Source organism: Chanodichthys erythropterus, chromosome 24 (assembly GCF_024489055.1).
Source record: "Chanodichthys erythropterus isolate Z2021 chromosome 24, ASM2448905v1, whole genome shotgun sequence".
In the NCBI taxonomy this organism is placed as follows: Eukaryota; Metazoa; Chordata; class Actinopteri; order Cypriniformes; family Xenocyprididae; genus Chanodichthys; species Chanodichthys erythropterus.
Genome location: NC_090244.1, coordinates 7,002,186 through 7,063,133, shown reverse-complemented (window position 1 = coordinate 7,063,133; position 60,948 = coordinate 7,002,186). Strand labels below are relative to the sequence as shown.

General features: G+C 36.6%; 4 protein-coding genes across 6 annotated transcripts in view; 3 read left to right on the top strand and 1 right to left on the bottom strand.

Annotated features, from left to right (window-relative positions):
- The first annotated feature begins 844 nt into the window (after nt 1-844).
- dhtkd1 (dehydrogenase E1 and transketolase domain containing 1) lies at nt 845-14,254 on the top strand. Its single transcript, XM_067379925.1, has 17 exons — nt 845-1,141; nt 1,350-1,502; nt 3,554-3,765; nt 3,896-4,090; nt 5,264-5,533; nt 5,650-5,821; nt 7,235-7,433; nt 7,525-7,837; nt 8,069-8,153; nt 8,445-8,584; nt 8,840-8,990; nt 10,184-10,290; nt 10,386-10,550; nt 10,644-10,726; nt 11,238-11,407; nt 12,367-12,452; nt 12,593-14,254. Exons 1-17 carry the CDS (start codon nt 967-969, stop codon nt 12,692-12,694), a joined length of 2,778 nt encoding a protein of 925 aa, XP_067236026.1. The 5' UTR covers nt 845-966; the 3' UTR covers nt 12,695-14,254.
- A 1,433-nt stretch (nt 14,255-15,687) lies between these two features.
- camk1db (calcium/calmodulin-dependent protein kinase 1Db) lies at nt 15,688-40,391 on the top strand. 3 transcript variants are annotated; one of them, XR_010893895.1, is made up of 12 exons: nt 15,690-16,101; nt 26,251-26,382; nt 28,321-28,395; nt 29,476-29,614; nt 29,797-29,926; nt 34,266-34,341; nt 34,466-34,578; nt 35,030-35,108; nt 36,474-36,561; nt 36,694-36,844; nt 38,978-39,149; nt 40,016-40,391. XR_010893895.1 is itself a non-coding variant. In XM_067379292.1 (11 exons), exons 1-11 carry the CDS (start codon nt 16,007-16,009, stop codon nt 38,975-38,977), a joined length of 1,107 nt encoding a protein of 368 aa, XP_067235393.1. In that variant the 5' UTR covers nt 15,688-16,006; the 3' UTR covers nt 38,978-39,067. The 3 variants fall into 3 exon arrangements, 2 of the variants coding, with proteins under 2 accessions (XP_067235393.1, XP_067235392.1); XM_067379292.1 differs by lacking the exon at nt 40,016-40,391 and having other exon boundaries at nt 15,688-16,101; nt 38,949-39,067; XM_067379291.1 differs by having other exon boundaries at nt 15,691-16,101; nt 38,978-40,391.
- A 543-nt stretch (nt 40,392-40,934) lies between these two features.
- Nucleotides 40,935-44,059, bottom strand: ucmab (upper zone of growth plate and cartilage matrix associated b). Its single transcript, XM_067380450.1, has 5 exons — nt 44,002-44,059; nt 43,823-43,888; nt 43,652-43,747; nt 42,361-42,459; nt 40,935-41,032 (listed from the first exon to the last, which is right to left on the bottom strand). Exons 1-5 carry the CDS (start codon nt 44,057-44,059, stop codon nt 40,935-40,937), a joined length of 417 nt encoding a protein of 138 aa, XP_067236551.1.
- A 6,330-nt stretch (nt 44,060-50,389) lies between these two features.
- hal (histidine ammonia-lyase) overlaps nt 50,390-60,948 on the top strand; it is a 10,974-nt gene continuing 415 nt past the window's right edge. Inside the window, exons 1-19 of the mRNA XM_067379574.1 lie at nt 50,390-50,661; nt 50,812-50,872; nt 51,352-51,379; nt 51,459-51,533; nt 51,840-51,912; nt 52,630-52,696; nt 53,864-53,901; nt 54,042-54,167; nt 54,384-54,523; nt 54,634-54,681; nt 56,431-56,578; nt 57,054-57,149; nt 57,238-57,296; nt 58,316-58,396; nt 58,546-58,611; nt 58,693-58,858; nt 58,983-59,117; nt 60,461-60,569; nt 60,696-60,765. Of these exons, the coding sequence (XP_067235675.1) occupies nt 50,415-50,661; nt 50,812-50,872; nt 51,352-51,379; nt 51,459-51,533; nt 51,840-51,912; nt 52,630-52,696; nt 53,864-53,901; nt 54,042-54,167; nt 54,384-54,523; nt 54,634-54,681; nt 56,431-56,578; nt 57,054-57,149; nt 57,238-57,296; nt 58,316-58,396; nt 58,546-58,611; nt 58,693-58,858; nt 58,983-59,117; nt 60,461-60,569; nt 60,696-60,765 (1,833 nt within the window). The 5' untranslated portion in view covers nt 50,390-50,414. The remainder of the gene's footprint in view (nt 50,662-50,811; nt 50,873-51,351; nt 51,380-51,458; nt 51,534-51,839; nt 51,913-52,629; nt 52,697-53,863; nt 53,902-54,041; nt 54,168-54,383; nt 54,524-54,633; nt 54,682-56,430; nt 56,579-57,053; nt 57,150-57,237; nt 57,297-58,315; nt 58,397-58,545; nt 58,612-58,692; nt 58,859-58,982; nt 59,118-60,460; nt 60,570-60,695; nt 60,766-60,948) is intronic.

The window sequence follows — 60,948 nt, the reverse complement described above, 5'->3', positions numbered from 1 at the left end:
ACTAATTAGTTCCCTCGACTTACGAATTCATTCCCTCGATTTACGAATTCATTCCCTTGACTTACCAATTCGTTCCCTCGATTTACTAATTCATTCCCTCGGCTTACTAATTTGTTCCCTCGATTTACTAAATCATGTGCACGATTTACTTTTTCATTCCCTCGATTTACTAAATCATGTGCACGATTTACTTTTTCATTCCCTCGAATTATAAATCATGCGCATGATTTATAAATCGAGAGAACAAAATTGTAAATTGTACGCAAGTTTTAGTAAATCGAGGGATAGTAAATTGTGCGCATTATTTATAAATCGAGGAAACTAAATAGTAAATTGTGCGCACGTTTTAGTGAATCGAGGAAACTAAATAGTAAATTGTGCGCACGTTTTAGTGAATCGAGAAAACTAAATAGTAAATTGTGCGCACGTTTTAGTAAATCGAGGGAATTAAATAGTAAATTGTGCACACATTTTAGTAAACCGAGGGAACGAAATAGTTAATCGTGCACACGATTTAGCCTACTATTTTTTTCCTGCATGTCATGCATCAAGTAGTTCCAAACCTGTAGGAATTCTTTGTTCTGAACACAAAGGATGATATTTGGAATTTGGATTTTGGAATTTGATATTATGGATTTTGGCTCTGGGTTTGCCTATCTGGATTGGCGTTTACCGTGAGCTTTACCCGATAAAATAACCGCTTCGTGACTTACATTCAGACATTTCGAGTTATTAAACAACTATAGAGTTAGTGTGCATGTATCGCTAATTAGTTGTTGACTCGGAAACCGCTCTGACAGGATTGTTCAGACTGAACTGATTCATTGAGAAGATTTGACTCACAATAATGATTCATTCACGAATTGGACACCGCTATCGTTTATTATGGCTGCACTCTAGGATGGGTGCCTCATTGGAGAAACTTTGTATCGTCCTTTAACGGAGTTTAGTTTATTTATTTCCACCATGTCAGCGGGTATTATGCTTATGAACCTCCCTCGACTTTTGCACCGTTCTTTCGGCGCCAGACGGCCGTTTTTAGCGAGTTTATACCACACTCAGCGGGGAGTGTATGGTTTCAGACCGAGAGAGACTCCGGAGAGAGACGATGGGCTTCCGCAGATCTCTGCTCTTAACCAAGGTTGACGCGTTTACAGCTTGTAAACTGCCTTTGATGTCTTTATTATGCTTTAGAGACCCAGGCCATATGCTTTGGTAGCAGCTTACTTCTTAACGTTGCATGCGTTAACCTACAAAAAGATTAAAGATGCAAAGTAATATCTGCAATGCTTTAATGGCTCCTGTTAATGTATTTCAAGTAGCATTCGCTGGCTGTCTTGTGTAAACAGATCACGGACTGGCGAGATTGGTGGAGGCCTATCGAGCACATGGGCACAAAGTAGCTAAAATTAACCCTTTACTTCCCCAAACCCCTGTGCTGGACAGCGTGCCGGAGATCAGCCTGCTGAATGGAGCAGTTCATGGAGTCCTCAACACTATTGGTTAGTTTGTTTCCTGGTAACGTTACATAGAGTATTTGTTTAATACGCCTTACTAAAGGCATGTTCCGGGTTCAATGGCGTTTAAGCACTGCGAGCGGTTCAGTCTAATATGGCCTATATTATGTATGAAAGAAGTAATTTCCATGACCTTTAATAATAAACATCTGGTTACAGTAATGAACGTACCGTCAGTATGGGGCAACTTCGGTAAAGTTGGTTTTATATTCGCACATTCGGACTTCTGATAAATTCAGACTTTCCAATAAATGTGCAATAAATTAATGTTTGCGAATTATAAGCAGCGACATGATATTGACAACCAGCGATTGTCAACTTACAGCATTTTTCACAGTCGATCAAAATAGGCAAGTATTGTTTTAATGGCATATTTACTTGTGAATGTCCACTGAATGTCCAATTTAGTGTGATTAACAAGGCTATTGAAAACGAATGTGCGAATATAAAACCAAAGTTATGGGGCATTAGGGTTTAAATACATAAATGTGCACGTGTTTACATTGAAGCACTTTTCATTTTATAATATTATTAGTACTTTAATAATTATTGTTTACTTGTACTATTATTAAAAAAAATTGTTTAAAAAATGTTATTTGGTCTTTAAAGTTGTTAAATTTGCAAGTTTGTACCTTGTAAATAGTATTTTGTGGATTAAAGGTGCAATATGTAAGATTTTTGCAGTAAAAGGTCAGTGTTATATATTTTGTTCGCTTGAGTATTTACAACATCCCAAATGTTGCAACTATTTGTAAATTGTGAAAAAATTGCAATTTTAACCAAGGCTCTGGGACATGTGAGGAGTCGCCTGTCAGTTGCCTTATTTCTGGTTTTATTTTGTAGAAACCATGGAAACAACAAAGACGCTTTAATATGTTTTAATAGACGAGGGAACAACTGTTTTGATATATTTATAGACAGAAAACTAATTGTTGTTATAGAGCTCAACACGTTTAGTCTTATTGTTTAAATCTAATTTTCCAGTTTTTTTGTGAGTACCATGTTTTACCATGCCTCAGAGAAAAACACTATTTTGTGAAGTAGCTAACATAGCATAATCAGATGCAGCTTTATTTTTAGTAACAGTAATACAGCATTTTCTCCATCATACAATACGTTTTAAAATTAATTGCATGTCATTTATCAAAACAAGTCATCCAGCATTTAATATGATATTCTAATATTGATCTATCATACTGCAGTGTGTAACAGTGTCTCACAGCAGCCACCAAGTGAATGCACAGAATAACGTTATAACATAATTTTCAACACTCTCAAATGTATCTTATATGATAAACAGAGCTGCGTCACCTCATACTCATGACCGGAAAAGCAGAAGCAGCGCCGGCGACTGTGTCATAATAAAAGTCCCGCTGCTTGTGAGGCGTGAGTTGCGCAATCGCTCCAGCGGCCTCGTTCAGCTCCACAACACTCGGTCCTGCTCTGCTTCATACTACAGTAGCGTTAATGATAGCATCCATGAACATGATTTCTTCCCGAGTCCTATCCTGATTCTTTTCCACCGGCCGTTGAGGTGAAGACCACATGTCCCAAGATTCCACGCTCAAACTTGCCGTCATCAAGCTACGCCTTTGTTTTGAATAGGCCTCTAGCGGACAGAAAATATTACATATTGCACTCTTAAGTCTTTCTCTTTTTTTCATATCCTAGCTGACTACCATGCAAAAGTTGCCTGGTTTGCCTGGTTTACTTGCTTTACATTGTGAAAGGAATTAAAATATAGGATGTCATTTTACACAGACACATTTGTGAGTGATTTATAACTTGGGCAGCAGGATTTGGGGAGGGGGGTCTTAATTGAGTGGGTTGTGGCCACACTTTTAATGTTTATTTCAGTGCAATGCCTTGTCCCATTGTAAATGCATTACTGTAAATCCACTTTGTATTTTCAAGCTAAGGAGTCTGAGTCAAAATTATTTCCTGTGGTAACATGTTACTGAGTTTAAGTTGTTAAAAATATGCTACTTTAGTTTGGTCCATTTACTTCCTTAGATTTCTATGTGTTGTCATTTCAGGATTGCGGCATTTTGGGAAAGCCGAGGCGACCGCTGAAGAGGTCATGGCCTACCTGGAGAGAACGTACTGTGGGGGAATCTCAGTGGAAACCGCTCAGCTCCAGACCTTACAGGAAAGAGAATGGTTCGCTGACCGATTTGAGGAGCTCAAGAAAGAGGCGTTTTCACCGGAGGAGAGGAGACAGCTGGCTAAACTAATGCTTGAATCACAAGTAAGACAACCATTTACATTTAGTCACTTTTAATGTCTGTTACATTTTGACTAACATGTAAATCATTGCATAGCATGCTTTATTTCAGTAGCATCAGCAATTATACACTCCCTCTGTTCTCTTTTTAAAGGAATTTGACCACTTTTTAGCCACTAAGTTTGCCACTGTGAAACGATATGGAGGTGAGGGAGCAGAGAGCATGATGGGATTTTTCTACGAGCTGTTCCGCTCTGCGGCGTACAGCGGAGTGACAGATGTGGTCATGGGAATGCCTCACCGTGGACGTCTCAACCTGCTCACCGGTCTACTGCAGTTCCCCCCAGAGGTTAATATTTACAGTTGCTGCTGGCTAGGTTTATATCGATAGCAAACTAGATAGACCGGCTTACCATACAGATTAAAACATGTCTAACATATACACTGAGACCACATTGAAAAGTTTTCATTTAAACCTCGAAATGAACAGTTTTAAGATACTGAAAAATGTCATACAAAAAAAAAACATTTTGTATTACATTTCAAAATGTCTTATCTCAGACTTTTATGTCTTTGTTTTGTTTATTTGTTCATTTGTTGTAAGTGATGATAAATAAAAAAAAATAAAAAAGGTAATTGGGACTTTTTACCTCACAATTCTGACTTTTTTTCTCACAGTTGCGAGTTTACATCTCGCAAATCTGACTTTTTTTAGTCAGAATTACGTGATATAAACTTGCAATTGCAAGTTATAAAGTCAGAATTGTGACATACAAACTCGCAATTATGATATCTTACAATTCGTATCGTGCAATTCTGACTTTATAACTCGCAATTGCAAATATATATCACACAATTCGGACTATTTAACTCGCAATTGCGAGTTTGTCATGCAATTCAAAGAAAAAAAGTCAGAATTGTGAGATAAAAAGTTGCAATTAAACCATTTTTATTTTTTATTCAGTGGCGGAAAACAAGCTTCCATAGATACTTAAAGGGATTGTTCATGCAAAAATTAAATTCCTGTCATCATTTACTCACCCTCATGTACATGTAGTTCCAAACTTCTATGACTTTTTCTTCTGTTGAACATGATTGAAGATATTTTAAAGAATTGACTTCCATTGTATGGACAAAAAACACTGAGATATTTCTCAAAATATCTACTTTTATGTTGCATAGCTGAAAGTTATGCATGAAAGTTATGGTTTGGAATGACATGAGGGTGTGAAAATGGTGACCGAATTTTCGTTTTCGTGTGGACTATCCCTTTACAATTGTGTGTGCACATCTACACCTTGGAATTAATTCCTTGTTTTCATAAATATATTTTGGTGTAATGTCTCACTCATTATTTGTTCTTAACATCTGTTCCTCTGAGTCACAGTCTCCACCTCTTAAATTTGTATGAATAGACTTTTTTTTGTCACGTCAAGTTTTGGGGAATAAGTTGTTCTGTTGCCTGCAGCCACTGTCAATCTTTGACAAACCAAATACGCCCTACTTTCTCTCTCTCTCTCAGCTCATGTTCCGTAAGATGAGGGGTCTCAGCGAGTTTCCGGAGAACTCTCCATCTATTGGAGATGTCCTTTCACATTTAACCTCCACAGTGGAGCTGGACTTTGGGGCGGGACACCCTCTCCATGTCACTATGCTGCCCAACCCCTCTCACCTGGAGGCCATCAACCCTGTGACGCAAGGCAAGACTCGTGGCCGTCAGCAAGTCAAACAGGACGGCGATTACTCAACTGACTCTCATTCTCAGCCAGGAGACAAAGTTATCTGCCTGCAGGTCCTGAGAAAAGATGTTTTGTTTTTTTTAAGTAAAGTTCACTATCAACAACCATACTAATATATGTAGTAGTTGTTTATCTTATAATGTAACAGCTCGTTGTCTGTTCTGTACAGGTTCATGGTGATGCTTCGTTTTCAGGCCAAGGCATAGTAACAGAGACCTTCACCCTGTCAAATCTCCCCCATTATAGAGTAGGTGGAAGCATCCACCTCATCGTGAACAATCAAGTGGGCTACACCACTCCCTCTGAGAGGGGGCGATCATCTCTGTACTGCAGTGATGTTGGTATGTAATTTTCATTGATGTGATTTATTTATTTATTTGGGTGGAGGATTTCTATGGAAGCTTGTTTTCGCAATGGAATAAAACAATTACAATTTAAAAGATAAGTGTGACTTTTTATCTTACAATTCTGACTTCTTTGTCGCAATTGCAAGTTTATATCTCACAATTCTGACTTTTTCTCGCAATTCTGACTTTTTCTCGCGATTGCAAGTTTATATCTCACAATTCTGACTTTTTCTCACAATTTCAAGTTTATATCTCGAAATTCTGACTTTCTCGCAATTTTGACCTTTTCTCGCAATTGCAAGTTTATATCTCACAATTCTGACTTTCTCACAATTGCAAGTTTATATCTCACAGTTCTGACTTTTTCTTGCAATTTTGACCTTTTCTCGCAATCGCAAGTTTATATCTCACAATTCTGACTTTTTCTCGCAATTGCAAGTTTATATCTCACAATTCTGACTTTCTCACAATTGCAAGTTTATATCTCACAATTCTGACTTTCTCACAATTGCAAGTTTATATCTCACAGTTCTGACTTTTTCTCACAATTCTGACTCTCACAATTCTGACTTTCTCGCAGTTGCAAGTTTATATCTCACAGTTCTGACTTTTTCTCCCAATTGCAAGTTTGTCACAATTCTGACTTTTTCTCGCAATTGCAAGTTTATATCGCAATTCTGTCTTCTCACATTTCTGACTTTTTCTCGCAATTCTGACTTTCTCACAATTGCGAGTTTATATCTCACAATGATGACTTTTCTCAGAATTGTTAGATATAAACTCAGAATAGCGAGTTATAAAGTACAATTCTGAGGAAAAAAGAATTGCGAGATATAAATTTGCAATTCTGACTTTAACTCGCAATTGAGAGTTTATATCACGCAATTCTGATAAAAAAAAATGACTGCAAGATGTAAACTCGCAATTGCGAGGGAAAAAAGTAATAATTATGAGATTAAAAAGTCTTCATTTTTCATTCAGAGGCAGAAACAAGCTTCCATAGATTTCTATATTTTCCAACCTGTATATGATCAGTGTTGGGTAGATTACAAATTGTAGTCGATTACTGATCCCAAATAACAGGTAATGTAATCTGACTACTTTTTGATTCATTTTAGATTACTTGTGACCTAACTTGTTTATCACATTGATTTGAATAGTATAATATTGTACCATATTAATATACAGTTTCAACAAGGAAATATATTCCATTCTCTGTTATCAACATTACCTTATGTACATTACATCAAGTTTTCCCCAACTGGGGTTTATGAAGGTATTTCGGTTAACATTTTTTTATTTTAAGTAACAGTTTTTTAGTTTTGGTAAACTACCCTTTTCTGCACACAGACATCATTTAAACATTATCTTTCTTTCTTTATCTAACAACACTTTGGCGCTGTTTAGGTAAAATGGTAGGATGTGCAATAATCCATGTGAATGGCGATGACGCCGAGGAGGTCCTCAGGGCGACCCGGCTAGCTGTGGAGTACCAGCGACGCTTCAGAAAAGACGTTATTGTGGACCTTCTTTGTTACCGTCAGTGGGGCCACAATGAGCTGGACGAGCCCTTTTTCACAAACCCCGCAATGTATAAAATTATTCGGTGGGTACCTCTGCCAGTTACAGTTTTGAATGGTTTGTTGCTAAAATGTGAAGTTCTACTAGTTGAATTTTCCTTTTCACTGCCATTTTAGGTCAAGAAAAAGTATCCCAGATTCATATGCCGACCAGCTAGTCTCAGAAGGTCTGATGACAGAGGAAGAGCGTGGTCAGATCAAGACAACCTACTACGCTATGCTCAACGACCGGCTGAACAACATGACCCTCTACAGCCCTCCACCCACCAACCTCCAGGGGCGCTGGGGAGACCTGGTGGAGCCCCAGAACAGAGTCTCGTTATGGGACACTGGTGTAGCGCTGCCTCTGCTGCAGTTCGTAGGTGCCAAATCAGTGGATATACCTGAGGAGATTCAAATGCACAGTCACCTGAGAAAGACACATGTGCAGGTAAAACTTGATCTTTGACCTCATATTGTGTTTTTTCTTTTTTTATGATATTTTGTAAAAAAGTAACGTGACAAAGTTGAGAAAGGTTTCACTTTATGTAACAACAGTAGGAATGTCTACTACAATGCCATTTTATGACCTCAGTGATAAAATTGCAGTATGTGTGAAAAGCTCTTTAGAGTAAAGACTTTGATTTGAATATGTCTGAGTGAATGTCTTGATTTTCTGCAGGCTCGACTGCAGAAACTGGAAGATGGCACAAAATTGGACTGGTCCACAGCGGAAGCCCTAGCGTTGGGCACAATGCTCTGCCAGGGTAATGTGTTCATCTCTCCTTCCTTGCACTGTAAAAAAAATTCAAGAATAGTTTGTGCTTTTAATAACTTTTTAGTGGGTTTCTCCTCATTGTTGCCTTTAGCTTGTTTATTGGGGCTTGTTACGGAATTCTGGATGATATTTATTGTGAAAAGTAATACATTGAGAATTTATATTCTCTATATAACATAGAATGTATTCTCTTCAGAGAATCTAACTGTACTCTAATAGAAAGGAATCATTGTCAGCTCAATACAATTTAAATATTTCCTATATATCTGTTTTAATGCAGGATTCAATATCCGTATCAGTGGTCAAGATGTTGGCCGTGGTACGTTCAGTCAGCGTCACGCTATGGTTGTGTGTCAGGAGACCAACGACATGTACATCCCCCTCAATCACATCAGCTCTGAACAGAAAGGCTACTTGGAGGTGAGCCAGTCTGAGAGACTGTAGACAAATATGTTATTTATAAATTACAAACCCTTATTTATCAATTTTATAGTATGTGTTTTTATAATAATACTTTAGTTTATGCCATTTGGTTGATGACATTATCTTTGTACTGTACTGTAACTCAATACACCAACTGCTCTTCATTCCTGAGTTGGGTGGTTTGTACTTTCAGTTCTTTAAGCCACCACATTTTAAATCCGATAATTATGTTTGGTGTCTGTGTTCTCGCAGGTGTGCAACAGTGCTCTTTCTGAGGAAGCTGTTCTGGGTTTTGAGTATGGAATGAGCATTGCTCAGCCTAAACTGCTGCCCATCTGGGAGGCTCAGTTTGGAGATTTCTTCAACGGCGCTCAGATAATATTTGACACTTTCCTCTCTGGAGGTAAAATAATTTTAAAAAAGCATACGGGTCCTATTTTTAAAGTTTTATTTTGTTTTTGTGGTCTTCTAGAATGTGTTTTCATGCTTGAATGTTCAAAAGTCATTATTTTTCACATATTTTACATTGTTGCGGCACCTCATACCAGTCTGTCAGTAACGCTCTGTTTAGTTTCTATATCTATGAAGCTCCTCCTTCTGAAAAAGCACAATGTGCTCTGAATATTACACCCCTTACTATAACCACAAGTTTCAATACACTATACTAACACAACTCCACCAGGCTTTTCACGTTTATTTTGTTTATGCTTTCGGCAAAAATTATTTAAATGAGGAATACTGTGACGTGTTTGTTCCCGAAAGAACACTCAAGACGGAGGCGGGGGGTCAAAATCTATATTTTTTTTTGAACTGCAAAGTTGTCATTTTACAGTTATCTATGGTTTGGATGTTACCACAGACGTTGCACTACCTCACCCGTATTTAATTTTATTTGTCTTAAAGATTTCACTTGATTTCACTTTTTTAACTTTAGTTAGTGTTGCTGTTTTGCAAAGTTATGACACTCAAAGTTCAATGCAAAAGGAAATATTTTCTTTATTTTCTTCGCTGTTTTAACAAACAGCTTTTTCCTGGGTTGGTGACATCACAAACCCCCAAATTTACATAAACCCTGCCCCCGGGAACATGCAACAAAGGGGATGAGGACATGTTGGGCTGCTTTAGAGAAGAGGAAGAGTTGTTGTAGTAGAGTGTTGTTACCATACGGTCATTTTACGCCAGACTGCTTCACAAACGAGGGTCAAATCAACACTGGATTTGCACAAAAGATTAACATGATGGCACATGCTAAATCAACTCCACAGCAACTACATAAATTTATCCACTAACCGTTCAGAAATGTCTAGTTGCATCCTAGAAGTTGTAACTTCTTCCTGAGTCTCTCCATCAGTGTCGACTCCGGTTTGAACAATATAAGGAATTATAACAATTATAATAAATGATCTGTGGGGTATTTTGAGCTGAAACTTCACAGACACATTTTGGGGATACCAGAGACTTATATTATATCTTGTGAAAAGGGGCATAATAGGTCCCCTTTAAAAAAAATTTAATTTGATATTAAAAACCCTTCAGATATGTATCTGTATCCTTAAGAGTCTAAATCCTGGTTTGTGGCATTTCTAACTTTTTAAGGTGAGGCTAAATGGCTCCTGCAGAGTGGATTGGTCATCTTACTGCCACACGGGTATGATGGAGCCGGACCGGAGCATTCATCCTGCCGAATCGAGCGTTTCTTACAGGTAAAGTGCGTGCATGCTCACTTAAAGGAGTAGTACGGACTAAATATTCCCTCATCACTGCTAATCTTCATAACTGCACTTTCTTCCTCCTGCAGCTCTGTGACAGTAAAGAGGAAGGTGTGGACGGTGACACGGTGAACATGGCAGTGGTGAATCCTACCCTACCAGCTCAATACTTCCACCTGTTGCGGAGACAAATGATTAGAAACTTCCGGAAACCATTGATCGTGGCTTCTCCTAAAACTCTGCTGCGCTTTTCTGTGCGTTGGAGATATAAAAGTTGTTTATATGAATTGCTTACTGTTTTGTTGTTGTTTTTGTTTGATAATGAATATTCACCTGTTTGGCACTAGGGGGCAGTGTCGAGCTTGGCTGATATGGGACCAGGAACTTCTTTTAAGCCTGTCATTGGTGATGCTTCTGTAAACCCTGCAAGGTATCTTCATTCAGTCACTTTTTTTAAACACTGTTCAAAGTTGAAGAATTTTGAAAGAAGTCTCACCAAGACTGCATTTATTTGGTTAAAACTAGTGAAATATTTTTTTTAAATTTTAAATTAACTGTTTTTGTGGTAATATGTTTTAAAATGTAATTTATTCCTGTGATCAAAGCTGAATTTTCAGCATCATTACTCCAGTCTTCAGTGTCACATGATCCTTCAGAAATCATTCTGATATGCTGATTTGCTGCTCAAGAAACATTCCTTATTATTATCATGTTGAAAACAATTATGCTGCTTAATATTTTTTGTGGAAACTGATCCATTTTTTCAGGATTCTTTGATAAATGTTTGATATTTGCAATAGAAGTAATGTAAAAGTCTTTACTGTCACACTTTTGATCAATTTAATGCATCCTTGCTGATTAAAAGTATTATTTTCTTCTGACCTCAAGCTTTTGGACTGTTCATATACATTAAAAACACATCTTCTGCTCCTTTCCTGCAGTGTGAAGCGGGTTTTGTTTTGCTCAGGTAAACATTACTTCGCCCTGCTGAAACATAGAGAGACGTTACCAGAGGCAGAAAAAAACACAGCGCTGATCCGAGTTGAGGAACTGTGTCCTTTCCCCACAGAAGCCCTACAACAGGAACTAAATAAATACACAAATGCCAAAGGTGAGGATGCTCATGTTCATCTTTTATTCATGGGAATCTCATTGTGTTAATTAGCAGTTTTTTGCTTTGGTATTGGGGCAATCGCTCTGTGACTGACCTGCATAAGGAATAATAGATGTGTTCCCAATACAGATGTTTTGAAAAAGTTGATGTTCCTAATATCCTCATTTTGGCATTACTACACAAAGCTCCACGAAAAAAATTAAAAATACTTGCCTTTTGTTATTGAATGAAATACATTGTTTAAAAATGTAGTTGAATCTGATTCATTTTAGCTGATATTTAACCTTTCAAATGTTTGGGATCGGTAAGAAATAAACTCACAATTGCGAGTTGAAGTCAAATTCTGAGAGAAAAAAACATGTTAAATTACGAGAAAAAAATCGTTAGATTATAAGAACAAATTCGTTAAATTATGAGAAAAAAAGTCAAGATAAAATGTTGAGAATAAACTCGTTAAATTACGAGGAAAAACTCGTTGAATTTTGAAAAAAAAGTCAAGATAAAATGTTGAGAATAAAGTCATTAAATTATGAGAACAAATTCGTTAAATTATGAGAAAAAGTCGAGATAAAATGTTGATGATAAACTCATTAAATTACGAGAAAAAAGTCGTTAAATTATGAGAACAGATTCGTTTTTTTCTCGTAATTTAATGAGTTTATTCTCAACATTTTATCTCGACTTTTTTCACGAAATTTAACAACTTTAATCTCGAGATGGTTTTATTTTTTTATTATTGCTTGGCCGTAATCCTCTTACGTACTGTTCTGTCAATTTAATGCATCCTTGCTAAATAAAAGTATTAATTTAATTTATTAAACAACTAAATCTTACTGACCCCAAACTTTTGAACAGTTGTGTATACTTAATGCAAAGTGCAAACTCTATTGGAATCCAATGTATTTATACACAAAACAGAGCAAGCTGCTTTCATATTATTTCCTCTTCCATTACAGAGTTTATCTGGAGTCAAGAGGAGCCACAGAACATGGGCTGCTGGTCATTTGTATCACCCAGATTTGAAAAACAGTTAGCCTGCAAGGTCAGATTCACCACTTCACGCTAATCGAAGGCCTCTTAGCTAATGCCTTGATCGCCTCTTAGGCTGCATGTGGCTTAAGTTTATCAGATTTACACTGATTTATTGCAAGATGATTGATGTTGTTCTCATTGTTCCCTCAGTTGAGGTTAGTCGGCAGACCTGCATTACCCGCTCCTGCTGTGGGCATCGGCACTCTCCACCATCAGCAGCATGAAGCCATCCTGACCGTGTCTTTCTCTTGAAACCACAGAACCATAAACTTCATGATCATGTGTTATTAAAGCAAACAAGCTGTGACTGGTACACTGACAACAAACGCCAAGCTCTGTTTGTAGCCTGAGCGCTAAACAGAGGCATATTGCAGGTTTGACTAATTTATCCCCTTACTTGGGTATAAGGGAACATCTGTTGATTGAATTTCTTACCGACATCCAAATCGGTTTATTATCATTTCTATACCTTTTGAAAGTATCATAATTGATATTTTGCAAGTGATATTTCCTCTCTGTTGGCACAGGAGATTTGTAATTGTATAGAGGAAATGTAGAAAACTGACAAAGCATACATAAGGATTGTGTGTATAGTTTTTCAAAGCACTTTTATATTAAATTTAATATACTTGCAAGAGTCGGAAGACTGTATTGAGCAAAGAAGAGAATAGATGTAATCATTGCAGCATTGAAAATGATATTGTGATGTGAACTGGTAGTGGTTTACGTTCAAAACGTTGGCTCATTCAGTGTTGTGCGCATGTGAATCAAGGGCTGTTTGGAAAATCGATTATTACCAGATGAATGTAGAATCAGTGCAAAATAACAATCTTTTACTGTATGTTTACGTGAAAGTATTAATCATAAAATAATACCCTTTCAAAAATCGCACAGAGCTGAAGACAAGGAGATCAAACTTTCTTCACAAAGTTGCTGATTGGTGTCTAGTTCGCGTTGCTATGAATGTTATTTTTTTTGTTTGTTTGTTTACATACCCATGATAAACTCATCCAAATCCTGCAATTTATAATATTAAATTACATGCATTGTTTTCAGAAATGATGTTGTGTGGATGAAACTGAATTTTTACTTGGATAGTTATTCTGGAAATAAATTTTAAAAATGTTAATCATTGACTATTAACATGTCTTCATATATTTGGGTCATTGACGAATAAGCTTTTAAAAGTGTAAAAAAAACCCTAATGGAGATAATTAAACTTCAAAATTAAATAAGTGTTAACAATGAGATTGTTTTTTTTATAATCAGTTAACACTGCTTTTGTCATTTTTTACAAGATGGACAAAATTTGTCACCAAAAAGTCATTTGGTTTAACCAAAATTTCGGTTTTACCGAATGACACTTTTGGTTATACTGAATAATGATATTTTCAAACAATGCTAACAGGCTGATAGCTAACTAGCTAGCAAAAGAACAATCAAACATTTTATATTTAGTACCAGTTTTTAAAATATTACAACATTTTCATGTTTTATAGCAGTTGTACCGAATGACCTGATGTTTCGAGACATGAGCAAGTGAAAACATGAAATTTTTCAAATAGTTAAGAGAGAGTTAGTTAGTTACTTTGCTTCTTGACCATGTGGTCCTTTGGAGGTCATATGATATTGACCGCATGACTTGATCCAAAATGGTCCCTTTATATTGGTTACTCCGAATGACATCAATGAAATTCATTTTTCCAGTCATTCTTTCTCATAACAAACTACTTCTATACATAATTTTAATACCATTTTGCACTATGTTGATATATGATGTTATAAAATCACGCCAGAATATATACATTTGCTACATTTTAAGATGTTTTAATCACAAATGAAATGGCTGTATTGGCCTTTGGACGGTTAAACCGAATGACCTTTTGACTCTTCAAAATCTTTAAAATACCTTTATATTAGGGCTGCACGATTAATCGCATGCTATTCTCACGCGCATTTCGTCAGTAAAGCCGGTTCCCTGATTACCGCTAAATCACAATCACCTGCTTTCAAATGGAGCGGCATTTAATAGACTGAGCCGTAGATCACTGAAAAGCCACGCAATATCGCGTTCATTATCGCAGGCGATTCATCTGCGATATGAACGCGATATTGCGTGGCTTTTCAGTGATCTACGGCTCAGTCTATTAAATGGCGCTCCATTTGAAAGCAGGTGATTGTGATTTAGCGGTAATCAGGGAACCGGCTTTACTGACGAAATGCGCGTGAGAATAGCATGCGATTAATCGTGCAGCCCTACTTTATATGTAACAAAATATAATTAAAATCTTTTGGATTCAATAAAAGAGATCTAGTTGTACTACTTTACATACTTTGGATGTCATATCTTTGTTTTTTATTATTATTAAGGCCTTTGGACAAAAAAAAAATGACCCGTCACGTCATTTACCCATTTTCATAAGGCAAAGATAATAATTAAACCTGTTTGTCTGTCTTTAGGATTCACATTCACTCCTAATCAAACAATTCAAATGAATTACAGTGAATGTCTGAAATTCTGAAAATGTCCAGAAATTGTTACCTGGAAAAAGTTTATTTAAAAAAAAAAAAAATCCAATGTTCAAGTTTCTTTTCTGAAAATGAAAGCAAATTAGTGCGTATTTAATCACACAGTGCATCATATGCATATATAAACATACCATTTCAGAACACCTGTAATACAACAGTACTGAGATCAACTGTACGAAAATATTTACCCTATACTCTTGATAAAAAAAGGTATTGGCATCGATTTATTGGTTCCATGAAGAATCTTTAACATCAATGTAACCTTTCCATCTCACAAAGGTTTTTTTTTATAATGAAAATAGGTTATTTAGATTATTAAAATGTTCTTCACTAAGAAAAATGTCACTGAAGGATCTTTGGGGAACCAAAAATGTGTTTGCTTTTTTTTTTGTTTTTTTCAATGGCGTCACTGCTGAAATCCCCTTTATTTTTCAGTGTATTCACCTGTGGTGTCTTCCCTTAAGTAATATTCTGATAATCTGTACTAAATGACCTCTTTTAGAGGTAATAGGGCGTTTTTAGTGTGAAAAGTGCTTTCCTCCTCACTACACTGGGTTTGGATGGCTAGTAATGAATGCAGTATCTACATGCAGCAGGTGTACTGTTCCTGACGCAGTCAGTTCAGCCGTCTGCTGTCATCCTTCACACGGGCTCACCGGTTATTTACCGGGCAACAGTTGCATCATTTGTCAACCGGTGCGTTACAACAGCCATACTTTGCAATACCTGAAGAATACAGAATAACGCATTTGCGCGCGCACGCTAGCCGTTCTGTTGGTTCAGCTCCTCGTCGCGGTGAGTCAGTGAGGCGGGATCCGCGGTGAGTTCGCGCGATTGGATTAGTCGGTCAGTCCTCGCTCTGTTGGCGGTACCGGGCGGCATGAAACGGAACGCGGGCAACGATTAAAGTCGGTCAGATAGTCACAGAGACCGATACTCGCGTTCGCGTCTTTATCTGTTAGTGTTTCCTGTAAGGCTGGAAAGATTGACGCGTTAAGAAGGTTATTCGGAGGCAGCGCGCTCCCTGGAACCACCATGGCCAGGGGAAGCGAGGAATCTGTGAATGGATCATGGAAAAAGCAAGTGGATGACATCAGGAAGATATTTGAGTTTAAGGAAATCCTCGGGACGTGAGTATGAATGATGCTTTGACATTGTGAATGACGGGTTTTGAAATCTGCATATTAGAGAGTCCATCAGTTTTTCTTCTCAAAGTTTCTGTGCGAATATTCAGATGTTAAAGAAATACTTTAACATCCCATTACACACGTATTTACTGCATGCCATTTACCCATGGGTTATAAATGGTTAAAAAGTGAAAGCTTGTTTTTCTGGCTGACTGAATCACGAAAATGTTGCGGGGTTTTTTTGTCCCTCGTGAATATATGTGTCAACAACAGGACCCCAATTTGCATATGCATGTAAATATATGGAAATAAAAGCTAGTATTTCCGTTTTTATACACTTGTGTTAGTCAGATGTTAGTTGAAAGGTTGTATTAAAATCGATTATACCATGTGCAAAGAAATTAGGAGTCAACCTTGTTACCATCGTAAAATTATTATTAATATTAAATGTACTTCAGCAAATAAAATAAAAATGTCATGAAATCATAATGTTTGAATGGAAAAGTACTACTTTTATCACTGTCTTACATTTTAGGGTTTTTCAGTCAGCCCTGTTACTGTGATTTTTTTTTCTTCGAAACGTCAGCATTAAAACCTTCTTCTAATAAACACTTTATAGTAATATGACCTTGAGAGTATAAAACTGTCAACCCTGTCACTGAGACATAGTTGAATGCCAATATTCCCTTCAGATGTGGATCAGATAATCAATCAGATGTTTTGGTTTGTGTAATATGGTCTGTATCAATGCATAATATGCACTTTAAATCCATACTTAACCCACTTGGCATAGCGGGTTTTAATGTGCAGACCTTCTTCTGTCAGTTTTAATATCCCACATCCGGCAACATGGCTTTATGTTGACATGAACAACTGTTTCCGAATTCCTCTTCTGTTGTAGCAGCACTGAAGTATACAGGTTCACTGGGTTTTCCCCAGTAATGCCTTGAAATAGACCAGGAAATGTCTATTTATATATGGTGTGCAGGGACCAAAAACAGGACAGGTATTTTCATGTCCCTTAGAGAGAGAGAGAAAACATTTTTCATCTTTCACCATTTGTGTTTTTCATAATTCATTTTATTTTATTTTTTGCTGTAAACTGTGATGGTCCTTTAGCTGACACGTTCACCACAACTGTAAAATGAACTACGCTTAATTTCTGATACACTTTTTCAGAAATCGATTTCAGTCTATCTGTGCTCATAGTCTTTTGAGTTAGAACAATGTAGATCTTAAAATCTGAAGACAGAATCATGAATAATGCAGATGAGCTTGGTCAGGCCAGACATAAATTATTATTATATTTTATTTATTTATTTATTTAGTTTGTTTTAACATTTTAATTCATTTTTTTTATATTTTATTTTATTTTAATTATTTATTTTTTATATTTTATTTTGTTTTATATTTTATTTATTTATTTTGTTTTAACATTTTATTTTATATATTTTTTAATTATTTATTTTATTTTTTATTATATTTTATTTTTTATTATATTAGATATTTTATTTTATTTTTTATATTTTTCATATTTTATTTTATTTTTTATTTTATTGTATTTTCTTTTATTTGTATTATTTTTTATATTTTATTTTATATACTTTATTTCATTTAGGTTTATTTTATTATTTTTTATATTTTATTTTTTATTATATTTTTATAATACATTTTTTTGTTTATTATTATATTATTTCACTTATTATATTTTTCATATTTTATTTTGTATATTTTATTTTAATGTTTATTTTATTTCACTTTAATTTCACTGCCTTTTCCAAACATCTGAAGAGTGTGTATTATATCTTTGTGTGTATAAGTCAGCTGAGGTTGGTCAGGTCATGAACAGACGTTATAACACAGTATTATAACACAGTATATGTATTACATAAGATTTTTACCACAGCACACCAAAAGACTCTTTAAAAAGGATTTACTAGAGGCTTTAGTGGAAACAGGCCGATCCCAACATGTAAATGTTTCGTTTGTATAGAAGCTGCAACTGTTACACCAGTTACAATAGTTTTACAATTCATAGCGAAGCCGCCATGTCCCAGACTGTGATACACTGTTAGATCTCAGCGGTCCGACCGCAGGAATCTCAGTGGTGTGTGCACATGTGTGATGATCGTTTTAATCTGACTGTTTGACTGCATGTCATTTGAGGTTCAGCACCCCCCACCCCCATCGCTTTGAAGTATTGACTGTGGATTATATGACTGCAGAAGAGGGGAAAGGCTCTTATTAAGATTATGCCATATCCAGGCTTTCTTCTCTTTCTCTTTCTCAAGTCTCTCTCTCTCGCTCTTCGTGTGTCCAGATTATGATTGTTTTTATTGTGTTGTTCAAACACCATGGCAGAAGAGCTTTTAAAGTCGTTCTAATGTTGGATGGATGATGTCAGTGCTTTGTGTTCTTCTCATTTTAAAGATGATGATGATGATGATGATGATAATGTAATGACCATAATTCATTATCCACAGCATTTATTACACCACGGGTCTTCAAATCTGCTCCTGGAGACCCACTTACTGCAGGGTTCAGCTCCAGGGGCTGTTTACATGACACCGTTAAAAAACGAAAACTTTTTATGCGTTTTGTCCGTTCATTTACATGACAACAGCATTTTGGGGGACTGAAAATGTAAGAAACGTGTTTCATAGTGCAAGTTTTTGAAAATGATACCATTATCATCTACAAAAACACAAGTTTGTGAAAACGGTGAAGTCCCACGCATGCATATTACAGGTTTAGTTCAGTCTTCACGGATCCTTGTGAACGGAGATCAATTTGACAACGTTGTTGTCTGTGCGTGAAAAAAACCCAAAGGAAAAACTTCAGTTTTTAGTTCATCAGTGTCGTGTAAACATCAAACACACCTGAACCTTCTAATCAAGGTCTTCAGGATCACTTCAGAATTTGAAGCAAATGTGTTGGAGCAGGTTGAAACTAAGGAAGCGTTTACACGACACCATAATGTGTTTTGGCCGTTCATTTATACGTTTTGGATGCCTTAAAATGCAAACTTTTGAAAATGATACTGTTATTGTCTCAGTGTAAACTGTAAGAACACAAATTTGTGAAAACGGTGACGTCATGGGCATGTGTAATTTGTTTCTTTACAAAGTGACATCGCCACCTACTGGCCTGGCATGCATAATACAGGGTTTTTAGTCGTTTTCGTGGATCTGTGTGAACAAGGATCGTTTTGACAACGTTGTCATCTGTATGTGAAACTTTTCAAAAACACAAATTAAAAAGTTTTCCATTTTTAGTACATCGTTATACGTAAGAGGATTAGGGCCAAGCAATAATAAAAAAAAATAAAACCATCTCGAGATTAAAGTTGTTAAATTTCGAGAAAAAAGTCGAGATAAAATGTTGAGAATAAAGTCATTAAATTACGAAAAAAAAGTTGTTAAATTTTGAGAAAAAGGTCGAGATAAAATGTTGAGAATAAAGTCATTAAATTACGAGAAAAAAGTTGTTACATTATGAGAACAAATTCGTTAAATTATGAGAAAAAAGTTGTTACATTATGAGAACAAATTCGTTAAATTACAGGAAAAAAGTCAAGATAAAATGTTAAGAATAAAGTCATTAAATTACAAGAAAAAAGTTGTTACATTATGAGAACAAATTCGTTAAAATTCGAGAAAAAAAGTCAAGATAAAAAGTTGAGAATAAACTTATTAAATTATGAGAAAAAAGTTGTTAAATTACAAGAAAAATTTGTTAAATTACGAATTTGTTCTCATAATCTAACGACTTTTTTCTCGTAATTTAATACGTTTATTCTCAACATTTTATTTAGACTTTTTTCTCATAATTTAATGAGTTTATTCTCAACATTTTATTTCAACTTTTTTCTCGAAATTTAACGGGTTTTTTTCTCGTAATTTAATCAGTTTATTCTCAACATTTTATTTCGACTTTTTTCTCGAAATTTAACGAAATTTTTCTCGAAATTTAACAACTTTAATCTCGAGATGGTTTTATTTTTTCATTATTGCTTGGCCCAAATCCTCTTCCATATCGTTTTCATGTAAAGGTACCTTAAACTTCTGCAGGACATTGGGTCTCCATTAGTCTGGTTGAAGAACCCTGAATTGTGCCTCCAAATATTTGGACACACTTCAGTAAATTTGTTTCTCATGATCTTAAAAAGATTTTGATGCAAAGCATAGTTTTGTGCCTATTAATACATTTCTTAAGCTAAAATTATATTTATTATTTTATAATAATTTTTATACAGCAAGGATGAATTAAATTGATCATAAGTGACAGTAAAGACATGTACATTGTTACAAAATAAATTTTATTAAAAAAAAAAATGCTTTTAAAGGGTTAGTTCACCCCAACATTCTGTCATTAATTACTCTCCCTCATGTCGTTCCACACCTGTTCATCTTCAGAACACAAATTAAGATATTTTTGATGAAATCCAAGAGGTATGTTCTCGTCCACAGACAGCAATATAACCACCACTTTCAAGGTCCAGAAAGTTACTAAAGACATTGTTAAAAAAGTCGACGTGACTGCAGTAGTTCAACCTTAATGTTATGAAGCGATGAGAATACTTTGTGCGCAAAAACAAAACAAAAATATCTTTATTCAACAATATCTTCTCTTCGGTGTCATTCTCATACATTGTTTACATCCAGCACTTCCAGGTTCTACATAATAATGCTGACTCATTATTGGCCGGCTCCTGTGTCAGCATCACACACGTGTCATGCTGATCACATGATCATCTTTGGCCAATACTGAGCCAGCATTCTGACGTAAACACGGAAGCCTTCACTGTGCTTACTGCGGCAACTAAGGATAAGAGAAGACAGGGAAGAGAAGAGATTGTTGAATAAAGTCGGGGGTTTTTGTTTGCGCACAAAACGTATTTTCATCGCTTCATAACATTAAGGTTAACCCACTGTTTTTTGAGCAGCAAATCATAATATTCAGCTTTGATCACAGAAATAAATTACATTTTAAATTGTAATAATATTTCACAATATTAGTGTTTTTACTGTATTAATGCATCCTTGGTGAGCAGAAGAGACTTTTTTCAAAAACATTAAAAACACGTAACAACCCCAACATTTTTGAACATAAAAATATAATTCCACTTGGTAGTGGATGTTTAAAGCTGTTGCGATGTTGTGTGCTAAAGAACAGACATAAATCTAGAACACGTTTTACCTGGATTATCTCTCTAGGATTTCCCATCCTAAAGATGACATAACAGATTCACTAATGCGCCTTACACAAGATTTTCCAGACTCAGTTTTCAGAGGCACTAAACTTAAAACAGCACACAGATGTTTCAAAAGCAGGCCAGAAAAATGAATAAATACTTAGAAATCATGGATTTATTTGTGGATGGATGCACAATGCAGCACTGTCAGAAATAGCTCAGATTTTCCTACACAATGACTCAACCTACAAAATCACCGATCCTCCAAATACACTGCACTGTCCGTATTGTTTAAACTCCATCTGTGCCACTTTTGGCTTTTCTAAATAAGTAAATACAATCAGTGTAGTGTTAATCCGTTAATTTTAGATTATTTTAATTTTAGATCTTTTAATCCTGTTGCCTTGAGTGGAGGTGCCAGTTTTCCTGAATTCACCTGAGGTCACGGTCGCCTACGTTCATTATGTCATTGCTAAAATGATGGTATGATTATTCTATAAAATGCCTGAGCCATCATCACTGTCCATTTTTTTTACAAATATTTTGCAGCAATTTCCCAGGAAGTGACGATTTTACATTCACACACAGCTATATTGCACACTACATGAAAGTTATAAACATGATAGGGGCACCTTTTCAAGACTCTGAACTGATGTTCTCTCACATCCCATAATATGCGATTACACCCACATCCCATTTACTGTATTTATATTTATGAAACTCTTTGTCATTTGCATGACAAATTTATCATTACTGCAAAATATTGAGGTCATGGACCACAGAGTCATGACAAATGATCACTAGTTCCTTGTTGACCTCATGCTATGCAAATTAGGGATGTAACGGGTATACAAATGCATACTTTAACTGCATAAGCTTGCATAATGTATTTTTTCAGATGCACAACAAGGAATACAAAGCACATAAAGGTCAATGGATGTGGGTTAAAGGTCATGCTTTCTTGGCTTTACCTCGTGTTTTTAAATGAACACTGATTATTTCCTTTACTGACACCTGCTTCTTTTAGGACAAAATGGAAATGGAATTAGCTACTTTATTACACTCTCCATCAGTTAGATGGATATTGATCATCTGAATAATGGGTTTTATTATTGTTTATATATATATATATATATATATATATATATATATATATATATATATATATATATATATATATATATATATATATATATATATATATATATATCAGTCAAACCAAAAATTTTTCAGACATTTTTGATATGTTTTGTATATTTTTACTAGTGGGTGCAGAACATTATAGTTCATTTATGTACGTCAGGATTGCAAAATAAAGTAAACTGTGACATATTATACCCAAAAATTCTTCATACAGTGGACTACCAGTAAAATTATGGAAGAGGATTAGGGCCAAGCAATAATAAAAAAATAAAACCATCTCGAGATTAAATTTGTTAAATTTCGAGAAAAACTCGTTAAATTTCGAGAAAAAAGTCGAGATAAAATGTTGAGAATAAAGTCATTAAATTATGAGAAAAAAGTCATTAAATTACGAGAACAAATTTGTTAAATTATGAGAAAAATGTTAAATTTCGAGAAAAAAGTTGAGATGAAATGTTGAGAATAAAGTCATTAAATTACGAGAAAAAAGTCGTTAAATTATTAGAACAAATTCGTTAAATTATGAGAAAAATGTTACATTTCGAGAAAAAAGTCTAGATAAAATGTTGAGAATAAAGTCATTAAATTACGAGAAAAAAGTCGTTAAATTACGAGAACAAATTTGTTAAATTATGAGAAAAATGTTAAATTTCGAGAAAAAAGTTGAGATGAAATGTTGAGAATAAAGTCATTAAATTACGAGAAAAAAGTCGTTAAATTATTAGAACAAATTTGTTAAATTATGAGAAAAATTTTAAATTTCGAGAAAAAAGTTGAGATGAAATGTTGAGAATAAAGTCATTAAATTCGAGAAAAAAGTCGTTAAATTACGAGAACAAATTCGTTAAATTATGAGAAAAATGTTAAATTTCGAGAAAAAAGTCGAGATAAAATGTTGAGAATAAAGTCATTAAATTACGAGAAAAAAGTCGTTAAATTACGAGAACAAATTTGTTAAATTATGAGAAAAATTTAATTAAATTTAGAGAAAAATGTCGAGATAAAATGTTGAGAATGAAGTCATTAAATTACGAGAAAAAAGTCGTTAAATTACAAGAACAAAATCGTTAAATTATGAGAAAAATGCCGTTAAATTTTGAGAAAAAAGTCGAGATAAAATGTTAATGTCATTAAATTACGAGAAAAAAGTCGTTAAATTACGAGAACAAATTCGTTAAATTATGAGAAAAATGTCGTTAAATTTCGAGAAAAAAGTCGAGATAAAATGTTGAGAATAAAGTCATTAAATTACGAGAAAAAAGTTGTTAAATTACAAGAACAAATTTGTTGAATTATGAGAAAAATGTCGTTAAATTTCGAGAAAAGTAATTAAATTAATGAGACATTTTTTTCATAATTTAACGAATTTGTTCTCGTAATTTAACAACTTTTTTCTCGTAATTTAATGACTTTATTCTCAACATTTTCTCGACTTTTTTCTCGAAATTTAACAAAATTTTTCTCGTAATTTAACAACTTTTTTCTCGTAATTTAATGACTTTATTCTCAACATTTTCTCTCGAATTTTTTCTCGAAATTTAACAACATTTTTCTCGTAATTTAATGAGTTTATTCAACATTTTATCTCAACTTTTTTCTTGAAATTTAACAACTTTAATCTCGAGATGGTTTTATTTTTTTATTATTGCTTGACCCTAATCCTCTTCCGTATAAAATTGATAAAAAATTTGGAACCAAAAGTTATTCAGTCACTTTCACCTCAACATGTTTTGCTTAAGTGTTATCTGACATAATTAAGATCATTTTTTTCAGACACAGTTTAACTCTGAGATCTTGTCATATTTTATTACCATTTTTTTTAAACTATAAACTATAAATAAACTAATAATGAATGAAATGTTCAAGGTGTCTGAATACATTTTGGTTTGACTGTATATATATATTTTACTATGGGTTGTTTAATATTTTTGTGCTGTTTGTTGAATTGAATCACCTGAATTATTTTTATTTTATTATTTTACTTTAATTTATTTGATGCTGTTTTCCCTTTGTAGGCTGTCTAAAGCACTACTTATTTTATTTTATTTGTTCAGAGGTATTGATTACTTTTCAAAACAATCAAATTTGCTGTGTTCAGACTTGGCCCAGTTAGCAAGCACCTAGCAACCACTCATAACTCCCTAGCAACCACAAAGCAGCGCACTTATAACTACTCTGAACATCTTTACAACAGCCTATCAACGTTCTGGCAACCATCCATAAAACTTTAGCACCGCGTCAGTGACTTTTGCACCTGAAAACACCATTAATGTTGCCGTGTAAAAGATGTCTGAATTACATACGTGTTAAATCTGATCTGTTTAATGCACTTGATCCAACCACACGCTGTTGTTTTTCTTCTGGTTTAATCCTTTGCAGAGATGAACGCTGTGCCCACTGCAATCTCACACGCTCATATGAACACATAGCTTACAAAGTTCTCAACCTGCTGGGCGCTCGGCCAATGAGTCACTGCATTTCTGGCCTCCTGAAGGGTTTGCGTTTCAATCGCAGATGAACTTTACAGTTTAAGAAACAGATGACAAATGCTTTGTTTTGGCAAAGCATCAAGCCCTATATTTTGATAAAACGGTTCAGGAACGGCCTTTTGTTCCAAGCTTTCCGAATTGCCATGTGCGCTCGTGTCTGTGTTTGTAAATGACTGTGTGTGTGTGCTGAAGGATTAGAGCGGATTTTCAGTGACCAATAAAGGCTTAGCTACAAGCCACAATGGCCAACTGATTACACATAGTGCATATGATACAACATCCTGAAGAATCAGAGGAGATGTGTATTTGTAGGTTTGGCTATGCTTTTGAGCACCACAGTTTTGAAAATATACAAATTTAGTGAAACATTTGAAGTGGTCCTTACTATTTGAAATGCTCATAAAATGGCCAAGTCAAAATTTTCTTCTCTGTTTTATTATTTTATTTGGCTGTCCCTTTGTAGGCTATCAAAAGCACTACTTTTTTATTTTTTTTTATTTTATTCTTCTGTCCCTGTGTAGGCTGTCTAAAACACTACATTTTTTTTATTTCATTTTAATATTCTGTCCCTTTGTACGCTGTCTAAAGCACTACTATTTTATTTTATTTTATATTATATTCATTTATTTTATTGTATCCCTTTGTATGCTGTCTAAAGCATTACTAATTTTTATTTTATTCTTCTGTCCCTTTGTAGGTTGTCTAAAACACTACTATTTTTATTTATTTATTTATTTTTTATTATTATTTTATTTTATTCTTCTGTCCCTTTGTGGGTTGTCTAAAACACTGCTTTTTTATTTTATTTTTTTATTTTATTTTATCCCTTTGTAGGCAATCTAAAGCATTACTAATTTTATTTTATTTTATTCTTCTGTCCCTTTGTGGGTTGTCTAAAACATTACTATTTGTATTTTTATTTATTTTATTTTATTGTATTTTATTCTTCTGTCCCTTTGTAGGCTGTCTAAAACACTACCATTTTTATTTATTTATTTTTATTTTATTCTTCTGTCCTTTTGTTGGGTGTCTAAATCATTACTATTTTTATTTATTATTTTATTTTATTTTATTCTTCTGTCCCTTTGTAGGCTGTCTAAAGCACTGCTATTTTATTTTTTAATTTAATTTTATTTTATCCCTTTGTAGGCTTTTTATTTTATTTTATTTTATTTTTATTGTTTTTTCATTCTGGTTTCAGATTATTGGACCCCACTGTGTGCTGCTAAGCTTTTAAACACCATATTTAGTCTCTGTCCTTTCTCTGTATTCCAAAAATCTCTGGCCACTATTTTATATTTCACTTTTTTTTAATGCTTTTTCCAGTGGGGCGTTTTCTGAGGTGGTCCTGGCCCAAGAGAAGGCCACAGGAGATATGTATGCTGTGAAATGCATCCCAAAAAAAGCACTAAGAGGAAAAGAGAGTGGAATAGAAAACGAGATTGCAGTGCTGAGGAAGTAAGTATTCTAAAAGCTACCAGAAAAGGCTTAAAATAACAAACCCAACACCCATTACATGCTTCACAGAAGTTCCTCTAGCTACTGACGAAAAAACCTAAAGTTCAAAGGAAGCTGTTAGTGGGAGTTTCAGCATTTCTCCTCCGAGCGGGAGATGACTCAGCCTTTATGACACGCCCCTCACAGCCTCCTACCTTTACTGACTCCTACCTGTCCCTTTCAAAAGCAGCGGAAGCGTTTAAAAGGCCGTACAAATGATTCATGTGGCCTCCGCCGCAGACCTCGCTATTCACCGCACGTTGAGGCCGAGCACAGGTCCGCGGTTGTCATGGTAAAAAGGCGTTCAGGCAAAGAGGCAAGGCAAAACGTTGGCGAGTAAAAACTCTGCAGCATGCAGCTGGATTCCAGATGCAGCCTCTCACAGTGGTCAGAATGATACTGTGACTGGAATGTGACTATTCACAAGGATTCATTCAACTGATCCAAAGTGACAGTAAAGACATTTATAAAATGTTACAAAAGATTCCCATTTCAAATAAATGCTGCTCTTTTGAACTTTCTATGCATCAAAGAATCCTGAAAAGATGTATCATAGTTTCCACAGCAAACTAAGCAACACAACTGTTTTCAACATTGATAATAATGCGAAATGTGTCTTGAGCAGCAAATCTGCATATTAGGATGATCTCTGAAGAAATGTATTTTATTTTATGCTGTTGTCACTTTGTAGGGCTGTCAAAAGCACTACTAGTATGTTATTTTATTTATTTTATGCTTTTAAACAAAATATTTTATTTTATGTTTTTGTCACTTTGTAGGGCTGTCAAAAGCCCTACTATTTTATTTTATTTAATTTCATTATTTCATTTTATTTTATTTTTATTTATACTTTTGTCCTTTTGTAGGCTGTCAAAAGCACTACTATTTTTTTATTTTATTTTATTTTATACTTTTGTCCCTTTGTAGGCTGTCAAAAGCACTACTATTTTTATTTTATTTTATTTTTTATTTATGCTTTTGTCCCTTTGTAGGCGGCCAAAAGCACTACTATTTTTATTTTATTTTATTATTATATTTATGCTTTTGTCCCTTTGTAGGCTGTCAAAAGCACTACTATTTTTATTTTATTTTATTTTATTATTATATTTATGCTTTTGTCCCTTTGTAGGCTGTCAAAAGCACTACTATTTTTATTTTATTTTATTTTTTATTTATGCTTTTGTCCCTTTGTAGGCTGTCAAAAGCACTACTATTTTTATTTTATTTTATTTTATTATTATATTTATGCTTTTGTCCCTTTGTAGGCTGTCAAAAGCACTACTATTTTTATTTTATTTTATTTTTTATTTATGCTTTTGTCCCTTTGTAGGCGGCCAAAAGCACTACTATTTTTATTTTATTTTATTATTATATTTATGCTTTTGTCCCTTTGTAGGCTGTCAAAAGCACTACTATTTTTTATTTATTTTATTTTATTTTATTTATGTGTTTGTCCCTTTGTAGGCTGTCTAAAGCACTACTATTTTTTATTTATTTTATTTTATTTTTATTTTATGCATTTGTCCTTTTGTAAGCACTACTATTTTTATATTTAATTTAATTTAATGTAATTTTATTTTATTTTATTTATCATATGACAGTGAAACTGAAGTAATGGCTGCTGAAATTTCAGCTAATTATGAATGCATTGCACTTCAGTTGTTTAGCAACTTGTTAGCAACTTGTACATTTGGGAATCTCTAGAGGTTTTATTTATTTTAATTATTTATTTTTTTCATTGTCTGCATGAACAGAAAAGCTCAATATATCAGCCCAGCTCATGGTGTACAGGCAACATGTAATGGGAATCTACATCAGCCATCCAAAACACAGCCTTCATAATCCAAGTGTGCCTCTGCTTCATTGTAAATGAACTAATATTTTTTCTGTTCTCTTCAGGATCAAACATGAGAACATTGTGGCACTGGAAGATATTTACGAGAGCCCCAGTCATCTATATCTTATTATGGAACTGTGAGTAAAATCTGTGTGCTACTTCACTTTGTGTCTAATTAATGCTCTAAATCTGCAAAGTCTTTAAAATGGAGCCAAACAATGTGAAGCAAGTTTGCAAGATGGAAAACTTAAAAAAAAAAAAAAAAAACTAAGAAGTAATCTGTTCTTGCCTAAATCTGATACAGTATGTGACTGATACATTTCTTTTAATTGCAATCCAGAAAATTCCTCTTCCTGTCATTCCAATTCACATTCCAATTCAACATCCTGTGGCGCGTCCATCTCATGACTTGAAAGGGAGCCAATTCTTATTCTGAATTGCGTCCAATCCTGCTGCTTTTGTTTGAAATCATTTTACTGATCCGAACAACAGATGATTAACGTAATCTCCATCTCTATAGCTTAAAGGATTAGTTCACTTCAGAATTAAAACTTCCTGATAATTTACACACCCCCATGTCATCCAGGATGTTTATATCTTTCTTTCTTCAATTAAGGTTTTTGAGGAAACATTCCAGAATTTTTCTCCATATAGTAAACTTCAGTGGGGTTCAACAGGTTGAAGGTCCAAATTACAGTTTTAGTGCAGCTTCAAAGATCTCTACATGATCCCAGACGAGGAATAAGGGTCTTATCTAGCAAAATAATTGGTCATTTAAAAAAAAAAAAAAAAAAAATTATATTCTTTTAAACCACAAATGCTCACTAGCTCTGCGATGCGCCACGCATTACGCAATCATGTTGGAAAGGTCACGAATGACATAGGCGGAAGTACCGATCCAGTGTTTACAAAGTCAAATGCCCTTTACAAAAAAGGTAAAACAACAATGTTGGACAATTTTGAAGTTGGAGGAAAAAATGAAATGAGTTTTTCCCTACCTTCCACCCTGTGACCTTTCCAATGTGATTATGTAATGCAATTTTACTGCTTTTACTGTATTTTGGATCAAATTGGTGACTATAAGAGACTTCAATTGCAATTAAAACTCTTACCGAACCCAAACCTTTTACCAGTAGTGTCTATATATACCTGTATGTAAGTTTGACACTTCTGAATAACTATAAACCTTTAAAAAACAGATTTCTTGTATTTTTCAGTGTGTCCGGTGGGGAGTTGTTTGATCGTATTGTGGAGAGGGGCTTCTACACAGAACAGGATGCAAGTGCGTTAATCAAACAGGTTCTGGATGCAGTGAACTACCTGCATTCACTGGGGATAGTCCACCGAGACCTGAAGGTGATGATTTCCCTTGACTGATTTCCTTCACACCAAAACAAATCGATATACGTAGACTTTCAGTTTCATCGCAGTACATAGGAAGCTGGAAAATAAGACGTGAAAGGTCACTTCAGTAGAAACAAGTAAATAATTCTCTATGACTTTTTAACCTAATCACCCTCACTCTCATCTCCTGACAGCCTGAGAATCTGCTGTATTATAACCCACATGAAGAATCCAAGATTATGATAAGTGATTTTGGGCTGTCCAAGATGGAGGGCGCAGCCAATGACATCATGTCAACAGCCTGTGGGACGCCCGGATACGTGGGTAGGGCTTTCAATCCACTAAATATCCATGTGAATCTGTTTATAGTGTCATATGTTACCAAGATGGTGTTTTGTATATGACACCATCTATTGATATTCAAGTCAAGTGTGTTATAAAAAAAAAAATGTTTTTAGTAATTTGGTACAGTATATTAACATCATTACAGTTAATAAAATATGTTTTTCTGTAAAAAAAAAAACAAACAAAACAACAACAACAAAAAAATCTGTAAAACCTAGAATGTTGCTACTATATATTTTTTTACAGTGTACTTTAGCAAAAAAGTTCATCCAAAAAAAAAAAAATTCGGTCATCATTTACTCACCTTCATGTGTATCAAATCCATTTGCTGTTGTTTCTCTGTAAAGCTGCTTTGAAACGATATGTATCGTGAAAAGCGCTATACAAATAAATGTGAATTTAATTTAATTGTTTCCATATTCATACTATCCATTTCCATTTTCTTCTGGTGAAACACAAAGAAGACATTTTGAAAAAATACAAATTGTAGACTATAGGTGACCATTGGGCTTTCGACACTGCGCTTAAAGGGTTAGTTCACCCAAAAATGAAAATAATGTAATTTATTACTCACCCTTATGCCGTTCCACACCCGTAAGACCTTCATTCATCTTCAGAACACAAATTGAGATATTTTTGAGGCATGCATAGCCAGCAATGACATTTCCTCTCTCAAGATCCATAAAAATACTAAAAACATATTTAAATCAGTTAATGTGAGTTAGAGCTTAGATCGGGCCCAACAAATCAAGCCCGACCCTACCCGAGCCCGAGCACGTTGTGTCCGAGCCCGGCCCGGCCCGACACGTCCACTGTAATTATGAGCCCGAGCCCGATTTAAACCCGACCATTTTTAATATGTGGGCCGTTATAACCAGGGGCGGCGCCAGATTTTTATTTTTATTTTTTAACGCAGGTGTTGCTGCGCTAGATCATTTAGGCTACAGGGGGGAGCTGCGCAGTTATATAAATTATATAAATACTATTAATAAATGAGCAAAAATTGGCCACTCAATATTAAATTATTTTAATTATCATAATTAAAGTTTTAATTTTATTAAATTGAACAAGCTCAACATTCAGCATTCAATCAAATATTCTTAAAGATTAATTATTATTAATAATGTTACTTCAACATTTTGTTATTTCAACATAATATGTGTGTGAGCAACAAGCAAGATGTGCATTTGTAAATTCGGTGACAGTTTCAAAAGGTGTGTGACCGCGGCACGCCGGCGCCTCCATGTCATAATTACATTGTCTGCTATATTGCTTTTTATGTATTAAATCCAGGTAATTGGATGATGAAAAATGTATTAAAATTAAGATACAATTTATACGAATCGAAATTCACTTTAAAGAAAATCTTTCTTCAAAACAAAACTTAACAAACGTGAAACTAAATGTGCTTATTTAATGGCTAAAACACGTAGAATACGGACTCTCTTTTTGTACAAATTGCAGCACATTCATTTAATTCTGAATTTTGCACATGTAAGTTGAAAAGCATTTGTTTGTGCATAGTAAACATATCTGTAACATTTATCAAGTTAATTTATTAATTATTATCTTAATGAATAATACGACAAGGAAGAAGCATGTAAACTGCGTTGTTTGTTTATTAAAACTAGTTTAAAATGTTTCCATACCTCTGATTTTCCTCCAGACTTGCTCAAAATTATTCTCCTGTTTTAATTTAATTCGTATGGCTCCGACAAGGTTTTGTTCCGTCCTCTGAGCGGTGTCAACTCACACCAGAAGCATTTCAGAAGCGAAGCGGCTGGATTCGCGAGACCACTAGATTTGTCCGGTTTGATTGTGTTTATTGCTATGCCATACTTTATTTTGCTGTAGCCATACAGATGAAGTTAACACACTTAAAATTCCAGTTATGGACAACAAAAACAAAGAAATGTCTTTTGTCTTCAGTTTCTGTCATTGTAGTGATGTGAAATATCAGCAGGAGTTTACAGGATTGTTTTGACTTTATTTTGTATTTGAGCTGCGCGTCAAAAATAGGCGAGGCGCCTATCTTTAGCGAAGCGGCGCAGTGAGCCCCTTCAGGGACGCTTCTCAAACGCACCGCGGCGCGGCTGGTGTAAACACGAGCATTGACTAGAGACGCTGCGCATGACACGTGACGTGCTTTATCAAGGGCCCGGCCCGACCCGGCCCAAGGACGGTGGTGGGAAATATCGGCCCGGCCCGCGGGTCGGGTCGGGCCGAGTCCGGGCTCGGGCAGAGAATCTAAGCTCTAATGTGAGAACATTGGTTCAATATTAATATTATAAAGCGACAAGAATATTTTTGGTGCGCCAAAAAAACCCCAAAAATAACGACTTTGGAACATAATGAATCAGCGTTTCGAATCAGTGATTTTTTTTTTTTTTTTTTTGCTGATTTGCAAACCGCTGATTTGACACAAAAGATTCATAATGCTCCGAAGCTTCCTGAAGCAGTATAAGTCGTTTTTTTTTTTTTTTTTTTTTGCCGCACCAAAAATATTCTTGTCGCTTTATAATATTAATATTGAACTACTGTACTCACATGAACTGATTTAAATATGTTTTTAGTACCATAATGGATCTTGAAAGAGGAAATGTCATTGCTGGCTATGAAGGCCTCACTGAGCCATAGGATTTCATCAAAAATATCTTAATTTGTGTTCTGAAGATGCACGAAGGTCTTACGGGTGAGGAACGGCATGAGGGTGAGTAATAAATAACATTATTTTAATTTTTGGGTGAACTAACCCTTTAACCCCGGGTTATCGTCGTTCTAAACACTGCTTTTAACCACAGGTAAAGGAAAAGATCCACACTTGTAATTTAGAAGCGAGGTTATGAAAGCCTGCTCCGGAGCAGGGTTAGCACCGGTGCCAAACTTGTACAGTGAAACGAACGATGCGGTGTTAGAATGTTAAAGCTAGACTCTTAGCAACAGACAACAAATCGCGTGCTCATATTTGCCTACTTTGGATGGTCACGGAAACACCGCGCATAAACAGTTCAGCGTTTGAGAGGAAAAATGTCAAATGCTGACAGAAAACGCGACAATTTGAGCGAAGAAGAGACCGTTTCATTCTTACCTTTAGAGTCCAAAAGATCCATTCAGTACAAACTCGCTCGATAGTACAGTTGGCAATACGAGGATGCGCAATGCTAGAGCTAGCCTACATGTAAACAGGTCGCGTGCTGCGTTTATCCAATCAATGACATTGACACGGCAAATAGGCAAATAAGAACGTTAACCCAGGGTTTAGGAAAGTACAGTGTGAAACGTCAGTATATGAATACCCAGGATTAATTGTTAACCCGGGGTAAATTATGAGCAGTGTAAAACGTGAAGCAAGATAACCTAGGAAGAAGTGTGAAAAGCCCTCATGTCTGTCATGTCCAAAAAGGAATCACAATAAAAGCAGTTTAAAACAGCTGATTAGAAAACATACAGTTAAGGAATGACATAAGAGTGATTATGATCAAATTTGTTTTAGGGTGAACAATCCTTTAAAAACATTTTACACTTAAAGGGTTAGTTCACCCAAAAAATGAAATTTCTGTCATTAATTACTCACCCTCATGTCGTTCCACACGCGTAAGACCTTCGTTCATCTTCGGAACAAAAATTAAGATATTTTTGATGAAATCCGAGAGGTATATGACTCTTCAATAGACAGCAATTTAATTACCACTGTCAAGGTCCAGAAAGGCATCGTTAAAACAATCGACGTGACTACAGTGGGTCAACCTTAATTTTATGAAGGGACAAGAATACTTTGTGTGCAAAAACAAAACAAAAATAATGACTTTATTCAACAATCTCTTCCCTGTCATTATGCTTAAATACAGTGAAGGCTTCCGTCTTTACGTCCAAATGCTGGCTCAGTATTGACCAAAGCTGGAAACGTGAGCAGCACAACAAATACGTGTGATGCTGATGCAGTAGCCAGCCAATAATGAGTCGGCTTTCTGACGTAGAACCTGGAAGCGCTGGACGTAAACAGCGTAGGAGAATGACACAGAAGAGATTGTTGAATAAAGTCATTATTTTTGTTTTGTTTTTGCGCACAAAAAGTATTCTCATCGCTTCACAAAATTCACTGTAGTCACATTTTTATCGATGTCTTTAGTACCTTTCTGGGCCTTGAAAGTAATAATTATATATGGAGGAGTCAGACAGCTCTCGAATTTGATCAAAAATATCTTAATTTGTGATCTGAAGGTGAACAAAGGACTTACGGGTGAGAATTTTCAATTTTGTGTGAACTAACCCTTTAAGTAAATGTGTCATTTAGTTCATTTTCTCATATGTTTAACAGCTCCAGAGGTTTTAGCACAGAAGCCTTACAGCAAAGCCGTGGACTGCTGGTCTATCGGAGTTATTGCTTACATCTTGTGAGTAGTTTTTCCCCCCATATGAAACATACTGCTGCTTTCCCAACCATTGTTACATTCATTATTTAGAAAAGAGGGCATTAGGTTAAAATACAGACCACTTTTGAATCCTCTGCCTCCTCAGGTTGTGTGGATATCCTCCGTTTTACGACGAGAACGACTCCAAATTGTTTGAGCAAATACTGAAGGCAGAATATGAATTTGACTCGCCGTACTGGGACGACATTTCTGATTCGGGTAAGTGTGAAGTGAAACATATATTATAGTTAATTATATAAACTCTTTTCAAGCTTATGTTCTTAGTATTGGAGAAAAATGACACCCTTCTTCACCTTCTTTTGTATCTTCCACCCACTGAAACGCCATCATTGAGTATGACTTGGGTTACTTGTGTTTACTTGTCACTGACAGTCACGACTTAGTTTTTTTCCCAAGAGCAACACTTTAATAAGGGTTTTTCGAAAGTATCACTGAGGTATTGCAGCCAGATTTAAATCAGCAGTTGAAAAGCATTATCTGGCGCTAGGCGATTCAGCTTCGTTTGAAAATAACATCTCGACACCCACACCACAAGCTGTTCCCTGGTGTCTGGGGAAGTGTAGGAGGGTGTCATTTTTTCACAATTAGAACTGCGCCCTTGTGTAACTGATTCAGGTTTTTTTCTTTTCACATTTGTGTTGTTTCATAGCTAAAGACTTCATTAGTAACCTGATGCAGAAAGATCCAGAAAAGAGGTTCAGTTGTGATGAGGCTCTTCGGCATCCGTGGTGAGCGATCAGGATTGTGTTCACTGCCGTTCTGATGTTATATTAGTTGCTGCGGGTTTAAGAGTGAATCTCGCACGGTCTATTAATAACATTAACATGCTAAAGAGGATGTTTTGTTTTATACATTTTTGCAATATTACTTGAAACTGTCTTTACTAACTGATAAAAGACTATTTATTAGGTGCATTGAAAGGAATAATATTAATATACATCATCTGTGCACGAGGTAGGGCCTTAAAAACATCAGCCAATCTTTTACGCGATCATCGCGTAAACGATTGGCCCTCTGGCTTGTCAATCACTGCCGTGACGTTCCTTGTGAGAGAGGAGCGCGGCTGTGCGCTCCGGTAACTTTCCACACTCCACAGGCGCCGCATGCAATGTTTTTGTCAGGAGACAGGAGTAACAACTGCAGATTATGAGTTACCTGTGGTGAGTCCGACATAATGAATCCACTAACACGACAGAGCGTATGCCGGTGGTAAACACTCCTGTTCCAATACGAGTGTTTACGAGTTTTGGGAGGCGTTCCTTCGAAGGAGGGGGGGTTTTCTTACGCATGCGCTCATTTCAAAAACTCAGTAACAGTCTTTGGATTTTCAGTCGATGAAAAAATCCTCTCTATCACCTTTAAGTATATTTCCCTGTCTCCATAATGTCCAATATTGTTTAAATGTTTTACTTTTAAATTTCATTATTAATAAATCTCATTATTTTCTGTAAAATCAGAATAAAAATTACATGTTTACACCATGATGCAAAAATACCAGGGAAAATTTGCTTAAATGTCATGAAAATAATGTCACAATGCAAAATTATGTAATAGTATAAAAATAGGCTCTTATGCAAAATATATCATGTATACTAATTTCTGATGGATCATGTGACACTGAAGACTGGAGTAACGATGCTGAAAATTTAGCTTTGCATCACAGGAATAAATTGCATTTTAAAATATATTCAAATAGAACACAGTTATTTGAAATTATTGTTTAATATTTCACAATTTTACTGTTTTTACTGTATTTTAGATAAAAATAAATGCAGCCTTGGTGAGCATAAGAGACGTTTTTCAAAACATTAAAAAATCTTACCAACCCCAAGCTTTTGAATTGTAGTGTAGATATTTTATTACATATAATATAATATAATTATCTACAAAGTTCAAATGAAGTCTTTGAGGAATATCAACACTACGTTGCTTGCACTGTAACTACATTCACGTTATTGAGCACAGATCTTTGTTTTTACATTATATAGTCATGTTTATACTCATATATGGTCACATATCATAAGATTCTGCCTCCTCATGGATGCCAGATGATACTACAAGAAGTCAAACCACTGACTCTCCTCTGATTTCAGGATAGCTGGTGATACTGCGCTCTGTAAGAACATCCATGAATCAGTCAGCCGACAGATGAAGAAAAACTTTGCGAAAGCAAAATGGCGAGTAAGTGACCACATCCTTTCCTCCTCCTTCCACACTTTGGAATCATTCATTGAAAAACCCATATTGATTGACCACTTTTATATGTAACGTGATTTAAATTTCTGTTTTCTCTAAATTCTTCTCTCCTCACAGCAAGCGTTTAATGCTACTGCAGTGATCAGACATATGAGGCGTCTTCAGCTTGGCAGCAGTATGGATTCCTCTCAACACAGGAAGCAGAATCCAACATCCATGCCAGGGAAGAGTCAATCAGTTGATGTTTCTTCAGTCCACCGCAATGACTGTAAGTTGTTACCTCAGTGCTTTAAGGCCCTGATATACTCACAGAGAAGATCTTTTCGTTCTTCTTTTAGGAGTAAAAAAAGAAGTTTGAAATACCCTTGCAGCGATATATTCACACTAATGAGAGCTTTGAGATGTGAATATGTGCTGCACGCTTTTCTCTCAATAACAAAATAAACACACAACAAAAATGCCAGCGGTGCGAAAACATATGTTCATACGAGCTCTGCAATTTGACACTCCAATCAAGTCATGATTATTTATATAGCATTTTATACAAAATATTGCTTTAAAGCAAGCAGCTTTTACAGTATTTAACATGAAAGACAGTGTCAATGTCGCTTTAAATTAGAATTACAACTTACTTCCGCAATAATATACGCCAGCTGGAAAACTTCCGGTGAAATGTCACTTGTTGGTGTGTCGGTGTCTTCAATCCTGAGGTAGCTTTAACACCATCAATAGTGTATTAGTTTATAATCAGAATATAGGCACCTAAATAGTCAGGCCCAGCGTTAAAGGGTTAGTTCACCCAAAAATGAAAATAATGTAATTCATTACTCACCCTCATGCCGTTCCACACCCGTAAGACCTTCGTTAATCTTCAGAACACAAATTAAGATATTTTAGTTGAAATCTGATGGCTCCGTGAGGCCTCCATTGGTAGCAATGACATTTCTTCTCCCAAGATCCATAAAGGTACTAAAAACGTATTTAAATCAGTTCATGTGAGTACAGTGATTCAATATTAATATTATAAAGCGACGAGAATATTTTTGGAGCCCCCAAAAAAACAAAATAACGACTTATTTAGTGATGGCCGATTTCAAAACTCTGCTTCATGAAGCATCGGAGCACAAATGAATCAGTGTGTCGAATCATGATTCGGATCGCGTGTCAAACTGCCAACCGCTGAAATCACGTGACTTTGGCGCTCCGAACAGCAGATTTGATCTTAATTTGTGTTCCGAAGATTAAGGTCTTATAGGTGTAACGGCATGAGGGTGAGTAATAAATGACAGAATTTTCATTTTTGGGTGAACTGACCCTTTAATTTAGTTATTCAAACATAAGACGACATGAAAAAAAGACGTGTGTCAGTGTTCCTCCTCAGCAAAATTCAATTTGTTTTCTATCAGTTTTCACTGACTTTTGTGTCGAAAAAAAAGCATCAACAAACTGTAAATTAAAGATTTTTTGTGCACTTTAGTTAGATTCATTGAATAAAATGTGAGTTTTTTCACAGCTTCAGTGATTATAAAGGGAGAGCACGGTGCTCGCTTTCTGTGTAATTAATTCGCAAGAAAAGTTATTGTTTTTCATGAGATTTTGTGAGTATTTCATACTTTACCTTGACAAAATGTATTTTTAAACCTAGTGATTTTATAATGTTTAATATTTATTCAAAAGCAAAACTGAGTGAAAAACTATTACAGGAAATGGCTAATATGAGCCAATAAATGTTCCTCTGCTGCCATCTGCTGGTTATAATGGTAATTAATGTCTTTTTTATTTTTAAATAAAAGTGTTTTCTATCAAATGTTGGATCTTGAAATGTTCAGTTTTACAAATAGGGACAATCTCCGAAGGATGAACAAATAATGTTTTTGGTCATCACATTAAAAATAACATTTGAATTGCTAGGAAAATGTTGCGTTTGGCTGTCTATTAGCGTCGTCTTTATTGCATTCAATGAATCTGTTTTATTGGCAAGTTAGGTAAGTGTGATAACTGCATTAAAATATAAACACAGCATTAAAAAGTCAACCATTAATGGTTTTGTGTCGATGTACAGCGAGTACAGAATGATAGATAACCATTCACCGGAAATGCCCAAGCTGGCTTAACGAAAACCGCGCAAATGGTTAGTTGGCATGTGATGGAATCTAGCAACAAGACTTTTGCTATTTTCCATTGAAAATAGTTGGTAACACTGGACATCACATCAGGTCTTTCTTCAATTTCACTTAAAGTATATCGGGGCCTTTATATTTCTTGAGCTGAAACTCACAATAGTTGTGTTGACACGACTTTTGTCGACCTTTTATCGAGTTGCTCATCACAGTGATGTGCTTTTTGTTGTATTATGTCGTGTTGTCGAACAGCCCTTGAAGAGGGTGTTATCTTTGTCTAGGTTCGTCCGTGGAAGCGGCAAACTCTTCTTCAAGGACGGGACCATCTGAGCGGCACACACGGCCATCCACGGTCACCACCATCATCACCGGCTCAAAATGACATCACTTCTTGTGAGACCGCTCACGTGACTGTTGCACTTTGTGGAAAAACGTGTTTTCTTCTATTTAACGGTAACTTCCATTGTCCACAGTCAAACACGTTTCCCTCTCTGGAAAGCCAGTGCCGCTCTATACCATGAGACTGTTTCAAAAATAGCGGCATGTGTATATAAGGTGACCGTTTTACCAAGTAAAGCTCATGACTTGAACGTTTATGTGGCTGTTGAACGGAGATTACGAACCTTGAGTTGAAGAACATCCGCTTTGGGTCGTAATAGATGATAATAAGTTGTGCAGATAAATTCATTAATTAAACAGTTGTTGTAACTTTTTGCTGCTGTATTTCAAGCTGCTGCTGTTTTGAAGAACCAAATGATAAAGGATGTGAGATTTACAGAATGTCTAAATTTAGAGAAGTTGATGTAGTTACTAGAGGCTTGAAACGTTTATTGCCATCCAGTACGTATAAACTTGAAATTCGGTCCTGGATGCGTCTGGCATTTATTAATGAGTGAATGAAGGATGCAAAAAAAAAAAAAAATGGAAATGGAAATGGGCAGTTTAATGATATTATCAACATTTTGTTAATATTGAGAAAATATTCTGGAGTGATTTGTGTGTCAAAAGATATAAAATGGTGGTAAAAAGCACTTTTTAAAAAGTTTTTTGTGTATGTTTTGGATTTATTTTGTAAGCTTTGCTTTTTTAATATGACTTTTCGGCATTTACGGTATAATTTTGTTCACACTTTACATTGCAGTGATTGTTATGTAGTAATATTATGTGGAAATTGAAGTATTTGTTGTTATTATCACTTAAATGATTATTAATTGGAATATAGACACTGTAATGTAAACTGTTATCATTATTTTATTCTTTTAATTGTGACTAATGAAACTGAAGAACGCTTGACCCATAATGTGTTTGTTTTGTAACAGATCTATATGAAAAGTACCAGCTTCAGTGAAGGACATTTGTATTTGCTGTGTTTCAGTGGAGCGAAAATGCCTAAAATTTCACACATCGTCCAGTGTACGGATGCAAACAGCACAGTTTTCCAGTTGAAGCTGTTTTGATATGATGTGCCCACTGATATATGACCGTGAGAGATTCAAACAGTTTCTGCTCTAAATCTTGCATGTCATCATGGTTTTCATACCAGCACTCTGAATTTAGCAGCTACTTGCTGGTTCTTTCATTCAGGTCGCAGAAATGATGTAAGCAGTGTTTTCTTTTCAGTAGATGTGTTCTGTGATGAGTGTTTTTGGTGAGTGTATGGTGAGTTGATTTCAAATTTCCATTAAACACAAAGATAACACAATTTTGTTGTTGTTCAGACTTATTTGGATAGCTTTTATTCTACCAAAATGAACTGTTACAAAGATTTACAATATGAAATAATTGCTTAGACTGCAAATACTGTTTGTATTAATAAACGTAATTATACACTTTACATTATCCCTCCACAAAATGAATAAAAACGTGTTTCTTTGAAATTGAGTGTAAAAGCTTCTTGAAAAATAAAAATAAAAAGTTATAGATTTTATATAACATTGTGCAAAGACTTTTATCATTATGGTATGTGGGAAGAACATTTTAAACTAGCCATAAAAATAAAATAAAAACTTGCGAGTTATTAGTCGTACAGTTAAGGGTTATGAAAAGCCTGTATAGGAATAAATGTACATCTTTTTAAAGAACTATGATACATTGATTACATACGTCCTGCATGCATGAATACACGTATAAGGCTAAGTTCTTTTGTGCTGGTGTGTGCATGTTAAGAAAAGACTTTAGAGAAATATGCTGTAAAGTAGTGTAAGCTCTCTACCCATTTCCCAGTAGTTATCCACTGTTTTAGACTGTGTGTCGGTTGTATTCGTAAGATGGGTCGAGTCCGTCGTAGTGAAACTCTCTCCACTGCTCTGTCTTCACTCTGGTCTGCTCGTCTTGCTCTGGATGAGAGTAAAAATGGAGTAATTTTAACTTGAACTGTGTATTCATGTGATTACTCATAAGCCTACAGTACCACTTTAAGTTACCAAATATAATATTTGAATAACTGTGTAAATATTTGATGTTATGCACAGCAACATGATCACGTGTAATGATTCTGAACTGAAAAAAGTCTTCACTTGCTGTTAAACTTGTAATTACAATGTGTTAATTCAACTTGTACCACCTGACCACTGCAGATTTAAAGGGATAGTTCATCCAAAAAATGAAAATTATCCCATGATTTACACACCCTCAAGCCATCCTAGGTGTACATGACTATCTTCTTTCAGACGAACACAATCAGAGATATATTTAAAAATATACGTCCAAATAAACCTCCAAGGCCAAAAAGCCACAAATAATGCATCCATCTATAAAAGAAAAGTAATCCATACGACTCCAGGTGGGTTAATAAATGCCTTCTGAAGCAAAGCGATGTATTTTTGTAAGAAAAATATCCATATTTAAAACTTTATAAATTCAAATAACTAGTTTCCGGCAGACGACCGTACGCAGAATGCGCAAGTCGACTTGCCCCAAATCTTAGACGCCTCTCGCAGTTCAAACAAACAGGGCTGTGCAACATATTTAAGCTCCTCTTGTCTTATATCGAATTCCTCTGACATTTCTCTTTAAAAATGGTAATTTCAGATTTATAATCCGTGAATGGTGCTTTGTTTTGCTCGATCCTCTGCGCCTCCATGTTCTTCATTACGTTGTTACATTCTGTGTACGGTGGTCCACCGGAAGCTAGTACTTGATTTTATAAAGTTTTAAATATGGATATTTTTCTTACAAATACGCATCACTTCACTTCAGAAGACCCTTATTAACCCCCTGGAGTCGTATGAATTACTTTTTTTATGGATGGATGTATAATTTTTGGCTTCAAAACACAGCCCCCCATTCACAACCATTATAAACTTTGGAGGTTTATTTGGACATATATTTTTAAATATATCTCCGATTGTGTTAATCTGAAAGACGATAGTCATATACACCTAGGATGGCTTAAAGGTTAGTAAATCGTGATAATTTTCATTTTTGGGTGAACTATCCCTTTAAGCTTCGCAGACCAATCAGTGTATGACATAAAATTACCGCAAAAAAAAAAAAGACTTTAGTTAGATTTGGTCAATCTGTTTTGTAAAACACTACAAGGTTCATCTGACTTCATGTGTAATTTTGTTTGCTTCAGGCAACCCGAAGTGTTGTTGAATGATCTCAGAATGCTACTAATGCTGTCTGATCCAATATGGCCGCCAGGTGAGTTGATTAGACTCACCGTCATGCTCTTCCTCAGCGTAATTCTCAAACTCATTCCTCTGTTCCTCATGATACTCCCTCCTTCTCTCATCTGCGGCCAGCCTCTGTCTCTGTTCAGCTAATGAAACAACAAAATATGAGAGCAAGAAATAGATAAGGAAATATAAATAGAAATATGCTCAGACATCAAGACACAAGGTATGATAATGTTCACAAATTATTCTAGTAACTTTTAACACAGTAAGAAAAGCATTATGCTTTATTTATGACAAAAAAGTCGAAACAAAGATACAATAATGAAATTATGAGAAAATTAACAATGGTTTTACTAGAATAAAACCAAAAACAATGGTTAATGTAGTTAAACTATGGTAACCACAAATTAACTATGGTTTTGCTACACTAAACATCGTTTAACCATGGTATTTGTAATAAAACTGTGGTTATACAACTGGTAATCAGTCCTTGGTTACTACACTTTTACTATAATGGAAAGTATGACAGTATTATGATTATGATAATTATGGTTTACCAAAGCATGTGGCGGAAATGGGCTTCCATAGTAAACAGTTCCTATTTTATTATAACATATTTTAACTGTAATTATGAAAATGTTCTTGTTTTGATTACATCACTGTGTATATTACATAATAGGATCACCTGATTTAGTCTGACAGTGCTGGACATTAATACATTTTGTTTATTTCAAGTCCAAAAAGAAATGTGTGAAATTTTGATTCCACTGTTTTGGGATGTTCCAAATGAAAGAGAAAATCTTGTCCAGGTCCTTACCTCACCATTTGAACACATAGTCATAAATTCCCACAAGTGAGTCAAACATAACATTGGTGAGCCCCATAACCATAAACTAACAATCACAGACCAGGTCAAAGCCAAATGAAAGGCATGAAAGAGCAGCAGAGCCCCTCCTCCACCTCTGGCAGGAGCTGAAGAGTGAATGCTGTTTTCTCCAGCCTGCCCTGTGGTTCCTGCAATGTGCTGTGGTGTACCGTATTTGCATTCCTCAGCTGGCTCAAAACGCAGCACCTGTGTGGCCAGTGCAAGCCACTACTAAAAGGGCTCTTTATTAATGTTTTACAACAGCAGGCCTGACTAAAAGGTTTTAAAAGCCACAATAGTAATGTGATTGATGCCCATTTACTTTGCAAGACTTTTATATGTACACTACTGTTCAAAAGTTTGTGGTCAGTAATATATATATATCTCACATGATCTGGATTGTCCATTGTAGTTGCTAAAGGGGTTTCGCTTGAATTCAAGTCTTTGCAAGAGTTTTCAAATAACCTCACCGTTTATCTCATCCTGAGTTTTCACAGCCCTCCTGCTTCGCCGTTTGAAGAAGCTGGAGGCATCTGCCTCTGGCATGAAGATACTCCTCAGTGCACCTTTGGTGAAGAAGAGAACACTGATGAGTTGGAAGAACTATGATCTATGGAAAACATTGTGGGGTTTTTGGTCACCTTGAGGATTGGCTGCCTTTGCATCACTCTTATCTGACACAGCGGCGCTGTCGGCTCCATGGAACACTGTAACAGAGGAAAAATGTTTGAGGTAAGTCCAAAAGATTTGCCACCCTTTCCAGGCACTGCTGGACCCCCACATTGGTAAATCAACATTAAACCACAGTCCAGTTACTCACAGGTGATTGCAGACAAAACAACAAGACAGGTGAGAAGAACAGGTTGCGTCCAGGACATGTTTTGGTTAAGCTGAGCGAGAACAAAATAAAAGCTGCTGATGTTCTCAGGGACGTCTTGCCTGAGTTTGGGCTTGTGGTCGTGAGAGCAGTGAATGGAATTTGACCAGGAGGGTGAAAGAGAGGTGGAGTCTTGGGAATGTGTTGATTTTGGGGTGGGGGGTGGCACCGGAAAGGGACGGCGGCAGGGATCAAGCTCTGCGGGATCTTGCCTAAAAGCGATCAAATGACATCGGAATGGTGCCTTTTTTTTTCTGCGTTGGGAATTTATTAATAACTCTGCTTTGTAAAGGAATATTTCAGATTCAATACAAGTTAAAGGTACGGTATGTAATATTGACAGCTAGAGGTTGAAATGGGTACTGCAGTCCAAATTTAAAATATTGGCAAGCGCTGTTTCCCCCACCTCCTCCTCAGACTCCATGCTCATGCGGGTTGCCAGATTGAGAGCACACAACAGGATCGAGCGCAATTGTCGATGGAGGACGATGAGACTTACACTGTAAGCTGATGAGTTGATTTTTCTGCATTTTTATATGCTCCCTTTCATAGAGATTTTTATAGATGCTGCGGCTTTTTAGGTCGAATCTGCGATCAATACGCTGTGTTTTCTGCCAACTGGCAACCCAGGTGTCGAAACACTATTGGGTAAATTGGCAGTGGGCGGGATCACACAGACCAAAACAAAAACAGACATTCCAACTGTAGCATTGTTTTTCAAGGAAATGATTATGTGCATGTTTCCTAAATATTTGCAAACGTATTTTTATGCTTCAGTAAAGTCAAAAAATTACATACTGCACCTTTAACAGTAGCAATTTTTTGATTTCTAATACAGTCTTCACTGTGCCTGTTACAGATCCCTTGTTTCCCTGGACTCCATTTCCCAGAATCCTCCTGTTCTCCACACCTGCACTCACTTCCTTCGTCAGCTCCTCATCATCACAGATCACCTGCACCTGGACTCTATTGTCAGCACTCCCCATATATTGCACTCACTCCCTTCACTCCTCGTCCGTTCTCTGTTTTGTTAAGATGTATGTTTGGTGTTTCCTGCTTTCTGTTTAATAAACATATCATTCGTATTGTGGAAATCCGTATCAGCCTCATCTCTACCAGCATCCGTAACAGAAGAACGGACCTTATACGACCGGATTTTCCACAAAAAAAAAATATGGAGACTTCCACCAGCTCCCTGGCTCCTGCTCCTCCAGCGCCTCTCACTCTCCTGACAACCGGCGATCGCCTCATCGGGCTCCTACAGGTGGGTCGTTCGCTGGAGAGGTATGTGGAGGAGTTCGTGGAGCTTGCTTTCTTGTCTGACTGGCCTGATGCTCAGTTGATCTCCTTGTTTTTGGATGGATTGGATGACGACACTATCCGTTTTGATGAACCTGTTTTTTGTTTCTCCTTAAGCGATACTATCAATTTAATTTTGTGGTTGAATGGCTCCAAATTCTTAGTAGAAGAGGTTCAGGATCAGTGTTGTCGTCCGGTCCATCCAGAAACACTGTTGGCCGGGCCAGTCAGTCAACCTCCGGCTTCCTCCGCATACCCCTCCAGCGAACTCCCTGCCTGCCCCAGGCTGGACCCATATTCCGCTACTGGGCCCAGTAAGCGGAGGAGGAGGAAGAAAGCGGCCCCAATGTCTCCAGAGCCCGCTCCAGTATCTCCAGAGCCCGCTCCAGTATCTCCAGAGCCCGCTCCAGTGTCTCCAGAGCCCGCTCCAGTGTCTCCAGAGCCCGCTCCAGTATCTCCAGAGCCCGCTCCAGTATCTCCAGAGCCCGCTCCAGTATCTCCAGAGCCCGCTCCAGTATCTCCAGAGCCCGCTCCAGTATCTCCAGAGCCCGCTCCAGTATCTCCAGAGCCAGCTCCAGTATCTCCAGAGCCAGCTCCAGTCCCCACAGAGCCAGCTCCAGTGCCTGTGGGGATTTTAATTGTATATGAGGGGATGGATAGTACCCATCTTCCAGCCTCACACAAGCCGCCCAGTCATGCGGCCTGGCTTATAGACTTTTGGGCCGAGCAAAGTTCTCCAGTCTCCGCCGCCGAGCAAAGTTCTCCAGTCTCCGCCGCCGAGCAAAGTTCTCCAGTCTCCGCCGCCGAGCAAAGTTCTCCAGTCTCCGCCGCCGAGCAAAGTTCTCCAGTATCCGACGCCGAGCAAAGTTCTCCAGCCGCCGCCGCCTACGAGCCCTCGGCTCCAGCCGCCGCCGCCGAGCCAGCCGCTCCAGCCGCCGCCGCCGAGCCAGCCGCTCCAGCCGCCGCCGCCGAGCCAGCCGCTCCAGCCGCCGCCGCCGAGCCAGCCGCTCCAGCCGCCGCCGCCGAGCCAGCCGCTCCAGCCGCCGCCGCCGCTCCAGCCGCTCCAGCCGCCGCCGCCGAGCCAGCCGCTCCAGCCGCCGCCGCCGAGCCAGCCGCTCCAGCCGCCGCCGCCGAGCCAGCCGCTCCAGCCGCCGCCGCCGAGCCAGCCGCTCCAGCCGCCGCCGCCGCCGAACCTACTGCTCCTATGAACTGTGTTTTTGAACCCTCCAGCCCAAAGACTGTTTTCCCTCCCTGCCTCCCTCTCCCACCTCCATCCAGTTATGTTTACACGGAACCTTCACCTCAAGCCCCCTCGCCCAGATCTCCACCTCGGACCTCTGGGCGATTACCTACACCCCGGCTCCAACCTCCCTCTGCTCCACCGTTACCCATCAGTCCACCAGCGTCACCAGTATCCATCCTGCCTCCACTCACACCTTGTGCACTCGTCAGCCTGCCCTTCCCTCTGGACTACACTCCTCCGTCTCCGCTCCGTCACTCCGTCCCTCAGTTTCAGTTGGCTTCCTCACTCCCCCCGGTGTTCTTTTTGTTGGCTGTCCTACTGCTTCTACTGCGGCCTTCTGGAGTCCCGGCTGCGCTTCGGTCGGCGGAGCCTTCGGTTCCGCCATCACCCGCCAGTCCTTCAGCGACGCCTGGGCTCAACGCCTCGAAGGCTTCGGCTCCTGACCCGCCATGGCTGCCCGCTGCACCTGACCCGCCATGTATGCCCGCTGCATGTCTGCCCGCTGCACCTGACCCGCCATGGCTGCCCGCTGCACCTGACCCGCCATGGCTGCCTTCGGCTCCTGACCCGCCATGGCTGCCTTCGGCTCCTGACCCGCCATGGCTGCCTTCGGCTCCTGACCCGCCATGGTTGCCTTCAACCCCTGACCCGCCATGGCTGCCTTTGGCTCCTGACCCGCCATGGCTTTTGAGCCCGCCCTGGAGACCTCCACTCCAGTCTACTCATCCCCCTGCTCCGGTTTGAGGTCTCCAGGGCGCCCGCCCCCCTCCCGGTTGTTACATCTACGGCGCGAGGACGCGCCTACAGGGAGGGGGAGGTACTGTTACAGATCCCTTGTTTCCCTGGACTCCATTTCCCAGAATCCTCCTGTTCTCCACACCTGCACTCACTTCCTTCGTCAGCTCCTCATCATCACAGATCACCTGCACCTGGACTCTATTGTCAGCACTCCCCATATATTGCACTCACTCCCTTCACTCCTCGTCCGTTCTCTGTTTTGTTAAGATGTATGTTTGGTGTTTCCTGCTTTCTGTTTAATAAACATATCATTCGTATTGTGGAAATCCGTATCAGCCTCATCTCTACCAGCATCCGTAACAGTGCCCTGCTACCTTATTTTACACTTTTTATTTCTCTTCACATCCAACCCCAAAAAATAATATGACCTTTTCAGCAACATGATTTCGAGACATGTTTCTGCCCTTAGAGTATCAAAATATGGAGAGAGGTTTGCACCTGAGGGGTGTGATCCAACACAAGGGGCTCCTCTCATGCCTCATGCCCCAGGCAGGAGAAACGTCTGCGGTTTGTGTGTTTACTTAGGGGTTTTTTCTAGCTGGAGTCTGGCCAATGGCAGGATGCAGTGAATTATGAAATTGTAAGGGCCTCTTTCCGAGAGTCTGGGGTCTGGTGAAACTGAGATGTGAGAATATGTAAAGGAAAGACTTATGTGGTTGACAGGATGACAGAGAGAGGAGTTTTGAAGACTTTGCCAGAATAGTTTGCACCTGTCTGCTTAACATATTCCTCACCGTCACTGGACAGTCATAAACATGACAAAATTGCTGCCCTTTTCTGTCCATCAAAATTTTTGCCAGATAAACTTTGAAGATGTTTGAATTGTCATACGTTGTGTTTGATAACTTTTTATTAAAAATACAAATAACATTGTTTAGGACTAACATTACCAACTGTCATGGTCATTCACTGTCTGTCCTGGAGGGAGCGCCAACTGTCTAGATTTACCAGCTTCTTTAATTAAAGCTGTCTGACTGAGATTCAGTTACAGTTCAGTACAGTTCAGCGACGCAAAAGATTAATTTGTTTTGACAAAAAACTAAATTTACCTGCCATGCAAGAAATTTGACATGCTCACATTTTCATGTGCATCTCTCACAGGCAGCCCATTTTTAATATATGGTCACATGACAATAATTGAGCACAGTGTCCTATATTAAGGGGGTGTCTGTCTGTCTGTCTCTGTCTATCTATCTATCTGTCAGTCAGTCTGTCTGTCTCTATCTATCTTTCTGTCTGTCTGTCTGTCTGTGTCTGTCTATCATTCTATATATCTATCTATCTGTCTGTCTGTCTGTCTGTCTGTGTCTGTCTATCATTCTATATATCTATCTATCTGTCTGTCTATCTATCTATCTATCTATCTGTCTGTCTATCTATCTATCTATCTATCTATCTATCTATCTATCTATCTATCTATCTATCTATCTATCTATCTATCTATCTGTCTGTCTATCTATCTTTCAGTCTGTGTCTCTATCTGTCTGTCTATCTATCTATCTGTCTGTCTGTCTGTCTGTATCTATCTTTCTGTCTGTCTATCATTCTGTCTATCTATCTATCAATCTGTCTGTCTATTTGTCTGTCTTTCTGTCTGTCAATTTTTTTTTCTTTCTATCTATCTATCTATCTATCTATCTATCTATCTATCTATCTATCTATCTATCTATCTATCTATCTATCTATCTGTCTATCTGTCTGTCTGTCTGTCTGTCTGTATCTATCTATCTATCTATCTATCTATCTATCTATCTATCTATCTATCTATCTATCTATCTATCTATCTATCTATCTATCTATCTATCTATCTATCTATCTATCTATCTATCTGTCTGTCTGTCTGTCTGTCTGTCTGTCTGTCTGTCTGTCTGTCTGTCTGTCTGTCTGTGTCTATCTATCTATTTGTCTGTCTGTCTTTCTGTCAATTGTTTTCTTTCTGTCTGTCTATCATTCGGTCTATCTATCTATCAATCTGTCTGTCTATTTGTCTGTCTGTCTTTCTGTCAATTGTTTTATTTCTATCTATCTATCTATCTATCTATCTATCTATCTATCTATCTATCTATCTATCTATCTATCTATCTATCTATCTATCTATCTATCTATCTATCTATCTATCTATCTATCTATCTATCTGTCTGTCTGTCTGTCTGTCTGTCTGTCTGTCTGTCTATCTGTCTGTCTGTCTTTTTGTCAATTGTTTTATTTCTATCTATCTATCTATCTATCTATCTATCTATCTATCTATCTATCTATCTATCTATCTATCTATCTATCTGTCTGTCTGTCTGTCTGTCTGTCTGTCTGTCTGTCTGTCTGTCTGTCTGTCTGTCTGTCTGTCTGTCTGTCTGTCTGTCTGTCTGTCTGTCTGTCTTTCTGTCAATTGTTTTATTTCTATCTATCTATCTATCTATCTATCTATCTATCTATCTATCTATCTATCTATCTATCTATCTATCTATCTATCTATCTATCTATCTATCTATCTATCTATCTATCTATCTATCTATCTATCATACATAGATTACATAGATTCTTCTAATTTAATATAAATATTTTCCAAATATTTAGTCCAAAAATCGGTGTTTTTTTTTTTTTTTTTTTTTTAGAACTTTTTTGTGCTGATACTATAATTTGTAAGTAAAATATTCAATTTTAAAAATACAAAATAATTCATGAGTAGTCTCAAAGTGTTCTTAAACTTTCTGAATCAATGTATGTGTATTTATGCTGATGATGCCAAAACTTTACAAGCTACACAACTCAAAAAGAAATCACTCAGTCTAACAATTTGTTGACTGATAGATTCTCATCTTTTTGACAAGCGTAACACAGAACCTTTGGTGCAGAGATAACGTAGTCAAACACCACCATGTACTCTGTCATCTGTGGTAAAAGGAGGGGTCCACAGAACAGCCTTTGATTGGCCAGTGCAATTTGTTTACACCACCTAGTGAAGTGATTTGCATTGATCACACTCCTCAGGTATCAGCCTGTGGTTGTTCAGTCAAACGAGATGCATCGCTTCACGGTCCATGTTCGGGATGAGTGGATAACTGTTCCATGCAAAGATGCCACCTGCAGCATCAAATGGTTGGGTTTTGAAGCTCTCAAGCGCTACATCAAGAACAAACCTGACAATGGAGGAATCCAGCATATCAAAGATGTTCATTTTGTAGTCAGAAAATGTCAAGGATTTGGGTTGCTGGACAGTGACGATACCATAGAAGATGTGCTTGAGGATAATGACTTTGTTGAACTTGGTAATGTTACAAATATGGCTTATTTGTTCGATGTTTGTTTAGAGGGCAAACTTCAATCATTCAGTTCTTTTTTTGAGGCTGTTTGCCACAAATACTGAGTCTTGTTTTTCAAGATGAGTAAATAACATGTTATTTTACTCTTATCTTCAGCTATTGAAGGAGACACCATGTCACAAGATTTCATTCCAAGTCAGCCTGGGACATCACATCTGTATCTTTATATTGTCAACCGATTACAAATTTTAATTGAATATATGATAAGCTGATTAACTGAATCAAATGAATCACAATTAATCATATACACCAATGTTTGTTGAGAAAAGCCTTCAAAGACATATTAAATGCATATCTAAAGTTGTATTAAAGCTTGAATTGCACTAAAGGAAAGAAAATCCCTTATTACAGAAATTTCAAATGCACTTTTCTTTATTTTGATCAGTTTTATTGCATTTTTTTTAATTAATAGCACTAAAAATGCATTAAATTCACCATGCTTGTTGTTCTTTTATATTTAATCCTTTTGCTTATCACATATTTAACTTCTCACCTGCTCCACATTTGGAATCATTCATTTATTTTTGGACAAAATACAGACTTTCATGTAAATGATTGTCTTTTGGGAAATCTCTCAAAAGCTCTTAGCTACTCAGTAAACTCTGAAAATGTCCTTAATGTGGATGTTAAAAACAGAACAAGAGCATATAGAGAACCAGAGCAAGTAAGTATGAAATATCAGTACAACAAATACAGCACTTTTACTATCATCAGTGCTATTAATGACAGCTGTCCATTTTCAGTACATTTCTCTAGATGGGAACAGCCTGACCTCAACTGATCTGGTAAATTTAGGGAAAGGACTCTTTAAGATTAAGGTAAATGGGTTATCCTGGATGTCTCCAATTGTTTTGTGAAGAATTAACATTTACAAACTTTCCCCCGGTTTCACAGACAAGGCTTAAGCCTAGTCCCAGACTTTGAGCTGTTTTAACCGAAAGCAACTTGTACTGACGTGTCTTTAAATATGTCATTGCCATTGCTTTGTCTCAAGATGTTTATAAAAGCTACTTAAATGTCTTAATTGAGATAAGACCTAATCCTGGCTTAATCTAAGCCCTGTCTGTGAAACCAGGCCTATATTTCTCAATGGAAATGCATTGCAACTATTATCTGACCCTCAGCTGACCCCAGAGGCCGAGGAAAAGGTTGTGCAATCGAGAGAGCTTCTGGACACCATTGTGAAAGAAAACAAAGGTAAGCAAAACATCCATTCTAAAGGAAATATGTGTGGGTTTTGAAAGTGATCAGGGTGAATTTTTTTTTTTTTTTTTTTTTTTACCTGCTCCTAAAAATCTTAAAACCGGCTCTTAGAAAGGATCTTCATGGAACCATCAGTGCCAAGAAAGAACTTTTATTTTTAAGAAAGAATTGTTTAGAATTACATTGAATTCTGAGCGATATCTAGATAATTTCAAGTTGGTTCTTTTGATTTGGACTAGGCTACTACCAAAAATGCCCAATCATACAGCAATTTTCTAACAACCACTTAAGATGATGATACACAGGGCAACTTATTGAGCAATGTTGCCGAGCAATGTTTATTGGGCACTTTCCCATTGAGAATGGGCAACAAATTTCTATCTGGATACTTTACATCGAAATTTGTTGCCCATTCTCAATGGGAAAGTGCCGGCAAAATTGATGGTTTGGCAAAATTGCTCAGCAACATTGCTCAAAAAGTTGGCCCATGTATCATCACCATCAGAGCACTTTAGCAACCACATGTCAAGCCTTTGGCATTATAACAGCAAGTTCTCACAACATTTTCAAAAAATAATAAAATGTAGTACAAAACAGAACATATTTGCAAGAGCATGAATATTTTAATAATCCTCATTAATATGAAATAGTTTGGGTAGTTATAAATATGACTCCACATGATGATCCTTATTTTCTTTTTTCCTTTTCTAGTTGTGTATGGCATCACTACAGGGTTTGGTAAATTTGCTCGGACTGTCATCCCAGTCAGCAAGCTCAAGTATAATTCTTTTTAAAATTATAAAATATTTTTTTACGCTTGAAACCTTTCGCATTTAAATAAAAGTTTATTTTTAAAGTGTCTCATTTGTTAATGCAATAGCTAACATGAAATAATGAGCAAAGTAATTAAAGGGTTAGTTTACCCAAAAATGAAAATTATGTCATTTATTACTCACCCTCATTTTATTCCACACCTGTAAGACCTTCGTTCATCTTCAGAACACAAATTAAGATATTTTTGATAAAATCCGATGGCTCAGTGAGGCCTGCTTTGCCAGCAAGATCATTTCCTTTTTCAATGCCCAGAAAGGTACTAAAAACATATTTAAAACAGTTCATGTGACTACAGTGGTTCTGTCTTAATATTATAAAGCGACGAGAATACTTTTTGTGCGGCAAAAAACTAAATAGCGACTTTATTCAACAATATCTAGTGATGGGCGATTTCAAAACACTGTTTCATGAAGCTTTACGAATCTTTTGTTTCGAATTCGTTCAGAGCGTGTATCAAATTGCCAAAGTCACGCCCCCCCAGTGGTGAACCATTGAAATTTCGAAACACTTATGACATAACGAAGCCTCATTTACTGAAATCACATGACTTTGGTGCTCCAAACCACTGATTCGAAACAAAAGATGCTTCATGAAGCAGTGTTTTGAAATTGCCCATCACTAGATATTGTTGAAAAGTCATTATTTTGTTTTTTTTAGCGCACAAAAAGTATTCTTGTCGCTTTATAATATTAAGGTTGAACCCCTGTAGTCACATGAACTGATTTAAATTTGTCTTTCTGGACATTGAAAAAGGAAATGATCTTGCTGGCAATGTAGGCCTCCCTGATTTTATCAAAAATATTTTAATTTGTGTTTCAAAGATGAATGAAGGTATTACAGGTGTAGAACGACATGAGAGTGAGTAATAAATGACTGAATTTTCATTTTTGGGTGAACTAACCCTTTATTAAAACATTGTTTGTTAATGTTAGTTCAAAGTGTGTTGACTGATGTTAACAGATATAACTTTTGATTTTAAAAACATATTAGTACATTTTAGAGCTAACATTAACTAAATGCTGTATAAGTAGTTATTTTTAGCTCATGTTAACTAATGAAACCATATGTGAAGTGTTTCCAGTACTGTATGTCACATATTTCTCTCTTTCAGGGAGCTTCAGGAAAATCTTCTGCGCTCACACTCATCAGGTGTGACATATTTTATTTAAAGTATGAACAAATGTCTGTATGTGTTTTTGAATGACATTATGAATCATGAATTAACTGACATTATTAAACCAACTTTCATCCTGTCTACACTGTGATTTTTTTAATATATTTGATTGTAGGTCTGGGAAGTCCTTTAAGTCCTGAAAGAACTCGAATGTTGCTCGCCCTGAGGATCAATGTTTTGGCCAAAGGGTACAGCGGGATTTCACTGGAGAATTTGCTCAGAATGATACAGGCCTTCAATGGTACATTAATGCAATGCTTATTATTTTAACTGAAGAGAGTATTGTTGAGTTTCTTTGGCACAGCACATGAAACATGGTGTGCCATTTCAAAGAATACTTTTATGGTAGTTGCTGCGTCTACAAAATAATATTAGCAAAAAGTTCCTTTGAACTTCTCCCTCGGGAGTTTTGTACTCAAGCTGAAATTTTACCATTTTCTTTCTTCTCTCCCCACAGCCTCCTGTTTATCCTACGTCCCAGAGAAGGGTACGGTAGGTGCGAGCGGAGATCTCGCCCCTCTTTCTCACCTCGCCCTCGGCCTGATGGGAGAAGGCAAGATGTGGTCGCCCAAAAGCGGCTGGGCGGATGCCAAATACGTGAGGACATTTTCATTGGATGCTGTGGTTGCAAATCTTTGTCCTAATGATAATGAAAGCAGTGCATATTTACTCTTTAAAGTCACATTTGACCTTTGTATTGCCTGCAGGTATTGGAAGCACATGGTCTGAAGCCCATATCTCTGAAGCCAAAGGAGGTACGGTTAATCCCCCCATTGTGCAGTCAACATGTTTATCTCTGTTGACTTAGAGCTGTTTTGTGGGTCAGAAATGTGTGCCCTTTACCTGTCTGGTCAACAGCTTTTAACCACCCTTAAAAAACAATCTAACCTTTAAAACAAGTCATTGTTTTTTGAATAGCAAAGGGACAAACTAGACAAACTAGAAAAACTTTTAAAAGAGAGGTTTGCCTCTGAGTGGTTGCTTTACAAGCGTGTTTTGCATCATTTCTATGTGGTTACTAGTGTTCTAGGGTGTTGCTATGTTGTTCCTATAGACAGTGTTGCCAATTGCTTTCAGTTGAAAGTAGCTAAAACTGGTTGCTAGATGACGTCACACTGGTGAGTCCACTGATCTATATAAATATAGATCAGTGGGCAAGTCACAAAATCTAGATAAGTTTTGTCCAAGAAGTTGCTAGATTTGTCACTAGGCTTTAGGGCTGCAACGATTAATCGCGATTAATCGTTTGCAAAATAAAAGTCTATGTTTACGTTATATATATATATATATATATATATATATATATATATATATATATATATATATATATATGTATATGTATGTATATGTATATGTGTGTGTGTGTGTGTTCTGTATATAATAGTTATGTATATATAAATACACAAACATACAGGTATAAAGTTTAGAAATATATGCATGTATTATAAACATATATTTATATTTTATATTACATATAAACATAAATATTTTTTAAATATAAATATAACAATTTTTCTTAAATATAAAGATGTGTGTGTATTTATATATACATAATTGTTATACACAGAACACACACATATATATTACGTAAACACAGACTCTTATTTTGCAAACGATTAATCGCTATTAATCGTTGCATCCCTACTAGGCTTTTGAAAAAAGTCTCAGAAAGGAGCGGGGAAGTTGCTAAATTTAGCGACAAAATCGCTAAATTGGCATCACTACCTATAGAGTGCAACAGTTGGGTTCAGGAAGTAAAAACTTGTAAAAACAAACATTAAAAGACAGACCTACTGTGAGCTACGAGGTTGTTAATCCATGGCATTTACTTCTGCTGAAGCCGTCAGCCCACATTATTTCAGCTTATTTTTAAAATAATCATGTTCTTCCTGGTAAAAAACTACATTACCCATGATGCTGTATAGAAAATTACACCTATCAGAGAGTCGCAACCTGCAAATGCGCAAGAAGTGCTCTTTAGCTTCGCCTACTCACATTGAGTCGGTCTCCCTGTCGTCTCAAAAAATGTAAATATTTTTAAATATATGCATATTTTGCAATAAATTTATGTCCATTGCTTCATGGGATTGTAGTTTTTACACTCACTAAAGCCGTTAAGTACACAGTATTTTGTCCAATTTTCGAATTCTTTTTTGTTTTAAATCAAAGTTTGTAATGTTTTGATTCACCTTGTAGCTGGTTGGCTTGGTTCATGGTTTATAATGCTTTAACTAAGGTTTTTTTAAATCCCTATGGGAGAATTTAAATAGAAAAAATACTCCAGGAACCAACGCCGCTAAAAAAAAAAGTGGGCAGGCACTGCTGGACTCTGTAGTATCCTTTGCTACATAATTTTTATGCTTCTACTAGGGCAATTGCTATGGTTCCTGAAGTATTCTGCTATGCGGTTGCTTGGCAGTTCCTAGGCTGTTCTGAAGTGGTTGCTAGGTGCTAGTTTTTTCTTCTGTGGTAATAGTGCTTGTTATGTTTATCTCTGTCCACAGGGGCTGGCTCTGATCAATGGGACACAGATGATCACTTCTTTGGGAGCAGAGGCTGTGGAGAGAGCTGAGGCCATTGCCCGGCAGGCTGACATCATCGCTGCCCTGACCCTGGAAGTCCTCAAGGGGACCACCAAAGCCTTTGATAGTGGTGAGGACAAAAAATAAGGGTTGTGTAAACAAGTGATTGATGTGCTGGATGCGAGCTGATTTATTTACACACTGTTTCTCAGTTCTGCAGACAGAAACTGTAAACGATTCAACTCTTTCAGATTTCTCAGACAAAACATGACTAGGGAGACAAAACATATTTGTGTATCAAAGCCTCTCATATATAGTCACAGTCCCTTTCATAAATGCAGCCCTCCTCCAATTTTCTGAGTAATGCAATGCAATTGCAATTTTTTTTTTTTTTTTTTTTTTTAAGATTTATTTTTGGCATTTTTGCCTTTTATTATGATACGACAGTGAACCGCCAAGAAGCGAAGTGGGAGAGAGAGGGGGACGGGTTCAGGAAAGGTCAGAAAGCCGAGACTTGACCTTGGGTCACCCGAAGCACAACAGCGCTATATGTCGGCGCGCTGACAACCATAAACAATTTTAATGACAAATTAATTTCCTCACAGATATTCATGAACTGCGACCTCATCCGGGACAGAAGGAAGTGGCCCTGCGCTTCCGTTCCCTGTTAGACTCTGATCACCACCCGTCTGAAATTGCAGGTGAATGCCGCTGTGTTTATATGCTTTGTTAAAGCTCATTTTTAACCATTTGGTGGTAACCTGTCTTGCTTTTTTTCCATAATTGCAGAGAGCCATCGGTTTTGCGACAGAGTTCAAGATGCCTACACTATGCGCTGTTGTCCACAGGTAACCTAGAGAGCCCATTCTGGGTCACCCTAAATAAACTGTAAGTGCTGTTATTTTTAACTGAAAGTATTAAAAACATTTTGAAATAAAGCTGAAATAAAATATAAATATTAGATTAAAAAATTAAACTAAAGGAAAATTTGAAATGGCATCTAAGTTTAAGGTGAAGCGCTAAAACAAATAACTGGAAATAAAAAACAGTAAAAAAAAAAAAGATAAAATCACAAAATAACTAAAAAATAACTAAATTAAAATATAAAATTAAAAAGCTAATTCAAATTATGGTAACACTAAAATAAGACACACTTATAAACTATATTCTAATTCAGTTTGCCTTAAATTTATTTAATAACTGGAAATAAAAACTAAAATAAAAAAATAATTAAACCCAAATCATAATATATTATAAAAAACTAAAACCGCTAAAAATTACAAAAACACATAACAAAAATGACTAAAAATTAAACTAAAATTTAAAAAAAAATATTTTAAAAATAAATTCAAATTCAAAATATTAATAAAAACTATAATAGTATGTAAATAATACGAAGGGTATGTTTACACAACAACAATGTGTAGGGATGCACCGAAATTGTTTTTTTGGCTGAAACCGAAAAGGCGACTACTTTGTCCAAACAATCTCTGTTCACAAGGATACTCGAAAACGACTAAAAATGCTGTATTCTGCTGCTAGGCCAGTAGATGGCAATGTCACTTTGTAAAGAACATTACAGGCCCATAGACTGAACACGTAATGCATGTGCATGACGCCACCATTTTCACAAATTTGCCTTTATTTTGTTTACGGGGCAATGGTAACTTTATCAAAAATATGCACTTTGAAACCCGTTTTCAAAAGTTAGCATTTTCAGACCTCCAGAACGCAGTTGTCGTGTAGATTAACAGCCTAAAAAATGGTTCGTTTTTTAAAAAAATGGTGTCTTGTAAACAGTCCCTAAAATAACACTAATTGTCTCACTTGAACTATATTTTAATTCATTTTGCCTTACATTTTGCAGGTCCATGGAATCGTCAATGACACAATTGAGTTTGTCAAGAAAATCATTAATACAGAAATCAACAGTGCCACAGATAATCCTGTATCCTTTTTGTTAATCGATATGTATAAGTTTGCAACATGAACACTTGCACTTGTCTTGCAGTGCTGGTTGGCTGGTTAGCTGGTCAGTGCCGTAACTACACCAGCCTCTTCCTCAGATCTGTACTTTTGCCCTTGACTGTGAGTTAGATGGTGTTTGCAGAGAGAGGTGAGACCATATCCGGTGGAAACTTCCATGGAGAATATCCAGCAAAGGTATTTTATCTCACCACAGTAGCATTTATTTAACAAAGAGGTTCGACTACATCTCTGCTCATTCTCTTCTTCCATTCTTAGGCTCTTGACTATTTGGCGATCGGTGTGCATGAGTTGGCCTCCATCAGCGAGAGGCGCATTGAACGTCTCTGCAATCCCTCTCTCAGCGAGCTTCCTGCGTTCCTGGTCAATGAGGGAGGCCTGAACTCTGGATTTATGATCGCACACTGCACTGCCGCGGCTCTTGGTAAGCCTCAACAAAGTTCAGAAGAGTATAACTTTCCTTAACCAAATAGTGGAAAGTTTAATTTTGACTACTGTACTGAAGTCATGTTGACCATTAACTAAAACAGATACGTTTCCTCCTTCAGTTTCAGAGAACAAAGTGCTTTGCCACCCCTCCTCTATTGACTCCCTATCCACTAGTGCGGCCACGGAGGACCACGTGTCCATGGGAGGCTGGGCCGCACGTAAAGCCCTCAGAGTGGTCGAGCACGTCGAGCAAGGTCCAAAACCTGATATTAACCTCCCATATACACACTGACATCATCCACTAATCAATTTAGCTAAAATTGTTACTATTATAGCGCCCTCTACTGGAGCAACAAAGCACAACAGCACAAATTCTATTAATACTTAAGATTTTCCAAAACAATCTCATTGCAATTTGTTAGTATTTTACATTTTGGTGAATTGGTGGCTAAAAGTGTGGTCATATTAGCAAAAAAGGTCTATTGTGAGTAAGGTAGTGATGTATAAAGTATGATGTAAGTACAAAGCAGCTTTCTGTTGTTCACTTTGGCGAATTTTCTTGACCAACTTGAACATGAATGAAACTTTTACACACTCACACGAAACTCCTGAATTCTGCAGATTCCTATTGAAATTAATGGATTTCGTCTATGAAATTTCAGTAAATGTGATCTAAAGGGTTAGTTCACCCAAAAATGAAAATTCTGTCATTAATTACTCCTTTGTTCATCTTCAGAACACAAATTAAGATATTTTTGATAAAATCCAATGGCTCAGTGAGGTCTCTATTGACAGCAAGTTAATTCACACTTTCAGATGCCCAGAAAGCTACTAAAGACATTTTCAAAACAGTTCAAGTGACGAGAATACTTTTAGTGCACCAAAAAAACAAAATAATGACTTTATTCAACAATATCTAGTGATGGACGATTTCAAAACACTGCTTCATGAAGTTTCGAAGCTTTACGAATCTTTTGTTTCAAATCAGTGGTTTTGGAGCGTGTATCAAACTGCCAAAGTCACTCCCCCCAGTGGTCAACCACTGAAATTTCGAAACACTTATGATTTAACGAAGCCTCGTTAACTGAAATCACGTGACTTTTGAAGCTTTGATAACCACTGTAGTCACATGAACTGTTTTAAATAAGTCTTTAGTTGCTTTCTGGGCATTGAAAGTATTAATTGTCTTGCTGGCAATGCAGGCCTCACTGAGCCATCGGATTTCATAAAAAATATCTTAATTTGTGTTCCGAAGATGAATGAAGGTCTTACAGGTGTGGAACGACATGAGGGTGAGTAATTAATGACAGAATTTTCATTTTTGGGTGAACTAACCATTTAAATCATATGAATTTGTACGATCTGCTTATGTTCCAGTGATGGTTATGTTTAGTGGTGAACGTTTATGCATATATTTTTTTTTAAATCTAACATTTTCATACAAATTCATACAATATTGCCACCTCCTAAAATAGTAATGTTTTTTTTTGTTTGTAATTTTTGTACTTTTTGGTTTACTGACCACCAATCTGCAAATACAGATCAGAATATGTCATTTTGGGAGATATTAAACCTGGATATGTGCGCTTCCTTACAGTGCTAGCCATTGAGTTGTTAGCTGCCTGTCAGGGTATTGAATTTCTACGCCCCCTACGTACGACGACACCATTGGAGAAAGTGTACGACCTTGTGCGTGCTACAGTAAAGTAGGTCAAATGATGATACACTAACCCCAAAACCTCCAATATATTGAACTTTCAGGTTAATAATTGGTAAACCTCCTTTCATCTCTCTTCCTACATATCTTTGTCTTTTTTTTTTCTTTTCTTCAGGCCCTGGATGAAAGACAGGTTCATGGCTCCAGACATTGAAGCTGTACATCGGCTTCTCGTAGACCAGAAGGTAAGCCTCACAGTTTCTTAGTATTGGCATCACTGTTACTATCAAAAGAATCCCCTAACTCAAAGTGTTATTAACCTTTGGTGTGTGACTGTTTATGCTACATGAATGGTACCTCAAAAGATAAGTCTTGTTGGGAAGATTTATGCTATTATTATTTTTTTTTAATTATTTTTCTAAACAATC

Coding starts and splice junctions, on each gene's coding strand:
- dhtkd1 (XM_067379925.1), top strand. CDS start 967: ATGTCAGCGGGTATTATGCTTATGAACCTCCCTCGACTTTTGCACCGT. Junction 3,766..3,895: donor AACTAATGCTTGAATCACAA/GTAAGACAACCA, acceptor CTCTTTTTAAAG/GAATTTGACCACTTTTTAGC. Junction 10,727..11,237: donor GCTTCTGTAAACCCTGCAAG/GTATCTTCATTC, acceptor CCTTTCCTGCAG/TGTGAAGCGGGTTTTGTTTT.
- ucmab (XM_067380450.1), bottom strand. CDS start 44,059: ATGTCCTGGACGCAACCTGTTCTTCTCACCTGTCTTGTTGTTTTGTCT. Junction 43,889..44,001: donor TGTTTTGTCTGCAATCACCT/GTGAGTAACTGG, acceptor CCTCTGTTACAG/TGTTCCATGGAGCCGACAGC. Junction 42,460..43,651: donor AACTCAGGATGAGATAAACG/GTGAGGTTATTT, acceptor TTGTTTCATTAG/CTGAACAGAGACAGAGGCTG.
- camk1db (XM_067379291.1), top strand. CDS start 16,007: ATGGCCAGGGGAAGCGAGGAATCTGTGAATGGATCATGGAAAAAGCAA. Junction 28,396..29,475: donor CTATATCTTATTATGGAACT/GTGAGTAAAATC, acceptor TGTATTTTTCAG/TGTGTCCGGTGGGGAGTTGT. Junction 34,579..35,029: donor GGACGACATTTCTGATTCGG/GTAAGTGTGAAG, acceptor GTTGTTTCATAG/CTAAAGACTTCATTAGTAAC.